Raw genomic sequence first — 60,948 nt, 5'->3', positions numbered from 1 at the left:
TAATTACAAGTTATTGTTAGCTCTTTACTTACGGAAGTTTTCATACTCGCTAAGTCAGTAAATTCAAAGTGCTTTTGTAATAAAATATAAATTTGAAATATATAATAAAAAATTATAAAAACTTTATAAATTATTATATTATTCTCTCAACAAAGAACGAAAGTAGGCGACATAGCCCACAGAATTAGCAAATTAAAGTGGCAGTGGGCTGGTCAAATGTGTCGCAGGACTGATGGCCGTTGGAGGAGACATGTCCTGGAGTGGGAACTGTGGAAACTGTTGGACCGACGATCTACGTAAGATTGCCGGTGTAGGTTGGCTTGCGGAAAACCGGGATGTCTGGCGCGAACTTGGTGAGGCCTATACCTATCCGGCAGTGGACTGCAATAGGTTGAACTGACTACCTGACTCTTTGAAATACACAGGCCAAAGACGGGCAGCAGCGTCTTCGGTGCGACAAAGGCAGTCCTACGGTCACCAACCCGCCTGCCCAGCGTGGTGACTATGGGCAAAACTCAGAGTTCTGATATATATTAATAAAACATGTGATTTTATGACAACTGTTGTATCAACTGTTACGATACACACATAATATCTAATTCGATTACAAATACTTCGAATACTTGTTTATTTACGTATAAATTGCTTCATTATTGCAACGAATAACATTGAGTTTTTATAGAACTACCTAAGTCGTTGAAGCTATAGCGATATTTCTTACTTCTTGGCAACAACTACTAACAAACATAATGTACGATTCAAGGGCTAAGGAAACAACTACATTATGAGGCAGTCATTGATTGTTATTATGCACTTAAATATACACACCACTAATATTAACGTAGTGTCGTACTGTTTACTTCGTTTCCTAAGAAGTAACTTTTTACCAAGTTACACTTCTCTTATGCATACCTACACAATTAAAAACATATTAAGCAGTTTTCTTGTAAGGTAATGAATCTAGGAAGTACCTTCTTTCTTACTTTATGAAGTTATACTGCTTTTGGCGCGTTGGGGAAAACTTATGAGAATAAATTTTTAAGATGCGCGCGCACACCGTCACGAAAAAAACCGACACCCTGAAGTTAGCTAGTCAACGAAAAAGTTAGCTATCCAATGATGTATAACTATTTACGTGCGTAAGTATATAAGTACATACACACTTTTTTATAATCATTACATAAATTGTACAACTTGTGCAGCATGAGCTACCACGATGAGTAAGAATACTAGAAGAATTTCACCGCTGAAGTGGAATTCAGATTCATCTACCTCCGCATTGCTAATTAAATATTGCGTCTCTAAAAACTATCAAATTAAATCTTTTAAGAATTTTTTTACTTCGGATAAGGTGATGACGTAGGCGGCGTCTGGCAAAACAATGTATGTACTTATAAAATAGCTTAACATTTAATAATGTGGTGAAAATTTTAATTTATTGTAAGCCATTATTTTTATACACATTTATTCAGTATTTATTGCGAAATAAAAAAAATATTTAAATAAAAAAAAAATGTATGTTAGTCGTCTACATGATAAAAATAGAGTTGTAAGTATTATAAGGTTAAGTTTCAGTATATAAATAATGTTTTTGTAGATTTTTAAATAAATTTCTAAGTAGGTACGATCCTAGTCAGTTAGTTTGTCTTTTATTGATTTCGAAGCAATTCAAAGAACTGATAAATACCAAAAGCGTTTAAAATCGTTTTATGACAACATTTTTCACCAATACACGCGCTGGCACACCATAAATGTAGTAGCATTACGCGGCCCCGAACCACCTATGGCAACTCGCTCCGAGCTTAATTATCCAAACGTTTTAGAACTTGATTATACGAAGATGGTAATAAAATGGCACCGCTAATAGTCCTGATCGGAAAGACAACTTCAAATCCAGTTGCTGCGCAAATTACACTTTCACCAACAAGTAGGTAAGATTTACAGATTTCAGAAGGTAATTAAAATACATATTAATTGCTATTTTCATTCTGTGTTTTATACATAGATATTGTTGTTGTAGTTTAGTTGTTGGCAGTTTTACCGCAAACAAAATCAAAGCTTTGTGAATAAAACAAACTACAAGTATAAATTATAGTTATTAAAAATAAATCACATTGGCTATATTCAATTATTGTATTAAAAAATTAAAGATTATTTGAAAACTGTATTGTGAAATTTATTATTTATTCCTTCAATGATTTTCTACTGTTTGATATTATAGCCTAGACCCTCGAAGCCTACGAATATCCACCATCATAAAATAGTAACTTTTAATACCGTTTTCCCCGTTAGCACTTTTGTTTCGTGACACGTTAAGCTATGTCAGCTACTGCGGTGTCTGTTACAGATCTCCTAATTTGTAATTGTATCACGTAGAGTCACAACAAGCACACTTCTTTCAATCGTTTGTTTTGTGAATATGATACACCAAGTAAAATACTAGGTATATGTCACTTTGTTATATTAAGTTAGCTATACATTTATGCTCGCGATCTGACGATAGTCCTCGGAGGGGAATTTTGTCACTGCCGAGCGTCATCACCGCGATGCTCAGCGACGACGAGTCCTGGAAGGCGATGGTCTCCTTCTGCGAGACGGTAATGTCCCAGAAGGAAAATGACGAGCGGGTGAGAGCGGAGGCCGGTAACGAGGCCTCTCTCCGCAGGCGACGAACGGTGCGTAGGAGGCGCTACTTAATGCGCCTCCAGTAACGCCTCTGTGCCCGTGTCGGGCCGGGAATGGAACCCGGTCCTGCTAGATGACACATATACAGGCACGGCGTCGTCGGGATTATTCAGAGGTGAGCCGGACAGTCAAGCGGCTGAAGGCTCCCGCAGGGTTTTGGTTGGTATTGCACCACCGAGTGCTGAAGCCGACATACGGTCTAGGACTGTCTACCCGAGCGTCCTGGATATCACCCGTAAATAGGTTTCCCTGCGATACCAAAAAAAGCTATATAACTATGTTATGTTGTAGTCTATAATAATAGATACCATATATAAATCAGCCATTTTGGAGTAATGTGCAACAAATACATCATGTTTTTGACTGTCTTTGGATCGGCATCCTTATCTAAACATTTCATGGACTGACATGGTGACGTGATGGTTTGGTTTCTACGTGACATTGGCGAAATCATCTGTGCTAGTTTGGCACTGTTGGTAGCCATTAAGCTGAATGAATGAATGACATGGTGATATTTTAAATTAATCTTCTTAGTATTAATGCCACAGCCCAATGTTCCATTTTATCTAAGGTTTTCCTTTGACGAGCAAATCAATTTGAGATACATGCACTAAAATTGTAAACATGTTGTAAGAACTTAGATCGTAGGATAAAGAAAAAAAATTCCAACTATAAAAAAAGATTTAAATAATAAAATGCATCAACTGTAATCTCTCTAAACCTTAAACATAAACGAACCATACTTTTTTAAACATTGTAAACAGTTTTTAATAACCATGTCAACTATTATTTTAAATTCTCTTACTGACGTTCTAGGCGTTTTTAAATGAATAAATATACGTAAAACATTTTATTGACACTATTATAGGGTAACATGACTGCATAATTAAGCATAGAATCAAAGGAGCGTGAAGTTTGAAAGCATTTTTATGCTCTTTTATGTAGGTTAAAGTGCCGTGTGCACATTCTGCGTCTTAGTCTTACATGTCCGGCTTTCGGCCTACGACTCGATCGTGGAAAACATTACGTCATCGTGGTGACTTTGTCTTTGGTAATAAAATTAATACTTGATCATGCGAAAATGAATTTTCAAAAAACAATAATCTGATTATATTAAATCTTTTGCTGCCATTAATACGTAGTCCAGTCATTACGTCGGAAAAATCGGGTTAGAAATGCAAATGAACCGAGAAAGCCAAATTTTGGATATTACGTGGGGGATGGCTAGAAAAGCTTAAGTTCAAATTGTCGACCAAAATAACCTTGTGGGTTTTCCGCCATCTTGAAAAAAGGGTTAAACTCAGTTTTTTTTTATCATAACTCGGTTCCCCGTTGAGATACGAAAATTTTTATAGAATACTTTTTTGTTGCTCTTTTTACGATATACAATTAAGGTTCTATACATTTTTCACGTATCGATCATCGTTATCGAGATATCGTTAAAAAAAGCCACAAATTTTGGGAGAAAAAATTGTTTTTCGCTATTTCCTTTTTTCTCGTGAAAAATATCGAAAAATGTTTGAAATAGACCTACAAATTCGTTTTTTAATTTTTCATTTTCGAGAAAAATTACGACCTCTAGCGCGCCGCAAAGTGAGTAAGACTATGCCCGGTGTCGATTTAGCCGCTCGCACGGTTGTATCCACAACGTAAAAATGAATGAATTATTTGCTTAAGGGAATTATTGTTTAAGGGAATTATTGGTTAAGGGAATTATTGCTATACGAAATAAATGAATAAACCAGCCAAATTATAAATTAAAAACATGAAATTTATTAATCAAAAAAATTTTATGCAGCAAAAATAATATTTACACGTAGGAGGAACTTCAACAGCAGCCAGGACCATCACAACGGAGAAAAACGTGTGACAATAATGACTACGTGTAATTATAATACGTTGTGGATACAACCGTGCGAGCGGCTAAATCGACACCGGGCACAGTCTTACTCACTTTGCGGCGCGCTAGAGGTCGTAATTTTTCTCGAAAATGAAAAATTAAAAAACGAATTTGTAGGTCTAATTCAAACATTTTTCGATATTTTTCACGAGAAAAAAGGAAATAGCGAAAAACAATTTTTTCTCCCAAAATTTGTGGCTTTTTTTAACGATATCTCGATAACGATGATCGATACGTGAAAAATGTATAGAACCTTAATTGTAGATCGTAAAAACAGCAACAAAAAAGTATTCTATAAAAATTTTCGTATCTCAACGGGGAACCGAGTTATGATAAAAAAACTGAGTTTAACCCTTTTTTCAAGATGGTGGAAAACCCACAAGGTTATTTTGGTCGACAATTTGAATTTAAGCTTTTCTAGCCATCCCCCACGTAATATCCAAAATTTGGCTTTCTCGGTTCATTTGCATTTCCAAATGTATATAATGACTGGACTAACGGGCGTAGGATCAAAATAGGCCTTTGATGAAACCAACTAGTTTATTTAGTAGCTACATAATTAAGAAGCCTACTAGATTAAGGACGTATTGCGCAGTTAAAGCAAATTACCTACAATCCCACTTGAACATATAACATTTAAAAAAGTCTAACATGTGTAAGTACGATTTTGATATATAGAAAGTTAATTATTAATTTTACTCGTTTGACTTGCTGTTTCATATATACTTTGGTTTTTCATTAGCAATTGACGAAAATGACGATTCGAGTTTAAGTGTTTATAAGTATAGACGAAGAAAGGATAAGCCGAACATTTTCATTAATCCGCCTTCAATCGGACGTTATTCAGATGACTATTCTCATAATATAATAGTGGAAATGAATGAGGAAAAACTTCAGAAAACCTACGCTATATTGCAAGAACCTAGACCAGAGTTCAAAGATGACAAATTGCGATATGTCCTTTTAATCTATACAAACCCTATGTGGAATCTTTTCAATCTTTCATCAATATTCATTGCATATTTTTTAGAAACATGTCTTTATACTTTTATTGCGCCAAAGGATAGATCTATCTGGATAATTATAATTATAATATCACTAAATTTTGTATTTACTGTTGATGTCACGATAGTATTCGGATTAAAATTCTTTGAAAAGTGGCGAAAGATATTAAACTTAGTTGAACCAGATACAGCACGGGTATTAATAGATGTGGTCTTAGCAATTCCATTCTCATTTTTATATTTCATTAGTAGTGTGGAATATACCGCATTTGATATATACGCTATTGCACCAATGATCGCAACCGCAAGAGTCTATAGAATAATTGAATATTCCTACAGCAAATCCTCAAGAGCCGGCACGAATCAATGGACGACCTTTTTGGCTCAATACTTATTATTATTCTTGTTGTCAGTACACACATGGACCTGTATTTGGTATTTATTCTCCTACAGAGACTTTAATATTTATCAAATTCACACATCTTGGTCAGCTGCAGTCGTTAATTTACCGACAGAAACAACTTTTGATTGGTATTATGTCGGCGCCTACTGGTCGGTGTTGATTTTTACAACAAATGCATTCGGTGATATATATCCAGTTACTACAAACGAGAGAATTTCAGCAACTATTGCAGTATTAATTGGCTTTTGGTTAACAACGGTGGTATTCGTAGGTTCCTTGACCTCACTGTTTATAACAATTAGTACCAGACGTGCGAATTACGTTCGGCAATTGAAGAAAATAAAAAATCATTTGGCATTGATTAAAATGGATACTGATACAACAAAGCGTATCATAAGGTATTAAACCTAACATATAGACAATTATTTAAAAAATACATTTATTTACATATAATATATATTATACACTATATTAATACGAGTTTTAAAATTATTTGATCAATTTCTTTACAAGTTTAGTTTCAAACTTGTTTTTTTAGGTACTACGAAGATCTTTGGTATCAAAAGGCTGGAGTTTTTAAGCCTAAGCTTATGAAACTTCTGCCCACTCCGTTGCAAATGGAAATTTGCTATGACATCAATGCAGTGCCTCTCTACAGTTCTCTATTGTTCAGAAAACTTCCCGAAGCATTCCTTAGAAGACTATCAGTGACGATGACTCACCAATTTTATTTACCTGGCGACATTGTTTATAATCATAATCAAAACAAGACTACCATGGTAATACTGTATTTCTGCATTGTTAAATATTTACACTTTGAGCAGAGAATGTTATTTATTCATAGCACAATGACTACATGATAAACATATCATTTGTTTTCATTAAATTAAGATTTGTGTCACGAGCGGCGTTTTAGAATTGCTATCTGATGAGGATGACGAAAGCCCGATGATATCTTTTGGGAAAGGCACATGCTTCGGAGAGATTTCGCTGGTATACAATATACCAGGTACCAATGACGTTCAATGATAAACACTTTTCTAAAAAATCTTGTGCGTTGCCTGTAATCACAAAGTCCATTTACAGCAAGGTGTACAGTTAAGGCTGCAACATACGTTGAATGTCAAGTTCTTAATAAGACTGACTTTATAACGTTGATGATAACTTATCCAGATTTAGTTGTCAAAATTCGAAATGAAATCCAAGAAAGAATTAATCGCAGCATTCGTAAAAAACATAAACAAGGCGACCATACTCAGTTATCTCTGAACATTTATGCTTCAAAAGAACGAAAACGAAGCAGCATTAAATGTTTAAAGGAAAAATTACGATATCTTCAAGGTATTTTATTTTTTCGAATTGAATTAACAACAGATGTTATTTGTTTTAAAGCAAATTTTTATTAACAGGTATAACAGAAGAAGAACCGCTTTTTCAAGACGATGAACTCGATGAAAACTGTTTAAATCTTTACATTTTATCCGAACATGTTAAAAAGCGCACTGTTAAATTTACTTGTTCGAGTTCCAAATTTCCTTGGATATTGGAATCCGATTGTTACCTTGTTAAATACTGGGAATATTATATGCTATGCGTCATTTTCTATATTTGTTTTGTCTATCCATATTTTATTGGCTTTGAACGAAATTTTCCAGGGGGAATATTTTTCTACGTAGAAGTTCTAATTACAATTTCTTTAATAATTAATTTACTTATATCTACCGTTACTGCTGTAGAAACTAAAAAGTCGTATATAAAAAACTTTGTAGACATATTTTATTATCGTATGAACACATTGGGTTTCTATATGGACGTAGTTGCAATTATTCCATTCGAATACATTGTAACCATACACACTAACGCATCCTACTTAGACAATTATAGGAACCATCTATTTTATTTATGCAAAGGAACGAAACTATGCCTTGTTTGGAGAATATCAAATTTCTTTGAGCATTTGGAAAAGAAATTATTATCGAATACGATTATAGTCAAGGTGCCGTAATTAAAATTTTATTAATTATTTTTTCTTCTGTTCTTAATTATCTCTAAAATAAATCTTTAATATCTATTATTACTTATTTACTAGTCGTTTTACTTATAACAGTTTAACTAAAAAAATATCATGATACAAATGTCAAATATCATGAGTTCATTAAACAAATACCATTTTTAGATTCTTAAATATTGTGTCTACATCGTTTTTATATGTTACTGGTCTGGCGTGATATTGTATATGGAATCTTGTTTCGTGAATAGATGCTCCCAAAACTCGTGGTTCGATAAAGCTTTGACCTGGCAAGATCAAAGAAGCGGTATGACATCGAACAAGTATGTAATGCTTCTTTATAGAAAATGTTTATGAAACTTGAAATTATATTTTTAGTCTCGAGTTTGATCAACCAATTTTTTTAAAAGATTCTATGAAGATTTTGATTAAACCTTTTTTTTGTTTTAGAACAAAGTATCACATATTAACAGCTATATACTTTTCCACGACTACTTTACTTTCTGTTGGATATGGAGATTTTGTACCCGGTGATCAGTTTGATATGGGATTCATTGCATTCCTTAGTCTTTATGGCGTTTTGCTTTCTGGTTACTGTGTGTCCGAATTTTCTGCAGTTGTGACACATTGGTCAAGGTTCTCGGTAACTTATTACTATGAATATTGAAAGTGTAAAATGTGTACTATGAGTAAATTTGTGTGCTTACACGTTATTTCCAGAACAAAAACTGCTTTCTTGGAAGTTATTATGACTATAGACAAATTTATGAAAGAAAACAATATGCATCAAGCGATAAAATCGAGGATAATGGCCTTTTACGAGTTGCAGTGGCAATACAATTCAGTAAGAATTTCGTGGTTTTTATATAAAGCAAGAATTTATTTGAAATAACCAAAATATCCATAAAATATATTTCATAGATTAACCATAGTAATTAACCATAGTAGTTAAGGTACTTCAGTACTTTGTATGTTAGTGATTGAAGATTTATATGTTTAAGGGTGTTGAATTAACCGGAGAAAATTGGCTAGAAAAAACAGTTGTACCACATGAATTGCGCAAAAAAGTATTACATCAGGCAAGATTTAAGACGCTGACTTCAATAAGATTTTTTCAAGTGAAAAATAAAGCTTTCATTCATACGTTAACTGAATGTTGGTATTATGAATAAGACTGCTATCTTGAGCATTGTAATTATTAGGGTGTAAAATGTTTCAACGCTCGACCTAGTTGTGTCAATAATGCGTGCATCTGCCAAGCTAATTACCGCTGCTTCCAAAATGGATGAGATATTATTAAGTTTTTAAAACTAGTTTTTTTCACATAAGACTTCGATACATTTACATTTTTGTTTATAAAATATATGATATATGACCTTCATATAATTCACCATTTTTTAATTTCAGTAAAATAAACAAATTAAATAATAAATACAAAATTTTCATTACTATTGTTATAACTAACAATAGAAGTTACAGGGGCTAGGTACACTGGAAAGATCAAAATAATTGTGTTATTGTTATTAATTAAGCAGTTGCTTGCAGCGGCAAGTGATATAATCCTACCACCGGGAGAAATAGTTTACTATGGGGGAACTGTTACAAGAGAACTGTACATTATTGAGAGCGGTTACTGCTTGGTAACATGTGACGAGATGAGAGCGACGAAGAGGGAACGAGTCATTGGCCCCGGGAACCATCTGGGATTGTTAGTATTGTTGTACGGCGTGCCGGCTGTCAGTACTGTAATTACTCTGACACATTGCAAAGTAAGTGATCGCTTATTCAACGCGTATTAACATCTGTTAGTTGTTTGAGCATTTGATGCAAAAGAAATTCTAAATACTTACTTTCTCTTAATAAAACAAAAACCGAAATGTTTTTAAATACTTACATAAGATTGATACGTGAAATGAGATATTTGTCATATTTGTTATTGGTCATTTTGAGTTTGCAATAGTTCGGTTAACGATATTAACGTTAGTCATTCAGTGTACCTACTTAAGCTAGAATTAAGCTTGCAAAAGTAACGAAATGTCGGAAACTTCAACCAACAGCTGCTAAGCATTTGATTTTTACATACAAAGTATAATTGTGTTTGCTCGCAAACGAAAAAAAAACCGACTTCAATTACATCGACGAGTAATACAACGTATATCGACGAAAAAATAGTCAAGCAACTACGCTTTATCAAAGATTACTCAAAAAGTAGTTTTCAGATGTCAATAAAATTTATATGTGACCACATGATAAACATCAGCTTTCGATTAAATTAAAAATTATCAAAATCGGTACACCCAGTAAAAAGTTATTGCGGATTTTCGAGAGTTTCCCTCGATTTATCTGGGATCCCATCATCACATCCTGGTTTCCTTATTATGGTACCAAACTAGGGATATCCCCTTTCCAACAAAAAAAGAATTATCAAAATCGGTACATCCAGTAGAAAGTTATGCGGTATAATACAACGTAGGTCGACGAAAAAAGCGTCAAGTAAAAACGCATTATTAGATATAACTCGAAAAGTAGTTGTTAGATCTCAAATAAATTTAAATGGGACCAATTGGCACACACCACCTTTCGATTAAAACAAAATTTGGCGAAATCGGTCTACCCGGTCAAAAGTTCTGATGTAACATACATAAAAAAAAAAATACAGTCGAATTGAGAACCTCCTCCTTTTTGGAAGTCGGTTAATAATAATTTTTATTATAAGTACTTTCTTACAATTTGATATTTTTTTAATAATTTCAGTTAATTAGTATCAGTCATTTTGCGTACACGTCAGCGTTAAATCTTTTTCCGGATATGAAAGAACATGAAGATTTACTCACTAGTGATGAGAAGAAAAAAATAGAATATCTTGCGAAATCCAAAAACTCGGACGCATATTTACGATATTATAACCGTCTTACTCAGAAACAAAAGAAGCGTATAACGAGTATTCTTCAAGATTTCTTTAATGGTATGTATCTACAATTTTACTGCTTCTCAATAATATACGAGTAATTGTGTTTGCTCGCAAACGGAAAATCCGACTCCAATTACATCGAAAAGTAACACTACGTAAGTAGACGAAAAAAAAAGCGTCGAATAGAATAACCTCCTCCTTTTTGAAGTTGGTTAAAAGGGGCGACGCGACTGCGCTGATGTTTAAGTAATCTTTACTGTGCAAAAGTAGTCATACCTTAATCTGTATATTTTTAAGTAAATGGTTTGTACGTTTCATCACTTCAGCCTATCGCAGTCCACTGCTGGACATAGGCCTCCACAAGTTCGCACCAAAAATGGCGTGAACTCATGTGTTTTGCCCATAGTCACCACGCTGGGCAGACGGATTGGTGACCGTTGGGCTAGCTTTGTCGCACCGAAGACACTGCTGCCCCGTCTTCGGCCTGTGTATTTCAAAGCCAGCAGTTTGATGGCTATCCCGCCATCGGTCGGTTTTTTAAGTTCCAGGTGGTAGTAGAACTGTGTCATCCCTTAGTCGCCTCTTTCGACATCCACGGGAAGCTGTGTGGCTACAGCATTAAAGAATATAGCCACCTCCTCTATGTACGTTTGCTCCATACTAATCCTATAAAAGGGGAGATGAGTATGTTTGTTTGCTTGAATGCAATACTATCAGGATATTGATTCTTTCAGCCTGTAACATCCCCCTATTGCTCATAGGCATATATGTATTTTTACATGTAGAAAAAAGGTCAGAGCTTAATCCATCTCGCTGCTCCACTGTGGGTTGGCGGATAAAGTACCTACGGAAAAATATTTTTATAATTACGAAATTTTATACGCAATAAAATATCGTTATTATTTACTAATAATTATTTATTCTATTAATCCCATTGAAAAAGTAAGTATAGTTGTTATATTTTTTTTTTTTAGATTCTTTTATAAACGTTTTGGAAGATTATCGAAGAAGGAAAGAAAGTTATGTGAAATCGTTTACTCAATTTAAATTTCTAAACAAATTAGCTCCATATCTGTTGATACCAATTGCCATCAAACCCGATGGGATATTCCTAAAAACTTGGGCTCTTCTACGAGTCTGCACCGCATACGTTCTAAGTTTATTGATACCTGTAAGTTCAAGACTTAATTTATTTTTTATTAAAAAATATTTGTTTGTTCCGACAAGTTAATTTTAAAACCAATATAAAGAATATTTAGGGATTAGTGGGGTCAGTGATGGTTGTGGGATATAACATCCATGATAAATAGTTTCCTATATGACGCTCTAGCATACATTGTAGTAGTGAACAAAAATATTGTTTAATTGTGAAAAGTATCCAAATCGTAAGACAGTTACCATCCGGGACGTTTGAATTCAGCCTGTAATATCTCGTTGCTGGACATAGGCCTTTTTTCCATATAGGAGAAGAATTGGAGCTTAATCCTATAAGTTCCCTAATATGAGTAACGATCGCTCTCAGATATTTATGATAACAACCGGGACCGACGGCTTACGTGCTCTCCGAGGCGCGGTATGTAACCTCCAAACTGGAAAGAAATGTTTGTACAAATACAAATATCCATCCCAAGCGGGAATCAAACTCGTAAACAACGACGTGTTTAGGCGCCACCGACACGGCATCTGTACCATTGCACCAGAGCGGTAATTAATAATCATTCAGTATACTATTATATATAAATATGTATAATATATAGATAGGATTATAAAAATATAAAAGTCATATTTAATCACGACCTATTGCTATTTTAAAACGTAAAATATAGCTGAATCATAAATTAAAGCAAATAAACCCATAAAATTTATGGACTGTCAGTAGGTTAATAATAGATAATTAGGAAATACAATTTAGATCATAACCTAATTTTAGCGTTTAGAGAGCATTTATTAGAAATGAATAAATCTGATTCAGCAGGACTAAATTTGAAAACTAATCCAGATTTTTTAAATATATAACTAGTTTAGCAAACAAGGGTACGGCTTACTGGACGGTATGCGATTACCGTAGCTTATAAATGTCTGAAACACTAGAAGCATAGCAAGCGTGTTATCGACCCTATCCCCAATTCACCCCAGGGGCACTGGTCAACTTACTCATCAACAGGAACACAACACTGCTTGGAAACCGTATTATTGAGCTGTGATCTTCTGCAAGGTCGAGGTACTACCCCAGTTAGGCTGCACCATATTTTGAGCACGGAATTTTTTTGCCCTAAGTTAAAAATTGATAGTTAATATATAGGAATTCTGACAATTTTTATAAATTGTGTTTTTTTTTTACTTTGCAGATTATCATATCAATGGCTCCGACTAGCAAAATATTTAATGTACCTATTGTTGTTTTGGAAGCGATTTGTTATGTGGATTTATATATTATGTTACACGTTGCATTTTACGGAGCCAAAAATCAACTCATATATCACCCTTATTTAACTGCTAAAAACTACCTATCGGTGCGTCATAGATTTCTTTACTTTCTATCTTAGGTTAAACTAAAGTAAAAAATATATTGACAGAAACGGACGTGAAACTGGAAATTATTTCTTACACCGGCTCTTCCAGTTATGGTAAAAAGTGGTCACTTACACATCGGAGAAATATTAACCTTCCAGAGTTGAACTAAAGTTGTCTTATTGATTAACGTACTTAGTTTTATAACGTATTTATGCATTACCTATTTTTTGCAATTTGTTTATAGCCATATTGGTGTAAATTCATATAAATATTACTGTATATTACACCTTATAATGAAATAGAGAAAATCAAAATAAATAAAACTTAAATTAATTAAATATTCAAAAATTATTATTAAACATTTAAAAACAAGTTGGAAATTGATCAAAATTCTCGCTTTGTCTTTGTAGTGCGTTTTATAATTATTACACTCTTGCTCTTATAAACTACATACTTACATATAAACTCTGAATAATTTACGCACTCTTATAAAGTCTGAAAAAGGAAACAATTTTATCAAAGTATTTATAACTTTCTAAAACAGTTCCTTTTGTGTTTGTAATTAATTATTCTAATTAATTCAGTTACGCTTTTATTGTGTATAGGGATCATTTACAGTTGACTTCCTTACGTGTTTTCCTTGGTATGCTATTTGGACATTTTTTGTACCAAAACATAACGAAAATCATACGCAAGAAGATCATATAAATAACAATCACTTTTATCATTGTATCATAAGGATGATTAACGTTTTGCAAATTTATAAACTTTATGCTGCATTTTGGGCGAAATCTATAAGTGCATTAAAAAGAGTGAGTATACTACAATAACAAAACATATTATTTAGAATTATTTTACTTAAGTAAAGAGAAATCTTATCTTGTTTACTTACCATATTAATATAGTCTTAAAATTAATTAAAATAACACATTAAAAAATATTGTTTAACATTTAAATCTAAAAATCTTACAGAACAATACAATCATTACGGGAAAATTATTTAACAATAGATCATTAAAATGTTCTGTTATATCTAGGTATAGCAACTGATTTCAAACAACAATTTTTAAATATCACGCATTAGATATACCTACTTGCTAAAATTTATATTTTTAGAAAGAATATATATACATATGTAAATGAATGTTTGTCTGTATAAACGTCCTTTATATAATCGTAAACTAGGGTACAGCTAGTTAATAAATAAATTGAAAGCCTAATTTCTTACGTACCTAACTTTAATACTTATAGTTAAAATTAAGCTTTTCTCTTGGAAATAATTTTGTGTTGTCAATTTTATAACGAAAAAGGAATATATTTTAATATATATTTAGCTTTATCGAGTTACAAAATAATAACAAGGCTATGTTACTTTGCCTACTAAAGGTACATACAGCCTTTCCAATTTATTTGAATTTTGATTTGTGTGCATTAGGCAAAATGTAGCGTTCCGAAAATAGAAAAACCTTCAACGTTAAGGGAATAAATATCTTTTGTTTGCTTCAGGCCTATCTTATGAGCGTGGTGCAATTCCTTCTACTCACATTGTTCTTCTTAAATTTTTATACATCAATATTAATTACAATGACGTGCAGATACGTTGTAGCTTACGACAGCTTCGACTTCTTTAGAAAGATTGAAAAACTGTCCATACGTGGACCTTTTATGAAAACAACTTACAACCCCGATGGAAACATGATTTGTAAACTTGGTAACTATAGATCTATTTTATAGATACAGGGTCACCGAAAAGCAGTTCAATAATTTGATTTTAGGTCGCTGATAAATAATTAATTATAAGTGCAATAAAAATATGAATAACTAATTGTAGTTATTATTGCTTCATATTTTACAAGGTTCTTGGATAGACGGTAGCAAGATTTTTAAAGACCCCTACCTAACTCCAACTAAGGTATATTTGCTTGCTTATTATTGGGCAGCTACAAGTTTCACCGGTGCTGGTTTTGGTGATATCACTGCCCAAGATACCGCCCACATGATACTTTCGATCTGCATCAACATACATGGCGTTCTGTTCTTTGGGTGGGTGATTTTATTCGTCATAACGCCTTTGCTTTTTTTTTTTGACAGAGCTATTGCAAAATATTTTATAGTGTTGATATAAAAAGATTTTATAACAGTACCTAAAATGTTTTAAGATTAATCTACCAATTTTGGTAGCTTCTAATTAATAATATCAGCAGTATAAGGCGTTGAGTGACGAAATATTTGAATAGGTACGTGTACGCTCGCATAGCCTCATTGAAGGCTATGGCAGATCAAGTAATGACAACCTTTCAAGAAAACTTAAAACACTTGGTACTGTTTTTGAACCGAGAGAAAACACCGTATTTATTAAAGAGGTCGGTTATTGACTACTGGAAATATCAATGGAAAAGAACTGGAGGATGGTCGGTATGTAGCTCTGTTTCGTTGAATGTTTTATGACATTTATATCTGATATCATTCCGTCAATTATAATAAAAAGTTTAATGAAACCCGTTTAACCATAAACAGCATCAAAAAATTTTGGGGAAACTACATGCCAACTTAAACGAAGACGCTGTCTTATATATGTATGAAAAAACATTGCGTGAAATACCGTTATTTGAAGATGTTGAATATTCTTTCTTTAGAGCATTTGCGAAAAAACTTAAGGAGCGATATTTACAAAAAGGCTACATGGTGATGAGATCTAATGAGGTCATAAGCAACATGTACATAATTTACCGCGGTAAGGTACGTATACAACTTTTTTTTGATGTTTTAGGTCACGACATTTAAATGTTTTGTTTAAAAACTTGTTTTAAAGGTGGATATTATTACGAACATTAATGAAGTGGAGGCGTGTATGGGACCAGGAGGAATTTTCGGAAATATTCGCGGTTTCTCAAAATACTTGACAATGTCTAATATTATGGCTTCGAGAAATATTGACTTGCTGTATATTGAAGGCGGCGAATTTTATTCACTTCTAAAAGTACTGTTAAAATTATAATACTTAATAGTCCTATATCAGTATAGCTTTATTGAAATTTTTGATACTGCGCTCAAATACTGGATACATTATTTATAATTATCGTATATTTTTTTAGAGTTATCCAGCTGTCTTAAGAAAGGTTAAATATTCAGTAGATTCTACAACCAAGGATTACGTTTTACCCATCGTTATGTCTGAAAAAACTAGTGTAGAAGAAGTAAGTGCTTCTAAAACATGACCTACAAAAAAGATGTTCAGAATGAAATTATTAGTTATCTGCATAATATTTATGAACACAATACTTTCAGATGGATTTTTACCCTTTATCAGATGATGATGAAGAAGATGAAATGGATCCAAATGTCTTCCTAGACGTATGTTAAACATTTTTATTAACAAGTTAGCTTAAGACGCACGACAACAATTTTGTTGAAGAAAATTTACTATCAATCAAAAATAAATTAATATATAAAGTCATACTATAAAAATATAAAACGCATCTGCTCTTTGCATATAAGTTATTGAAATCTTAGTACAGAAGGGGGTTTCTTGCTTTGACGTAGGTAAATACATTTTTTTCTAATGCTATGTCCATGACCAAAATGAATAGCGTCATCATCAACCTTATATACTAGCAGGTAAATAATGTCGATAAAAACCACTGTAAAACATATTTAAATACACGATTATGATGTCATAATACAGGTACTGATATCATTATAAATATTCGGTACTTCAATTTAAATTATTAGTAAAATGTTGTATTTATTTTTGAACAAATACGCAAGTTATATATATGCAATTGTCAAAATAGTTAAAATATCTCCATATTCTACTCACCCTCTTCTTCAAAATACCTATATTCAACCTATACCTTAAATAATTTAGACAAAGTAAATCTACATTTTAGTATTCCTACTTTATTTTTTATCGAAAAGTTAATCCACATAATATTATACTTAGTTATTTTTTAATAGCAATTGACGAGAGATTCTGATTCTTTCTATTTTTAACCGACTTCAAAAAGCGGCGGAGGTTACTCAATTCGACTGTATTTTTTTTATGTATGTGACTTCAGAACTTTTGACTGGATGGACCGATTTCGACAAAAAAAAAATTTAATCGAAAGGTAGTGTGTGTCATTTGGTCCTATTTAAATTTATTTGATAACTAACGACTACTTTTCGAGTTATATATAATAATGCGTATTTACTTGATGCTTTTTTCGTCGACACACGTTGTATTATACCACATAGCTTTTTACTGGATGTACCGATTTTGATAATTCTTTTTTTGTTGGAAAGGAGATATCCCTAGTTTGGTACCATGATAAGGAAACCAGGATTTGATGATGGGATCCTAGAGAAATCGAGGGAAACTCTCGAAAATCCGCATAAATTTTTACTGGGCTGTACCGATTTTGATAATTTTTAATTTAATCGAAAGCTGATGGTTATCATGTAGTCACATTTAAATTTTATCGCGATCTGATAACTACTTTTTGATTAATCTTTGATAACGCGTAGTTACTTGACTATTTTTTCGTCGATTTACGTTGTATTACTTGTCGATGTACATAATTAAAGTCGTTTTTTTTTCGTTTGCGAGCAAAATAGCAAATACAATTATTTTATGTATGTACGGGGATAACTGCGTCGTTTATGAACCGATTTTGATAATTCTTTTTTTGTTGGAAAGGAGATATCCCTAGTTTGGTACCACGATAAAGAAACCAGGATCTGATGATGGGATCCCAGAGAAATCGAGAGAAACTCTCGAAAATCCGCAATAACTTTTTACTGGGTGTACCGATTTTGATGATTTTTAATTTAATCGAAAGCCGATTATCATGTGGTCACATTTAAATCATCATCGAGATCTAATTAGAACTTTTGGAGTAATCTTTGATAATACGTATTTACTTGACTATTTTTTCGTCTACCTTGGTTGTATTATTTAGTCGATATAATTGTAGTCGATTTTTCTTCGTTTGCCTGCAAACACAATTATATTAATACTCGTAGATTAGGCCAGTGCAAAAAATATTTTGGAGATGTCATTATATAGTACCTTTTATTAACACACATATTCTTGAAAAAATATTTTTGAAAAGCTTTACGTGATAGGTGTATAACATATTTATTGTCTTTTTTGAAACAAAGATGGTCGTACCATGCTTTATATTTTTATCATTAATTCATAGACGTTTAGTAAATTTTCAGTTTTTGATATTAAGAAAATAAAAACGTTTTATTAAATTTTCATCGATTTTGTACGGTGCTCCATATGAACTGGGCATGCAAGTTTTAAATATAACAAAACTGCCATATATCAAAACACTACCTACAATCCTTACAATGAATTGATAAATTTAAATAATAATAAAAAAATAGTTTTATATCTTAGGCTTGGTGAGGCTATTAATTTAAGCTATTCATATTTAAAACATAAAACTAATGATTTATTAAGAGCCCCGACAGAAGCATCGCAGAATCTCACGGTTCAAGATCTATTACTTCAGCCGGAAATATGGATTACGTACCAGCTACCTGGTTGATTTTGAAACCTCATAGGTAAAAAATACTTTTGTGATATGATAAAGATAAAGAATTTGTTTTAATTTTATCTTAGGTCCTGACTTCTTGTCTCATGTAAGAAGCATAGGTACCTAAATTACTTGCTTCAGATAGCCATTTTTAACAAAAAAACATATGCTATACATTTGAATGTTGATTGTAATTACAAAACAATTCGCTTAATTAAAAATAAAAAATAAACAAGTGTAAAAATTAATATTGGTATGGTCATGTTTATGGTGTGTAAATCACTTGTAATATTTTTAAAACGTCGCAACTTGATTTCAACTGGCTTTAAAATAATATTGTGATCCTAACAGGTGGTTTCGTAGTAGCGTGGTGCCCGACTGTAAATGGGTGACATTTATGGGTAAATACTTGCTGATTTTAATAAATTTTACTTAATATAACTAAATAACTGCGATTTGTAGTCGCCACTGAATATGTCTATTATTAAAGAACTCACTCAGCTTGGATGAAAGTTTCTTATACGTGTTCTTTTACAACCGAGGACACGATAATGTTGCATTAATGTAATGCAAATTTTAAAAGAAAGAAAGAAAAAAATACGTTTATTCAGGACATCGGACAAATCGCAGACAGTTTTGACACAAAAAGATAAATAATAAAATACAATTAATAATAAATAAACTAGGTAAAAAATTACAAATAACAGTAAAATAGAAAAAAAGTATAGCATCAAAACTACAGAACAAAATCATGAAATCTAAAATTTACTAACAGTCAAAATTTTGTATGTGACTTTTTAAATCGATGAGTCGATGATATGTTGACGGATTTGAATCCGCCAACATATCATCGACTTTCATTCCTAATCCGATCAGCTGTACAGGTTCGTTAAGTTTTAATATAAAAATAATCTTATTTTCAGATTATTTAATAATGTTCCTGTCATATATCGACTTCATGATGCTTGTATATCAAATGGCGTTTTTATCAAACCCATACTTCTTTTACATATGCGTTGTTTTTGATTCTATATTTCTATACAAAGCTTTCTTGGACATACACACCGGTTATATGAATAGATATGGTGATTATATTTTAAATCCGAAAAAAGTGCGGGAAATGTAAGTAAATAACTATTTTCTTTATGTAGAACTTTCTTGTCTGAAGAACTTTGTGGTCTGAAGTACACTTAATACTTTTGGCTGGGAAGACGGGCAGCAGCGTCTTTGATGCGACAAAGCTAGCCCCGCGGTCACCAACCCGCCTGCCCAGAGTGGTAACTATGGGCAAAACATGGCCTATGTCCAGCAGTGGACTGTGATAGGCTGAAGTGAAGTAAAAAAACTTTTATCAACTACGTAATTCTGCAATGTAACTTTTAGACACTAGTCTTTTTCAATAAATATTACTGTCATATAATATATATGTCATATTATTTTTTTCAGGTACTTCTCTAACACCTACCTTCGTAGACGTGATTTCTTAGCAAACTTACCTATATCGTATTTTGCGTTCGCACTGCATCTTAATCTTCCAATACAACAAGCGTTATTCTGCTACCTCAGGACGCCTCAATTAGTTAGAATATCTTACCTATTCACATACCGTCAACATAGAAAGATAAATATTGGTTCTGCCAGCTTATTTCTTAAATTAACGTAAGTTGTCTCTTTAACATAAAAAAAAAAATGTAGGACTACTATCAAGATTGCAGAACATGATATACCTATATACTGTGTTTTTATAAAAATATGTTATATTAAATACACTCAATAAGTCCTCACATACTTATAATTGATGTAATCCTGCACCGAATAATAGATTTTTGCTATTAATTTCTTTTTAATACAAACTTTAAATTTATTCGCAGACAATTTCAAAAATTGTTTGTATGATTTTATTATATGTACATAGGAGTACCATGATTCAAAAAGGAGTCGTTTGTTTACTTTGCTTTGTAATCAGAAACTTGAGAGTTACAATTTCGTTATTCCTTCACATGTTTTATATAGCGATTACTACTATTTTTATCGAAACAATCGACATACATAGTCTTATATATAAAAATAAATCGTAAAATGTGTTCGTAAGCGTATAACTTAACAACGCCTGGACCAATTTTACCAATTCTTTTTTTTAAAATGTTCGTTGAAGTCGAAGGATGGTTTTTACGGCGAGAAAAATTCGAATAATTTCCTTGAAGGCCCTAGAAACAGCCTTTTTCTTTTTCCCATACAAACGTTTTCTATCTAAAATGTAGAGTCAATTTGAAATTATTGCTATTCAATAAAGTTCATGTTAAATAATATATTAGGGCGTATTTTACGTAAGTTATTAATGATTAAATTGATCTTATTCGTAGTCAAAATGGTATTAACTAGCTATTTCACATTACCAATTATATTGTTGCGGGGGCGTTAACAATCAAAAATTCCCGTTTTTAAACAATCGACTCCAAATTTGGTACGAATCTCCTATATGTAGATGTAATATAGAAATGATCGATGAGCGGATTTTAGGATAACTCATGCCCAATAAGGATTACGGGGGTGGGCGTTAACAATGAAAACTTTAAATGTATGTAACTCGGAAACTACTGAACCAATTTTTATCAAATTTTGTGCGCATCTATAATTTTGTCCAACTTGGGAGATATGGTAGTTTTTATCTCAATCGGACCTGGTAGGTGGCGCTCCTATCAGTATGTAACTCCGAAACTACTGAACCAAATTTTATCAAATTTTGTAAGCATCTGTAATTTTGTCTGACTTGGAAGATATGGTAGTTTTTATCTCAATTGGACTCGATAGGTGGCGCTGTTATCTCTATGTAGCTCTGAAACTACTGAATTAATTTTTATCAAATTTTGTAAGGATCTGTAATTTTGTCTAACTTGGAAGATATGTTATTTTTTATCTCAATTGGATCCGTTAGGTGGCGCTGCTATCGGTATGTAAGTAATCAAATTTGGTAGCTGTTTTCCGGGCAGGACGACGTCTGCCGGGTCCGCTAGTATTGTTATTAATATACTGTAACCCGCATAGAGAATCGAGCACCAAGATCATGAATGCCGCGAATAGCCCTTTTTTTTTCAAAATAACCGTAAGACATAACACTATGAAAATAGCTAAAATATATTAAACTCGCAGTAGCAACGTCGGTCAGTTTGTCGAACTATTCTAACTGCGAATGCTGAATATTCAAGGATAACAATTGGAAATGCCAGTGAAGTTTCAAATCCATATTTATCTCTAAGAAACTGTATAATTCGGATGCTTAGCTTTAGCTTAATTATAATGCACTTAGTTTTCTTGGCGTTCAAAACCAAGATGTTTGTTTTAAATTAATCTTGATTTCGCGGAACTGTTCAAGTTGTCATAATTTACTTTTTTTCCTATTAACTTTAAAAATAAGTGATCATCTGTAAATAACACTATATCACAAATATCCTTAACATAAAATGGTAGATCATTTATACATGTAAAAAAGTAACAGACCAAGAATCGATCCCAGTGAACCTTGTTGAGATGTGGATCGCCCAATTTTAGCACAGACCCAGAAGACTTCGATCAGTTTATTGGTACATGTTGAATTCTATTAGAATATTTGAAGCAATGAGATTTAGAGCTTTAACCATTAACACCGTAATACTCAAGTTCACTTAATAGAATCCCGTGGCCCACGCAATCACTCGCCTTTAATAGGTCACAAAATAAACAAAATGTCGTTAACCTTAAAATGGAAAAAAAGTTGGTTTAGAATAATGTTTTCAAAAGTTCTACTTAAGGACAGCAGGATTGATATGGGTCTATAATTACTGGGATCACTTCGATTTCCCTTTTTAAAAAGTGGGAAAAATTTACTACATTTTAACAAAACTGGATAAGAACCTATTTTTATAATATTAATAAAAATTAATGCTAAATAGGCGACTGATATATATGAATAATAGCTTGATAGATTTTTAAAATAAAATAATACATAAATCACAAACAATCATTATTATTATTTAACACTTTTCAGGACTATTGCTATATGGGCATCGCTGTTGTCTCACGTGAACGCATGCTTGTTCTTTAAGATGTCTTGTCTCACACCAGTGCAATGTCAGTCCGCTAATTGGATTTCAAAAAAAGAATTAAATTTGCGCGCAAATTATGGCCAGGTTATATAATGAGGTTTTATATTAAATGAAGTAAAATATAGTTTATTTTTAGTAGCTTGTACTCGTATAAATTGTTTTGTTGTCTAATATAAAATTAATTACATATAATATACGTATACTACTACGATGCCTATAATTATTTCATTTGCGTGTAGTTTCTACGAATGTATAATGACTTTATATATTTTAGATATTCTAACTTTAAAATAATTATTATATTAACTAATTTATAAAAATATATCAGCAATCAGCTTAGTCTCCACGGTTCCACAAGGGTTCTACTGATGCAGAACTGACTTTTTCCTGAACGCAGTTATTTAGAAGAGAGATATGAAAATTACATTTGTTGTTTGTTTTCAGAATAACTTTTTCGCGCTTTACGTAGCATCGTTATGGTACATGATTAATTTGTTAACAATTACTGGTACTGGAGACGTATCATCACAAAATGACTTCGAAGTCATTGAAACTGTGTTTATTGCGATTATTATCAAGTTTTGTACCGGTAAGTTTTGTTTGTATAAATTGTTAACCTACATACAAATATTATAAGATTTTTTTTATAGAACAGATATATTTCATGTTTTTGGAAATATGTAAATAACAGCATTCATTATAGTTTTTTGGCTGCTTCGCCAGAACAGAGGGCTCTTTCCAAGAGGGTACGGAAAATTATTCGCCGAGACCTCCGCTGCTCAAATAGGAGAGAGGTTGCTACACTGATTGAGCAGAATAGGGGGTCCAAAGTTTTCCAAAGACCATTGGGGAGAAGCGTTCTTGCGAAGCTTAAAACAGCAGATGGCAGAACCGTCTGCTCTCGCCCTCAGGTCCGAGAAGAGGTTGAGAATTTTTATGGACAGCTGTACTCGTCGAGCGCACGCAAGCCTGCGACGTGGGACACCGAAGATCCACGGGCACCATTGTTGCGCCATTATTCGGAGTGTATCCCGGACTTCGAAGAGGATGAGATTGGTGCAGCGCTCGGGCAGCTTAAAAACGGAAGGGCCCCGGGGGATGACGGAGTTACCACTGAACTCCTTAAAGCCGCAGGGCGACCTGTCCTGAAAGCCTTGGCAAGACTATTTAACGCCGTCATACACCGAGGTACCACGCCGGAGGCGTGGTCCGGGAGTGTGGTGGTGCTGTTCTTTAAGAGAGGCGATAAGTCTCTGTTAAAGAATTACAGACCGATCTCACTTCTGAGCCACGTCTATAAGCTGTTTTCGAGGGTTGTTACGAATCGTCTCGCCAGAAGACTCGACGAATTCCAACCACCAGAGCAGGCTGGGTTTCGAAATGGCTACAGCACCGTGGACCACATCCATACTGTTCGGCATATTATCCAAAAGACGGAAGAATATAATCAACCGCTGTGTATGGCATTTGTGGACTACGAGAAAGCCTTCGACTCCGTCGAGACCTGGGCTGTCCTGGACTCTCTGCAGAGATGTCATATCGACTGGCGATATACCGAGGTACTAAAATCTATGTACGACGCGGCGACGATGACCGTTCATGTCAATGACCAAAGAACAAGACCTATTTCCCTCCGGCGCGGGGTAAGACAGGGGGATGTAATATCACCGAAACTGTTTACCACTGCGCTAGAGGATGTTTTTAAGACCTTGGATTGGGGGGAACGGGGCATCAACGTCAACGGTGAATTCATCTCTCACCTTCGTTTCGCCGACGATATTGTCATCTTTGCGGAGATGCTGGATGAGTTAGGCCAAATGCTGGCCGGCCTAAACGAGTCCTCCCGACGTGTCGGTCTCTGTATGAACTTGGATAAGACGAAAGTTATGTTTAACAACCAAGTCATACCGATACCGGTATCGGTCGATGGTACCCTTCTCGAAGTTGTTCAGGATTATATTTACCTAGGCCATACTATCCAACTAGGCCGCAACAACTTCGAGAAGGAGGCCGATAGGAGGATTCGGTTGGGCTGGGCGGCGTTTGGCAGACTCCGTCGAGTCTTCACTTCGAAGATTTCGCAATGCTTGAAGACAAAAGTTTTCGAGCAATGCGTCCTGCCTGTGTTAACATACGGAGCCGAGACGTGGACACTGACGAAGGGACTGGTCCACAAGTTTAAAGTCGCTCAACGTGCAATGGAAATGCAATGCAATGGGCTATGCTTGGGGTCTCTCTCAAAGACAGGATTAGAAATGAGACTATCCGCGAGAGAACGAAAGTAACCGACATAGCCCACAGAATTAGCAAGTTGAAGTGGCAGTGGGCTGGTCATCTATGTCGCAGGACCGATGGCCGTTGGAGTAGACGGGTCCTAGAGTGGAGACCGCGTCTTGGCAAACGCAGTGTGGGACGTCCTCCGGCCCGTTGGACCGACGATCTACGTAAGATTGCCGGTGTAGGCTGGATGAGGATTGCGGAAGACCGGGATGTGTGGCGCGAACTTGGGGAGGCCTATGTCCAGCAGTGGACTGCGATAGGCTGAAGTGATTATAGTTTTCGCCGTACATTTTTCAATTTTTTGAGTATGATAAGCCTTGTTTTATATGATTTTCTTTTTTATTGTGATAAGAAATTAAAGCAGAATTTTTTTTTTTCATAAGCACTTTTTGTGATGATTTCTGTACATAAATAAATAAAGAAATTTATTTTTCTTAATTCGAGACGTTTTTATTAAGATAGTCAGTTTTTGTTTGAATATCACAAAGAAGAGTCTATTTAAAAGTCTAGCCTAAAATGAGGTAAAATTTTTTGAGGTTAATGCATTCGACAAAATTTATCAAAAATTATTTAATTCATAAAAAAAGCACAAGAAAAAAAGGAAGAAAGAGAAGGAAGGAATCTTCCTTCAATTGTATCACGTAAAAACGAAAAAAAAGGTGATTAATCGGTGATTATAAAAATCATTTTTATCAGGTCTTTTAATATCGGAGATGTCGGCCATGATAACCGCACATTCATCGTCTCGTATCGCATATGACTACGGTATTAATGAACTGAGAGACGGTCTCCGTGACACTGATCTCAGTGACCACCAGATGAATAAAATGTGGGACTACGTACGCGAACTGTGGAATAGGCAACAAGGGAAACAGGTATGTTATAATTGTGTTTGTTAATTTACAATACGAGTACACGTTATTAGAAATAACTTTAAAACGAATTGTCAGATTTTGATAAAATTTAAATGGGACCACGTGGTCGATTTTAACCAGCTTTCGATTAAAAAAAGAATCATCAAAATCAATACACCCAGCAAAAAGTTATAAGCACACATAAAAAATAGTCAAATCGAAAACGCCTCCTTTTTTAAGTCGATTAAAAAGAATATAAAGAAGAAGAAGAAGAAATTGGTGACAAAATGCGATCTTATTGCATAATAATCGTGTGTTTTCCGTAAAAGTGAAGTGTATTTTTGTATAAATTTATTTCGTACAATGTTTTTTACAATTAAATACATATTTCAGATGCCAAAATTAGTATACAAGTTACCGTTTAGACTACGGTGTCAAGTCATGATGTCGGTTTACGGGACCCACATCAAGGAATCGATAATATTCGGAAAGACTGACGACGATTTCAAAAGAATGCTATGTATGTGGTTGAGACATTGTGTATTTTTTCCTGGAAATTATATCGTTCAACGAGGCGATGCCGATCAATGTATTTACTTTATACATAGAGGAGAGGTAAATGTTGTCTTACTAATAAATAATATATTCGCTTTAAAATAAAAGTAACTCGTCGTTAGCAATTATATCGTAGTATATCATAGCGCCTGTCTGACGCGTTTACTTCAACGTGTCAATATGAACACAGCATTATATTTTATTTGAACCAGTTAGAGTAAGGGTGCGGTTAGGCTGAGTGAGTAATCCGCTGAATAAGGTTAGATAAGTCTCATATATAGGTCATATCTGAGTTTGTTTGGTTTTTGTTTTGGCAAATAATTTCTCTACCAAAAACAACGTTCGCCATCATAAAGTACATAACTAAAACCTCTTCAGGTAACACTCTGGAACAACTTTCCCATTTGTTGTCCGAGATATAGAAGCCAGTCTCGGTAAGGAGATACAGGCCATAAAGATATGTACTCATTCATCCAGGTTCCGAGGCGGAAATCGAATCCGCGTTCTACGACGCCAAAGCCATCTATATATATCCCAGCTGTACCGAAATAGTAAATATTATTATGTAAAGAAAATAAAAAAATGTAAAAAATAATAAGAAAAAAATTTAAAATATTCCAGGTAGAAGTACTAACGGTTCACCCAAATTTGACGGAATCGATATACGATATTTTGGGGCCAGAGGACAGCTTTGGAGTGGCACAAGTATATATATTTTTATAAAATATTTAACAATTTTTTGTATTAATTAATCACCTTTTAGTCATCCTCATCCTCGAATAACAAATATTCAATTATTATTAATAAGTAATGTTTCAAAAAAATAAGATTGCGGAAATTAAGCCCCATATCTATATTTCATTGCTTGTAAAAAATATTATTTATTATTAAATTCAAAATTAGTTTTTTCTCTTTTTATATCTTATTATAGTTAATTAACATAAAATTACGTCACATTACGCGTTAACTTGTATGAATGTTAATTAAATTTACTTAAAACTAAAAAAGGTATCAAATATAAAATGTTTCTTAACTGAAACAAAAGAAAAACGTACAAAGCTAAAAACAATTTTTATTCAATAATATTTCTTTACAGGGTCTCTTTGTGGGCGTAACGCATCATTTTTCATTCCGGGCTCGAACTGTCGTCGACATTGTTTACTTAAAACTAGACGAATGGAAATATTTACTTGACTTTTATCCGAAATCCGCAAAACTCGTGCGAAGAAAAGTTGAAAATGTCTATTTAGCTATATAGCATTACATTAAGATTTGGTTTAAAAAAAAAAGTAGTAACAATTATTTTACTAATTATAATCCATGTACAAATTATTTAATAACATTATTAAACTAATTTAGTTACATTAACTGACCTTTCCTGTTTTAATCAGGTATCTGTCTTTTCCTTTTTTGCACATTTCGTCTCATGCTCGTTGCAAACATAATTTCGTCATTTTCATCATTCTGATCATTGGACAAATCAATTATATCATCACTCTCCTCATTTACTTGAGTATCAACTAATATTTCAGATTCGCTGAAAAACAAAAAAACAGTAAATATATAACTTAATTACCTACAACAAATTATAACATAATTTGCACTAATTATTAAATAAGATGACGCCGCGTTGGCGCAACGGTCACAGCCATGGATTGTACTTGTTGTGCTGGCGGTTGTGGGTTCGATCCCCACAAACATTTGTATTGGCCATACAGGTGTTTACCGTGGTTGGGTGTTTATGCAGTCCTAGTGGGTCTCCCCACCGTGCCTCGGAGAGCACGTTAAGCGGTCGGTCCCGGTTGTTATCATGTACATCTGATAGCGATTGTTACTCATAGTAGGGAAAGCATTGGAGCAGCGTGGTGGATTAAGCTCTACATGGGGAAAGAGGCCTATGCCCGGGTTCCCTAGGTTGAAGCGTTAAATAAGATGCAAATAATAATTGTTTTAAATATTTCTTGTAAGTACCTATTAAAAGTAAAAGTAACTGTCTGTAAGCAGCAGTACAATATAGGATTTGAGAAAACAAATATTTGTAAAAAGTTTTAAAGTAGTAGAATATATAAGGTGTTCAACTACTGCGTTCCTTTAAATGGGGTGTTCTGTAGGTATTATAGATAATTTACCACACAAAAAAAAATCCTAGCTTATTTTAAATTTTATGTTGTCTTAATATACGAGATCTCTTGCAAGGTACTTCTGCATAACCGTCCAATGAGCGTGTAAGCACCGCTATAATTTACAATGAATATCATTTTAGAACAAAAATAATTATTTCTTATATGCAATTCTCGAGTTGTATTCGTCAGTTAGCGATTATTTTCATTTTAAAGTTTAAGTTGACGAAGTCACGAAAGGTATCACGAAGAACGAGTCTATCAAAGTAGCTCGTCTATTTAAAAAAGTCAAATTTAAAAATGGACAAGGATTTTTTTTACACGGAACTTGATCTATTACACCTACAGAAGCCTCCATTTGAAGGAACGTAGTTAGGAGTCGAACAAACTGTATGTATTACTGATTCAAAATAAATAAAATTATACACTTCTATACTTTAGGTGCAGTAGGTATATATAATAGATATGCTTAGATACATAAAAAGCCTAAAACTAAGTACAAGATACCTAATATATTTTTATTTATTTACTAGCTGACCCGGCGAACTTCGTATCGCCTAACAGTGACTTTTAAGTATTATCACAAATCTTTTGTATGGGAGAAAAGTGTTGTTTTTAGACTTTTTCAGGAAATTTAATTTTTTTTTTTTTTTAGAATTTTTCTCTCCGTAAGAACCATCCTCGTACTTCAAGGAATATTTAAAAAAAAAGAATTAGGAAATCGGTCCAACCGTTCTCGAGTTTTGCGCTTAGCAACACATTCAGCGACTCATTTTTATATTATAGATTTACACTTTCGCGCACAAATACAAGATTTTAACAGCATTACAAATGATATATAAAAATAGAATTTGAATCAGTCGCAACAGACGGCCTTATCGCTAATACAGCGATCTCTTCCAGGCAACCTTTGGGCAGAGGACTAAATAAGAAGAGTGAGATGGGGGGCAAAAATGTTATGTAACATACACATGAATATATTATATTATATATTATATATTATATTATACTCACACACAACATATTATACTCACATAGGTACATGTACACCACATACATATACATATCCATATACATATACATATACATACAAAAATACATTAATATCAATAATAAAAAAAAACTTGATAAATTTTTATATACTAAATAACTTCTCATTAATTTTGATTAATTCAGCTTGAACTTCCCACTGTTGAACATAGGGCGCCGAGTAGAAGAAGGGAGTTTAGATTGACGGATATATTCCCTACGATGAGTAACGATCAGTATCGGGTGTATATGATAAAAACCAGGACTAACAGATTAAGCTGTTTGAAGTACGGTGAGGAGATTCATAAAGATAGACACATGGATTAGAAACCAATATTTGTACAGATACATAATTGTGTTTGCTCGCAAACGAAAAAAAACTGACTTCAATTACATCGACGAGTAATACAACGTAGATCGACGAAAAAATAGTCAAGTAACTACGCGTTATCAGAGGTTACTCAAAAAGTAGTTATCAGATCTCAATAAAATTTATATGTGACCACATAACAAACATCAGCTTTCGATTAAATTAAAAATTATTAAAATCGGTACACCCAGTAAAAAGTTATTGCGGATGTTCAAGAGTTTCCCTCGATTTCTCTGGGATCCCATCATCAGATCCTGGTTTCCTTATCATGGTACTAAACTAGGAATATCTTCTTTCCAACAAAAAAAGAATTATCAAAATCGGTACATCCAGTAGAAAGTTATGCGGTATAATACAACGTAGGTCGACGAAAAAAGCGTCAAGTAAAAACGCATTATTAGATATAACTCGAAAAGTAGTTGTTAGATCTCAAATAAATTTAAATGAGACCAATAGGCACACACCACCTTTCGACTAAAACAAAATTTGTCGAAATCTGTCTACCCGGTCAAAAGTTCTGATGTAACATACATAAAAAAAAAACAGTCGAATTGAGAACCTCCTCCTTTTTTGGAAGTCGGTTAAAAAACACAAACTACTACACTATATGAATCTTATCAGTATTATTTTATAGTAATTTATTAATAATTTAAATAGCTATATTGTTTATCATTATGCCATTGTTGATTTTTGCTTTCTTAATAAAATATTTTATTTTAAATACTAATGAAACAATAACAATAAAAAAAAAACTAGTGTTGTATATTGTTATCAGACTGTGACCACGATGGATGTAACTCCATCAACAGAACACAAATATAAAACCAACTATACTTATCATCGTTAGACACATAATGCTCTTATCTTTTACATTGCTTTAGCAATTTTGTTCAGATTTTATTAATTTTGTAACATTTTGTAAGTTCTTACAGAAATTGTACTGAAAATTGGAATATTTCAAAGAATTTAATAATTTCGGGTTAGCTAGTAAATAATACAAATATCTATTTATTTAAATTTAAAGTACACAGATAAAAGATTTATAAAATATTTATAATTTTTTTTTAAACCTTGAGTAGGTTGTAAACCTACAATAAATAAAACTGACATAGAATATCTTGTGTTGATATTATTCTTATTAATCAACATCAAAAAAGGAGAAAGTCCTCAATTTGACAATATTTATTTTTTTATGTTATGTGATACTTTTTAGTGAGTGTATTCATTCCGATGATTATTTTTACAATGCTGGTTTTTGTCATGCGGTTCCATTTAAATTTAATCTCAATCTATCTATTATTAACTAGCTGCCCGGACAGACTTCGTTCTGTCAAAAATTAATAGTATGAACTTTTTTTATTATTTTTTTTAGTATTAAAACTTTCCGTGGGCCTTATAGAACATACAAAAAAATTAATAAGGTCGAGCCATTCTCAAGTTATGCGCTTAGCAACATTAATTTGTATTTATATGTAGATTTAGATAATGCATATTTACTTGACTATTTTCTTAGCTACCTACCCTTGTACTTGTTGTCTATGTAGTTGGTTAGTTTTTCGTTTGCAAGTAGAAACAATTATTTTGCAAATAAGAACTTACCTAGGATCATTCAACCTGTCAAGATAAGCTTGATTGAATTTAACTTGACAGCACGGCCATTTCCCATGTTTGTTGGTGAAATCCTTCAAGCACTTTCTGTGTACTAGTTTTTCACAACTACTAGGACAATTGTATCCCTGAAAACATAGAATTAATAAAAGATAGTATTTCTTGTAATATTTTCTTGTGCATTAACAGTTTAAAAATAGCACAATAAATACAATGTATAAATTAACAAGGAAAAGAACATACGGTAATCAATAAAGAAATATAAAATGTGTTAATTTATTTATAATGAATAGGATAATCTATCCTAATATTATAAAGCTAACGAGTTTGTTTGTTTGTATAAAACGCGCAAATCTCAGGAACTATTGCTTCCAATTGAAAAATTAGAGAAAGGCTAATATTACACTACAACCATTAGGAGCTGAGTGATTAAAAAGAAATGTTACGAAAACGGAAAAAATATTAGTTTTTGACAGTTTCCATTACATCTGCTGCTTATACGGTTAAAACTATCCAGACACATTTAAAAATATATATATATATTAGCTATATAAGTCAGCTGTTATCTATAAAAGAGGCATTAAGAAGGCAAGTAAGTATGTTAAAGATTAATTTAATCAAATACTTATCAAACATAAGTAACGACAAAACAATTTTATTTCAACTTACATTAAAAACCAATATCTTGCAAAGGTAGCAATTCTTAATAACATCATGAAAGTTTTCTTGAATGTATTGTTCAAATTCATAAATTGCTTTGATTCCTAATTCGTAGTTTTGTCCAATAGTTTCTAAGTAATGCATCCTGCACCATGTTATTAGCAGGACCTGAAATAAAAATAATACATAATACATAAAACAATACGAACACACATTAAGACATCCATACAAACAAATAAATAATAAATAAATACCTTATAACATACACACAGGGTCGTCTGGTCCTATGATAAGCAACTTAATGCTTGTGCTATAAGTAACAGCCGACTATTATAGCTAATTATTTGATAAATTTACATAGAAATAAAACATATATAAATACACATATTACACCCAGACTCAAGTGGGAATCGAACCCGCAAACTGTGGAACAGAAAACAGGGCCTCTACAAACTGCGCCAACGGGCTAATCAAGGCATTTACAATTAAAAAATATATGAAAGAAAAACATAAACATGTAAATCACACTTCTTGCAAAAAACAGTCTTCCCTTAGTTCTGCTCAAGCCATTTTTAGCCAATCCAGTATTACAAACTAATCTCCTGGTATTACTATGGTATAGTAATACTATACAGAATTTCTACGCACGCTGGAATAGTTATTTGTTATAGGTACGCAATAAAAAGCTTCAAAATAAAATAAAATGCTTCTTAAATTTCTACTTCCAATATGATATGAAAACATTTAAGTTATATCGAGGTGGAAAAATTATATGAAGACGACTAATTATTTATTTATTTTAAATCAATACCTAACTGAGTATAAAATAAATATTAAAATAATATTTATAACTTCAAAAGCAGTCCAGAAATAAAGGTTTATGCATGAATAGGGTGCACTTACAAAATGTCAATGATTTTGAGATAAGTGAATTTCCCACAATTTCAAAAATGCTAAAATACATATTTATGTATTTGTAACCAAAAGCCTAAGTTTTAACTCCAGAAATGACAGACTTACATACAAATTTTTTCCTTTATTTTTAGGATATAATCTGACAATGAGATGAAATAACTGTGTTTTACCTCTGCATCTTTTTGATGAATAGTACCTCTCAATCTATACGCATTTGTCCTAGTTATTTGTCTTGTCTCAGTTTCCAATATCTCTTTGAGAATATTCATAAAATAATTCAATTGAACATCTGTAAACAGTTTTTGAGATTTTGTCGCTCTATCATTTCCTAATGAGAGAAATATCAATGAATCTTTCATAGTTTTTTCATCTTGTACAAGTTTAATTTTTTGTTGAAAAGGTTTTATATCTTCATTTATACTTTTAATTAAATCCTTGATTGCAAATTGGTGATTGCCTGAAACGTAAATAATGCAACACGTATTATATACTGATTCATATTATTTATTTTAAGCACACGAATTTTTTGGTATTTTAACAGATTGTAAAATAAATTGATTTTGATTTATATTTAAAAAAACACACTGATAATCACATATATTGATAAAAACACATTTTTAACAGAAATGTGATAGCATTAAAATATAACGAGTACAAACGTACGAAAGGCTTTGGACAACATTTCGTTAGCATCATGATAAGATAACTTTCCACTGCTAATAACTGAGCGTAATAAAAATCTCTGTACTTCGCTTTGAGTCATATTTGTTCTAATATTAAAATTAAGAAAATAATTTAATCAATCTGTAACAACAGAAATATTCATAATAGATATATGGATTTCAGGAATGATTTCAATTCAACAGACAACAAAACAATGCATTATAAAGATTTATATAGACAAATTGTCGAAATTGACACTGACGTTTTTAATTCTTTTTTTTTGCATTCATTTGAAAACAAACAGGCTATAGACATTGATTGTGCTGCCTAGTCCAATGTACTTTGTAGAAACTAAATGCAATTTTTAGTCCTAGCCATTATTCTACGTGACATTGGCGAAATCATCTGTGCTTATTTGGCACTATTGAAAGCCATTAACCCAGAAGAAAAAGAAGAAGAAGTAATCTTAGCCACTCGTCTTTTTTTCTTCGAAGAAATTGATAATGAATGGTTTAGTTTTCTAGTGTCTATAAATTCATTATACGTACCTTCGCCGTGTCGCTTTTTGTCTGTGTCAACTTAAGACTTATAATATAATAATAGTGTTTTTTTTTTTTAGAAAAACTAAAATATAGAAAGGGACAAACTTTAACTTAATTTGAGTCAGATAATGGCTTTAATGTGGATTAAGCTCTGATCCTTCTCTTACATGAGGAAAGAGGCCTATGTCCAGCAGTGAGACATTACAGGCTGAAGCGAATGCCTTTAAATAGTAAAATTACAGAACTAGTCAATTGAAGTTCCTGTTTAGCTTTGTTATTATACACTTCCCCTTTTTTATAGGTAGATTACTCATTAATTCGGCTACTTTCTAGATTACGGGCCGTCGATTTATGGGGGTTTTGGGGGGTGGAGGGGGGAGCGGGTTACCCCCTGGTACCACTCCCATCCTGCGGAACCCCATGGTTATGGAGATATCTATGATTAAAGTTTTGAGGTTAAAATAACGCTATTTAGCTATTACAATACCTTCGACCTCAGCGTCTGACTCCACCTTAGCTCTGGGGCTGCGGGAAGTGCACCTATGCTCTGTTTCGCAGCTTTCACACGATATTTTCGAACAACAATACGTAAAGACGAGTTTGACTGCAAGATCAACTAACGATACTTGGTAACGTATTGTTTGTATTGGTAAATGTTGTATGTATATGTATTATATATATTATTTTTTTTAATAATAAACTATAAACAAAAATTTATAATGCATAGGTACAACAATTACTCATGATACAATAAAAATTTTAATTAGCCTCAAACTTGTAATGAATAAAAATCTAAACAAAACTATTTTACTTTCTAGCTCCATCTTTTCTAATGTCGCTTGCGATCGACTGTGACGCTCAATTACACGAGCGGTTTTAATTGCAGTCCTGTTTGTGATAGCATCCTTCTTTTAAAACGCTTCTTATTTATCTTTTCTTACTGAATGAACACAATGCTTCCTTTTAATGAAACTCGTGTTTCTTGAGTAGTTCCACGTTAACATTATTGATGTAAAAAGAAAATGTTCTGTGATTAGACACAAAGCGAATAGTAAATTAAATGTTACTTTTTATATTTAATGAAAACATTCCAAATGGCACGCTAACTGGTAAGGTACGATACGTAAAAGGAAACTGCATAGTCCGACATTCCGTAACTATACAGAACTACAACAGAACTATAATTATTCACTTAAAAAATGAGGTTATATTTGAGATTTTATTTTAATTGAAATTTCATATTGTTTGAATTAAAGTTCTGTGTTTAATGTTGCACCAATACGTTTGCTGTATAACATAGAATAGAATAGAATAGAATAGAATAGAATAGAATAGAACAGAACAGAACAGAAGAGAACAGAACAGAACAGCACAGAACAGCACAGAACAGCACAGAACAGCACAGAACAGCACAGAACAGCACAGAACAGAACAGAACAGAACAGAACAGAACAGAACAGAACAGAACAGAACAGAACAGAACAGAACAGAACAGAACAGAACAGAACAGAACAGAACAGAACAGAACAGAACAACAGAACAGAACAGAACAGAACAGAACAGAACAGAACAGAACAGAACAGAACATAATGGAGTACAACGGAACAGAACAGAACCAAATAGATTCATTTAAATTATATATATCAGTTCCGTTTTGTCTGGCTGTCTTTGCAGCTAATTATTTGCGTCGCCATAAAACTACTGTTTCAATAAAAAAACTGTTTCTACCTCTTTTATAAGACACCCAAAAATTTGTATTGCTTTGTACAATGTCTTTAATGACATAGACGGGAAATCAGAATCTTCCTTTATGATGTTCTCTTCCATTCTCTTCCCTTCTCTCTTCTCTTCTACTATATTGTACTCGATATCACCCGATTCTACTAAATTCTACTCGGTTCTACTCGGTTCTACTCGGTTCTACTCGGTTCTACTCGGTTCTACTCGGTTCTACTCGGTTCTATTCGGTTCTACTCGGTTCTACTCGGTTCTACTCGATTCTACTCGATTCGACTCGATTCTACTCGATACTATTCGATTATATTCTAATCGATTCTATACGATTATATTCTATTCGATTTGATTCTATTCAATTCTACTATATTCTACTCTCTTCTACTCGGTGAGTGGTGCGACATGTCTTTAAAACCACTATAAAAAATATCATAATGAATAAAACTTAAAAGATAGCCATGTGCTACCGCGGCCTTTTTTAGAACTTTTTTAAAACTCTTAACAGCGGTCCATTCCGTCATACATAATTTTTGGGTAGTATCAACTGTTTACTCAGCGTATGTAACGAAAGCTTTCGGAAAAATATATTTTCCGTTTTCATAATATTACATAAAATGCTCAGGTCTTATAAATTAGTCACAGCGTGATGTCTATAGCCTTCCTCGGTAAGAGAACTATCCAACAAAAAAAAATTTAATTCGAATTAGTACCTAGTTACTGAGATTAACGCGTTTAACCAACAAATGAACTTTTCAGCTTGATACTATTACTATAGATTATAAGATTGTATTCAGTCAATTTTTAAAAAAGCTAGGTCCTATCGTTGAAGCGGGATAAACAAACAACTAATCAATCGAAAAAAATAATTAACTCACTGATTTACAAAATTATTAACGATACATAAATGATATAATTAAATATTATAATTTAAAGAAATTCCATTATCGAAAATAAATAACCTATAATGGCCGACAGAACGATAATCCGGATATATCCGGATAGAGGGGATAAAAACCGTAAACAATTACCGGCGATTTAATTATTTTTACTTCACAGAAAAAAGTAATCTAGATTTAAAAAAATACGTAGCTATGTGAATAGAATACAATATTTGAAGATCTGTTTTAAGAAAAGTAATAAACGAAGCCGTAATTGATATTACTGCTAAAATCAGCTTTTGATTTTATTTCTGCCTCAAAAACAACACGAATTGTTTGAATTGCGTAAATCTATACATATAATAAAATAGTAGGCAAGTCAAAACTGTCCATTGATATTTTTTTCAAAGAATATTTGGGGTGTGATCTACCATCGATACCGAAGCCAAAAATATACTTTTTAGAATTTTGTCTGTTTGTCTGTTTGTCTGTATGTATGTCCGGGATAAATTCCAAAAGTACACACACTATTACTATACAAATTTGGCACGAATATTATTAAGAAGTCGGATCAACATATAGGCTACATATTATTATGCTATCACCTACCGGGAACAAGCAGTGAACCTTTATTTCCTCAACGCATTCTGTAACAACGTATAATCTAGCGACGCATATTTGAATGTTGTTGTTATTATGTTAATAACCATGCTATATAAGCTAGCTTCACACTATAAAAATCACGCAATATAAGTAACTAAGCTGATAAACATAATAAAATGAATATAAGTGGACAAGACAATTTTAAAGCAGCGCCATCTATGAGATTTTTCTGTAGATATGAAATGTAAAGAAGAAACGGGTAAATGAATGTTATTTTAAAAGGTATAATCGTAGGTATTTTTGGTGCTGTATAGCGTTCACGCAGACGACGTCGCGGGCAGCAGCTAGTGATATAAATAAAATAAAATTCATACCATCGGTTAGTACCTATATATTTTTTTATACGCTCCACTACCAGTGTCGGAAACTATGTTTACTTGACTATTTAATTCGAGTTCTCGCTCTCATGCTTCTCGCACTTTAAATCATCATACTATGTCTTTCTGGCATACTCACAAAGCTTTTGCCTGTAAAGGCCAGAACAACATTATCCGTGAATGTCAGCTCGTAGTTACCCCTGGTCTCCAACTCTTTCAGTAGTGAATGCATCTAGAAGCAAATTTCTCAATATCGGCTAACCAATGGGTCAATTCGAGCAATCTTTGCACGCAACCCTTCCCGGTCCCTATCAGTTAATGTAGCAGAACTTACAATTAACCCAAAGAAACTCAATCTCGTCTCTTTTGGAACCAACACACAGTCACTGGTTTTTTATTCACTACAATACTGTTTAAGAGCTCTATTATTTGGCTGTGAAATATACTGAAGAGTAAGGTTGAGATTCTTCTCTAGTAAGGCTGTTCTAAATTTTAAACAAGATATTTCCGGCAGTACCCTACCTTATTAATGTTTCAAGAGTTCGTATATTAGCTACATGGAGTTCTTAAAGAAAGCGTATGTGAAAGTAGAGCCTCTCAAAGAAATCTATCGATGGAAGTTAGTAGGGCTGTTTTTTTAATTATCATCCACATGCTCCAAATCGCCTACGCGTTTTGTAAACATCATGCATTACGCTTATCCTACAGGCAATTTACTCGTATAACATAAGATCATAATAAAATCAACAGGCCAGTGAAGTTACTAGGTTAAGAAAACGATTACGAGTTAAACAATATAATAAGAATTAGTTCACATCTTTTTACACAAGCTTAAGAATACATATATAATGCTAAGAAAATGCTAAGTCCATGCCTATTACCAACATCTTCGAACTTTTAATATCCATTCATGTTCAGTACCATGCATGCATTTATAAAGCATAACTCGTTCTGTTAATTTTCTAAGCTATGAACGCTTTCAAAACTTTTAATGGAGTCAATTTGGCTTCCAATTTGAAATAGCCGATGAACCGTATGTTACCGTATGTTATGAAAGACAGTAAGTTTCGATTCATGCAAACAATTTCATTTGAAGTTTTTTTTTTTTAATTCTGAATAAATTCTCAAGCTTATATCAGTACTTTAATTCTTAAGCTTATGTCAAGTATGTAAAAGTATTTACACAATGTATAAAATTTGAGTTAGAGTTTTTTGTCGACGCGTTGGCGCAACGGTCACAGCACAGGTTTGTTGTGGCTCTAGCGCTTGCGGTTGTGGGTTTGATCCCCGCAAATGACAAACATTTGTATTGGCCATACAGATGTTTGCCGTGGTCTGGGTGTTTATGCTTTGAATACGAAGTTTACATTTTATTGAGATTTACACGTATTTGGAAGGGGAAACCGGCAAAGAGATTTAAAAAAATGTTATTAAGCTTACCGCGGCAGCAGCATAAATACTCATAAAACATAGTATTATATTATTAGCTATGGCTTAGCCATTTATTTTAGTATGTTGTTACTGAAGATACTACGTCAGACATTTTATGTTCCTAAATATTCTTTTTCGTTAAAGATTTGCACATTTTTTTCTTAAATCGTATTTTAAACGTCAATGCATCAACTTATTATCACACGCTACCTAATCTATTCTTATTTCTTCCACGTTTTAATTAAAAGTAAACAAAGTAAGCCTGATCGAACACTATCAGCAACAAGGATCTCTGGAATCGATGCCACCAAATCCCGATCAAGCAAGAAATTGCTCAGCGGAAGTGGAAGTGGATAGGACACACCCTCCGAAGACCAGAGGACAGCGCCGCCAGGGTCGCGTTCACGTGGAGGCCGCGCGGGAGCAGGGGACGGGGCCGGCCGGCGCACACGTGGCAGCGGACTGTCGACGCCGAGCTGCGAGCGGCCGGGCTTAGTTGGAGGGACGTGGAGCGAGAGGCACAGGGCAGGAGCGGATGGAGACGTCTCACGAGGGCCCTTTGTACCACTGGGGTACCTTAGGACAGCAACAAGCAAAGTAAAAATTACGACTTTAGGTAATATGTTATATGACAGGTTTTATGATCGTAATGATATTTTAATTTACACGTAGTACTTTAGCAGTTATGGGTGTTCAAAGAAATATGCACAGAGACACAGGCATATATCATAGAACGATAGAGGCACATGTAAAATTTGTGAGGGGTCTACCCCTTTATTAATTACCTTATTACATTGTATTATATTGCAAACAATAATAGAAGGTTAAGAAGTTACATTTATTAAATAAAATAGTTCAGTAGATTAAGCAAATAAATGCAATTATTTGACATTGGTCAACTTGTTGTTCGGCAGTTAACTTTCAACCTAATAAATTTAGCGCAGTCCACTAATAATATTAATCGATCTTTGCAAACTGCTGCAACATGCTGCGTATAAGCTTAATTAATATAAATTAGAGCTAAATCCTAGAATTTTAAGTTAACTTTGATTGTATTATAGAATGATAGATAATTTATTATTGAAGTAAATTTATAAATTCGTAGCAGAGTTTGACTTCTGGTTCTAGAATATCTCGGCCTCCTCCGTACTGCTCTCCATTTCATATTTTAGCCGTACAAAACTGTCTCAACTACCATCATTTTCTGAGATTTAGAAAATAGCCCTGTGAATTCCCACTCAGGCATTCATTGTCCGAGCGTTTGCCGCCACGTTACGTTCAACCTTACACTGGTATTTGCCCAAATTATTGTGACCAGTCATGACGTTTTTATATGAGTAGATGTTAGTAGGTGACACGTCGCTTTCATCTTGTCTTGACTTCGAAAACTATTCAAAAGTATCGATCTTACGCAAGGTTGTCGCTCTGTTCCTCATGGGGCTGAGCGTACCAAGTCAGTAAAGTTCTCCGTCAATCCTGTTATTTTAGCACTTTAAATACAAATTATGTGTGTCAGTTCTTAAAAACAACGTATTCTATAATGGGCTATCTTTTACTTTTCGAAATTAACATTTTTAAATTTTAATTAATGTCAAATCATTTTATTTTCAGAGGCAATATGTTTAGATAATGTCTCGTACAGGTCGTTAAGTTAAAGCTAACTGAATGCAGTAAAAGTTTAAGCAACACTCATAACTCAGTGCACGAAGTCTGGTCTTAGTTAACGATTTATGTGTCGCAATAATAAGGAGGATATAAACTCACGAACATATTCACACTACATATTGCATGCATTTATAATTTAAATGTCTTGAATAAAATTATTTACAAACTATGTGTTAGAATGATCATTGAGTTTGAAATTGTTTTCTCCATTATTATCAGTAACGCTTAGAGTTATTCATTGAAATAAAACAATAAAATGCTTCATTTTTTTTTCGCCTTCAATAAAAGAAGGTTAAAAATTTGACTAGCCCGTTGGCGCAGTTTGTAGTGACCCTGCTTTCTGTGCCGCGGGTTGCGGGTTCGATTCCCGCCTGAGTCTAGCTGTAATATTTGTATTTATATATGTATGATTTCTATGTATATTTATAAAAAAATATATATAGTTATAACAGTCAGCTGTTACCTGTAACACAAGCATTAAGTTGCTTACCATAGGAACAGACGACCTTGTACGTTATAAGTTAATTATTTATTTATTAAAAAAAGGAGTGGGTCTCCATTTTTTTTTCTTAGATTATAAACTAACGTATTATTTTGCACATTTACAATATATTAATATTCCTCGAAATTATTTAATATATAAAACAATTTTTTTAAACACAAGAGTTTGATAAATTATAATGACTTTTTATAATTTGTAAAGTGAAGAATTCGAGTACACTATAAAGGTTTCATACATTAATTAATAGGCTTGGGAGTAGGGTCGGGGTGCTTGCGATGTTTCTGGTGTTGCAGGGGTCTATAAGCTATGGCTTACCATCAGGTGAGCCGTACGCTTATATGGCAACCTAGTTTTCTAAAAAATCTAATTTAAAATTAATCTCGAAACATTGTTTTATAGTTATTAACTTTCTTTGCAGTCTTAACAAAATATTTGATGAATCGTGTTTATTATGTTGCATAAACATAAATATTAACATCTCATTCAAAAGCGTTTTCGAAACTCTTACTTAATTTCATATAACAAATATTTATCTACCTGATATGCTCATAGATGTGTGTAAAGAAGCACCTTCCTTTATATTTATACATATATCCGTATTTATTTAATACAACTTTAGTGAGAATAATAATATTTGATATTAAAAAAAAACTTGTGGTTGTTACTACAAGACTTTTTTTACCTCTATTATTTATTATTCTGTTCGTTTACTTGATTATTTGTTACTTGGATATATCTGAAACTATTGAACCGACTCTAATCTAAAAAAGCATGTTTGAATATTCTCAGCGACTTAATTCTTGGTTAAATTAATAATAAATTCTTTATTTTATTATAAGTATTTGAATGTAGACATTTCTATGTAAGTTTATTATACATCTACACCACCTACCCAATTTAGATAATAAGTTTCCTTTCTATGTATGGGTTGTCTGGAAGAAATGGCTAATTAGCCATAAGTCCGCCCATTGTACTTCACTGTCTGTGACTATCTTTATGCTTTGTTTGTAATATATTTGTGGTGTACAATAAAGTATAAAATAAATAAATAATAAATAAATTATAAAATAAGCTGGTTATACAATAATATTAAATTTCTAATTCTTGTGCTCCAATAGTCCGAAACACGGTGCTATATTATACAAGAAATGATCAGAATACCAATAACTACTCCAGTACCTTTTGAGCGTTCGCTAGCTATTTTATAAGGGATTTTGCCGTGAGGCTTTATTTGCGAAGTAGGCTTCTATTTTAACAGGAGAATACCACCGGAGGGTATTTGCCGCACCTTTTTGTAAAACGTTTTACTCTCTTGTATACACGGTAACTGTTTAACTGCGTACAATTGATACGAGGATAAAAGTATTTTCAGATTTTCAACTTAAAAATATAATAAGACTCCATTTTATACGAATCTTCTGTTTTCGAGAAAGATTTAGGTCATTTATTTTTTATATAACTTCAATGTCTTATCAGAACTTCTAATGAATAAAAAACCTTAATAAGGAAAGTTTTGTTTTTGAGGATATTTTTATATCTTAGAAAATAATTTTACATAAACCAAAACGTATTTTGTTTTCCAATTAAAAATTGTCATTTTAAATTTTTTTGACATGTGCGGGGATCGAAATCGCTACGTTGACATGTCGCGTAGTTAAGAGTTTGAAGATATTGAGGGTATAAAAATGATATCATTCTAGAAAGGGTGCTTACTATCAATAGTGTATAATCTTGTCGTTATCAAGTTAGGGATATTTTTTAAAACATTATTTTTAAAGTTATACATATATCAACTGTGATTTAAATACACTGCATATTTAAGCAGGGTCATAATTAGTGCAGTACAGCAATACGTTCTACACTCTGCAAACTGTTACAAGACAATAGTACAACAGCCCGTAGTTTGCTTGAAGGTCCAAAATGATTAATGTCAACAGCAAAGCTGTATTCTCGAAGGACCAAAATAACTGTAACGATAACATTTTATATTCATTTTTCCTCCTTAATATATGCACACTTCTAACCGCTGCTACTGTATCGCGTCCAGTACCCAAAGGTTATCTGGAAGAAATCGCTATTTAGAGATAACATCGCCTTTATTTTGGTCTACATTGAATGAATAAATAAATTGGTTGGTGGTGAGAAATGACATTTCAGGGAAGGTTAATGAGCCAAACAAAACGATATAAAAGTCGATCTATCACTGAGTATATTAAGATAATTATAAGTATATATAGACGACAGAAGTACACACGTCATATGTGCAGTATAAAATATTAAGTCTATGTATATGCAAAAACAGCAATTTCGGGACAAGTAAGCTAAATTAAAGAAGGTTATTAGATTTTAAAGACAATTACATTGCTGAGTGTGTGGTAACCCGTACAACAAAAATAATTGTTACGATTTATTAAAAAGAAAAGTTTAGAATAGTATACATCAGATTTTTATAAAAATTTATATTTTACATTTTCTGTAATATAATTGCTGAACTAAGGCTAAAAGGAAACGATGAAAGGTAATAAAATTATAAATAGCTGGAAATATATAAATATTTTTAATATTTTATCATAGCTTCACTATGAGTATCCGTCATTTTCATTTACGGATGCCGATACTCGGAAAATATTTGCCACACATCTTACCGGAAAGTTCATTCTAGTGCAATGCATACACGAACAGTCGACTGGAGTACACGAGGAGTACATGTTTTAATCGATCGATGTTTAAAACAAAAACATTTTTGTCGCTAAAAATTCTATATTACTCACAATTTAAAATAAAGTACCTATTCATGTTATCGAAACTTTTAATTAAAGTTACCAAAAATTACTGATTACCTTATAAGTTAGAGCAGTAGTTAACGGGTTAACAAGTCAGCTTAGCTAGTTAAGATAAAGTATAACCTAAAGTTATGTAATTTTTAAAGCGATTATATATATTTCAGATAGAATGATTAATTAGTTATATAATTACAAAAACGATTTTTTAAATTAGTTATTTAAATTCTAGTGTCTTTGCGACTTTTGAATAATAGATATGATAGCAATAAATATCTTAGGGTCAGTTTCATTTGTTGCTATTTAAGTTTTTTTCACACAGACGGACCGGTAGGAGTTTATATCAACATCTTACCATACAATTTTTTGTCATTAAATATTTAGTACGTTTTGCTTCCGTTTGAATAATAAAATTATCAAGAATATTAACACTCTTGGTTATCGTAGTTTTGTGAGCCCCATCGAGAAGCGCAGCGTGGACTAATATATAGACATAGGGTTAAGTCACATCACTGAGGATCTTCTTTCATGAATAAGATCTACTCAAGTCTCGTATTCCTTCAAGTTAACAAAAAAAAGTAGTTACCAAGTCCGCGCACCTGCACGTCAGAGCGTTGGAGCATTTTACGACGTCTCATACAAATATCCTTTTAAAGTGACTTTAGGCTTCAAACATCCACCCATTTAAATTTTTGACTTTTTCGGGCGTACAAAAATACCTAATTAATTAGTCACCTGTGTTAAAAGGTTGGTTGCACCTTCGTTATATGGGGGCGAGGACCCATTTCACCCACGCCTGGCTACGCTACTGGTCGTACCACATTGTTTTATAAGCCATCCTTAACAATCAAACGGCTCAATGCACGAAGATTTCTACAATGTCTTAAGATGTATTTTATTCAGATCCTGTATTTCAATGTTCTTATTCAATTTTTATACATCATTACAGCCTATACAGTCCACTGCTGGACATAGGCCTCCACAAGTTCGCGCCAAAAATGCGTGAACTCATGTATTTTGCCCATAGTCACCACGCTGGGCAGGCGGGTTGGTGACCGCAGTACTGGTTTTGTCGCACCGAAGACGCTGCTGCCCGTCTTCGGCCTGTGTATTTCAAAACCAGCAGTTTGATGGTTATCCCGCCACCGGTCGGCTTTTTAAGTTCCAAGGTGGTAGCGGAACTGTGTTATCCCTTAGTCGCCTCTTACGACACCCACGGGAAGAGAGGGGGTGGCTATATTCTTTAGTACCGTAGCCACACAGTACAATTTTTATACAACCTGAGTTAAATCTACGCAGATTACATAAAAATATATCTAATTGTTATGTGTTTATTAAATTAAACATCCTTAGTGTCTTCAAGAGATTTATTAGTTTTAATTAAACTTACATTAGGTACAAGCTTAATCCTACAGTCAGTGCTCACTCTGTAGTTGTACCGAAGTCTCTAGATTAATGTCATACCACAAACTATAAACTGTAGACAATATTTAACCATCGACTAACATGTATATAACATCCTTCCCTTTTACATTATTTACTTGAGATTAATTTATAATGAACTACACTGACTTTTGTACTTACTCTAGGAACATTAAAGTTTACAATTCAAGTTACTTTTCAAGCTAAGTAATTACTAACAAACATATTCACATTATTACATATGAACCAAACTATAACTATATATAATATAATATAACAAAATTATTATAAAAACAATTTTTTATTAATGTTAGCTTTATATAAACAAGGTATGAAGACTTATTTTATTTTGTTTTTAGTTACAATTAGTTATATGAAGATACAAACTTATTAAACTATTCAGTATTCATGTACTTATGAATTAAACAAAATCTTTAAGATAACTTGGTCTTTTAATCAATCTACCTGATCTTGATGTTTTACTACCATATGTATCATTATTATAATTTACTTGTCCTGAAGAACCATCATAGTTCTCTCTAGGTATTACATTATTTTGTATGTTCCGATCTTGAATCATATGTCTTTCTACTTCTTGTCTTTCACTCTCTTCACAATTTCCTTGATCTTCTACCCTGCTCTTGTCATAATACTTTCCTCCTTTAATTAACATTCTCCTATTCCTAGTTAAAATATTTCCTGATTCATTCCTTACTTGATATGATCTAGGACCACTTCCTTTACCTAACACTATACCACTCTCATGAGGTTTCTTGCAATTCTCGTCCTGTATTTTAACAATTTCTCCTTCTCTTAATTCTGGTAAATTTCTACTTCCTCTATTATAGTACTTTTTCTCTAACACTATACCACTCTCATGAGGTTTCTTGCAATTCTCGTCCTGTATTTTAACAATTTCTCCTTCTCTTAATTCTGGTAAATTTCTACTTCCTCTATTATAGTACTTTTTCTGAATTTCCTGTTTATTTAAAAGTTCTTGTCTATATTTATCCTTTCTTTCCTGTTTTAAATCTAATTTTGGCAAAATTGTTTTAATATTTCTATTGAATAATAATTCTGAAGGTGATTTTCCATCTGTGTTTACAGGAGTGTTTCTATACATTAACAAACCTAAGTAAATATCTTTCTTATCATAAATTAGCTTTTTTAACAATTTCTTAACAGTCTGTATATATCTTTCAGCTAATCCATTCCCTTGGTGATGTTTTGGACTTATTACCTTATGTTTAAAATTCCATTCTTTAGAAAAAGTTTTAAATTCAAAGCTAGTAAATTGGGTTCCTGCATCTGTATAAACTATATCTGGAATACCATGTCTTGCTAGGATTTCTTTAATACTGTCAATAGTACTTGTTGCATATAAATTATTTAATGGTTGTATTTCCACGTACTTACTATATGCATCGACAAGCAATATGTATGGTTTAGAATATAGAAAAAATATGTCTATAGATAAAATTTCCCATGGTCTTTGTGGAATTTCCTTCTCAATCATAGATTCTTTCTTATTAGCATTCTGAAAACTTTTACAAGTGTCACAATTTTGTATTAAATCTTCTATCTCTTTATTCATATTTGGCCAAAATACAGTATTTCTTGCTAACACCTTGCTTTTTTCTATGCCTAAGTGTGCATAATGTATGTTTTCTAATACTTCCTTTCTTTTTGACTGTGGTATTACTATATTCCTACCTTTTACAATTAATCCTCTAATATTACTCAACTCATCTCGGTAACTATAAAAAATTTTAGCTTTACTATCTATAAGTGACTTATTTTCTGGCCATCCTTCCATTATATATTTATTTACTGCCATTAATTCCTCATCTTTTGCTGTTTCTAATATTAATTCTTCAAGTTTTTTATCTGATATTCTATAACTTTCCATAATCATGGCTACATGTGTTTCTACTTTTAAATCTGAATTTTCTTCTGTTTCTAATAAATGTGATCTACTCAAATGATCTGCTACCAAAAGTTCTTTACCTGGTTTATAATTTAACTCAAATGAATATGGTTGTAAAGCCATTCTCATCTTTTGCAATCTAGCTGGACATCTATTTAATGGTTTAGAAAAAATTGATACTAGTGGCCTATGATCTGTCTCTACTTTAAATTGATTTCCATACAAATACTGATGAAACTTGGTTATTCCATATAAAATTGCTAAACATTCTTTCTCAATCTGACTGTATTGTATTTCTGTTTCTGTCATTGCCCTCGAACCATAAGCTATAGGCTTTCCTTCTTGTAAAATAACTGCACCTAATCCTGCTTTAGAAGCATCTACACTTAGTACTATCTGTTTATTCATATCAAAATAACTCAAAACTGGTGGCTCAATTAATAGTTTTTTCAAAGTCTTATAAGCTTTATCTTGTTCTTTTGACCACAAAAAAGGTACATCTTTCTTAATCAATTGCCTCAATGGTGCTGTTATCTCAGACACATTGGGAATAAATCTTGCCACATAATTAATCATTCCTAAAAATCTTAATATTTCTTTCTGAGTTTTCGGTTCTTTCATCTCTACTATAGCTTTTATTCTGTTCTGATCTATCTTAATTCCTTCTGTTGTTAAGACATGTCCTAGGTATTTAACTTCTTTCTTTTTAAAATTACACTTCTTCCTATTAAATTTTATATTATATTCCTGTGCTTTCTTAAGTACCTGTTCTAATATTCTGTCATGTTCTGCTTCTGTTTTCGCGTGAATTAAAATATCATCAATATATAACTCTACTCCGTCAATATCTTTAAATATTTCACTAAATATTCTGTGAAAAACTTCTGGACTTGAAGCTAAACTAAAAGGTAATCTATTAAAATAAAATCTTCCAAATGGGGTATTAAATGTTGTTAAAGTTTTACTATTATTTGTTAATTTTATCATCCAAAATCCTTTATTCGCATCTAAAGTACTAAAATAATTACTTCCCTTTAACTTGGCTATTATTTCATCAACATTAGGTATCATCATTTGTTCTCTTTTAATCTGAGTATTTAAATATTGTGGATCTAAACAAATTCTCATTGTCCCACCTGGTTTAGTTGTCATAACTAATGAACTTACAAAATCTGTAGGACCTTCTGCCTTACTTATTATTCCTATTTTTTCTAATTTACTTAATTCTTCCTTTAATTTATCTTTCAATTTAAATGGTATATGCCTATTTCTTTCAATTTTTCCTTGCCAACCTTCTTTTAACTGAATATCATATTCATAATCTTTTATTTCACCTATCCCCTTGAAAACATCTTTATATTTCTCTAATAGTTCTAACTTTTCTGTCTGAACACTGCTAATATTCTCATTATTTGTTCTCTGAATTAATTTAAATTTTATTAAAGTAGGCAAACCTAAAATAGGTATATAATTACCTTTACAAACCTGGAATTCTATTTTCTGAATCTGATCATTTATTTTTACTGATAATTTAATCTTTCCCAAAGTTTCTATTTTCTTATTACTATAACTAGTCAGTTTACAATTAGATTTTTCAAATTTACTTATACCTAACCTGTAACAATCATTTGCGGATATTACATTGCATTGAGCACCTGAATCTAATTTAAATTTTAAATTTCTATTCAATTCGGTGAAATATACATACTCATACCAGTTTCTTTCTAAATTAACATTACTAATATTAATTATATACATATGACACGACTCATTATCGCTGGACTCGCTTTCTTGAATAGCTTTTACAGCACCTCGGGCTCTGCATTTTCTCGCAAAGTGGTTCATCTTCCCGCATTTCATACACTTCTTTCCATATGCTGGGCATCTTCTTTCACTGTGATGAAATCCGCATCTCGAACAGTCAAACTTCTTCTCAGCTCGCTGTCCTTCTTGTTTCTTATTCTTCTCTGAATATCTATTTTCTGTATTTCTCTGTTCTAGTCTGTGTCTTGAATCTCGGTCTGTTCTGGTATGTCTTCTCTTATCTGTTGGGTTTCTTGTTTCCCTTTCCGACACTGTTCCTTTTTCATTCTTCTTTCTTATACTCTGTACTGCACTCGTCCCTGGTTCGTTTGAAATTTTCTTAATTTGTTCCTCTGCTAGTTCTGCTGCTTTACATATCTGGATCGCTTTACTCAATGTCAGGTCACTTTCTCTTAGTAGTCTATCTTTTAATCTTTTATCTAAAATTCCTGTTACTATTCTGTCTTTTAACATTCTATCCAAAAGATTTCCAAATTCACATTCTGTGCTTAACTTTTTTATGTCAGTGTAAAAACTATCAAAAGTTTCACCTTCTTTCTGGTTTCTTGTGAAAAACAAATGTGAATTAACGCTTTCATTTTTTCTCGGGATAAAATACTCGTTGAATTTAGTTATTACTTTTTCATAATTGTAGGCCTCACCTTTAGCAAAGTCGAAAGTAGCATGAATGTCTTGAGCTTCCTCACCCATGCAGTGTAATAATAATGCCGTCTGGACCTCACTGGATTCACTATTAGCACCTGACGCTAATCTGTATATTTCAAATCTCTGGATAAATTTTTTGTATTCTTCCATCGACAGGTTTTTTAAGCCCGTAGGGGGTTTTAATCCCATTATTCCACTAGATTTTATTATTTCTTTTTGTGCAGACTCCACCATTTTGTTCTTATCATGTACGTCGTAGAATTCAATATAGTATACAATTATTTTATTTCACGAACCTGTTTTTGTTTTTAATTTCGCAGCGCCATGTTATGTGTTTATTAAATTAAACATCCTTAGTGTCTTCAAGAGATTTATTAGTTTTAATTAAACTTACATTAGGTACAAGCTTAATCCTACAGTCAGTGCTCACTCTGTAGTTGTACCGAAGTCTCTAGATTAATGTCATACCACAAACTATAAACTGTAGACAATATTTAACCATCGACTAACATGTATATAACACTAATTTACATATTTAAATAACTGGAATTTATTGCTATTACCGAAATAGAATAGATACTCATAATGTTCGCCAATGTCACGTAAAATGGATTTAGAGCTAAGATTCTAGTTCTCATTCTATTTAATTTTTAAATTTATTTCGACGGTAAATTTTAATATATTTAAGAAATGAAAATTGAATTCATAATTATCTAATATTCATAATTAATACGAACTATTAATTTAACGCTGTTAATTAATCAACTTATTGCTTGTTTAAAATTGTTTCTATCATTGTTCAACATTCGAAAGTCGAGAAATACCAGCAGTTTGGGGCGAAACCAGTTAAGGAACTTTTAATAGAGCAATTTAGAGTTGCATTGGAAATGGACCTCTCTAGAAATCACCAAATGAAACGGCGTCAGGCAAGTCTTAGATGTAAAAGGATTAGAAACATCAGTAAAACGCTGTATAGAATAGTTAGTAGATTAAAATTTCAAATAGGTAGACAATAACACTAAATTAAAAAAGCTAATAAATTTATGATGCACGTGACCTTGTTACAAGACCTGTTAAAATATTCTGGTTTTCTTCGTCTGTCCGTTTGTTTGTGATAGATATGTTTTTTAACAGTTAATGAGTAGTAACTTATTTTTTTTTTAATTTTCGTAAGTGAGTACTTGTGAAAATCATCATCAATTCACAAAAACACTACGTCCCAAATTAAATAATTTAAAACTATATGGTATCCGGATGAGAATCAACTGCTTCATATTTACATAAGTCAAAATGAAATCTGTGATTCTAAGATATTTAATTCGAAACAAAAGCCTAATTGCGATATATAAATGCATTAACTTGTCAACTTTGAATTTTGACATACCTAAGTAGACGTTTTGAGAATCATAATAATGCTAACGGAATTGTTTACTAAATTTTTCTGAAGCTTCTATAATCGGATTAAAACATAAAATATTAATAGGTCAATAGTGAAAAAGTGGTTCTGTTATTCACTCTTCAACAAAGTTTAATCTCGAACAAACACAAACAAAAATATGTTTTTTTCGGAAGTCACCAAAATATTTGTGTTAGAGCTGCAAAGGCTTACGTTCGCCACCGATGCAGCAGCAATCTAGTTAGTATTTAAACTGCATTGAGTAGCAGCCACGCCACGATCACTTACATTAGCAATTCCGTTTCAAGCGTGATTGCATCAGGGATTCAAAAGGAAAAATCGTAAAGTTACAGAGCAAAAATAAACATGGAAATTGTTGATTATTTTTGAGGTACCTCAGATTAAGCGAAAATGTGTAATAACATATATTTAATATTATTAAATGAAATTTGTAAAACGTCATTTCCTTTCAATATTTGTATTGTTATTTTATTTGTGTTGTAAAATTAATGTGAAAATAAAAAATTGTATAAAGCAAAAAATTATTCTATATCACCCACCATAAGCAAACACACACTGATCCCAAGCGGGTCGATTTACTCCTACTTCACTTATAATTATCATAAAATTTGAAGCAATTTTACCAAGTAATAAAATCATTAGCTAATTAAACGCCAAAATATTGTACTATAAAATATGTTCATTGGTAACGTCACAAGAATATCCATTCAGTAGATTTCGACTTTATCGCAAGTTTCGACTTTATCGATAGGTTAGACGATTCATATTATATATTCATCTTAAGAATATGATAAATAGATAAGAAGTTGAAATGTTTAGTTGTATTTAATTTTGTAGTATTTTAATATTTTCTCTTTCTTTCTTTCTTGTCCATAAGTTTAAAGTCATCAACGTGCTATAGAACTATGTTTGGGGTCTTTCTCATATATAGGTTCAGAGAGAGAACATTTACCAGAAGGAACGTAAAATATACGACATAACCACAAAATTAAAAGGTTGAAGTGGTAGTTGGCAGGTCACCTTTGTCGCAGAACCGATGGCTGCTGGAGCAGACATGTCCTGGAGTGGAGACCGCGTATTGGGTTGGCAAACGCCGTATGGGACACGCTCCGGCTCGCTGGATCGACGATCTACGTAAGATTACCGGTGGTGGCTGTATGAGGATCGCAGAAAACCGAGATGCTTGGTGCGAACTTGGGGAGGCCTATGCACTGGACTGCGAAAGGCTAGATTAAATGAGTAACATTTTCTCTAATAGTATAAAAAAAAAACTATGAGACATTTTTTCTGCACCCATGGACAAATTTAAAGACTACCAATTTAAATAATTATATCATCATTTGAAAGCTGTGTCACAAATGAACATATCGAAACTAGTCACAACACGAGTGTAACCACAAGAAACGCCTAGTATTGTAACAAAGATACTCAGTTTTACTTAAAGTAAACAAACGAAATCTCTAAAATTAATGATAATAGTTTAGTCCCTGTAAACACTGTTTTCATAATCAACAACAAACAATAAATAATATTCAATAATATTATATCAAAAATACGAAATACATTTACATTTCTCTCGTGTAATAAAATTATATTCAATGTACGGTTCGTGACTGCATTCTTGTTATTGTTCAGTATTGGATAGTCACCAAGGCATTAACAATTTGCATTAAAGGCAGTTTTGAAAGTTTTAATGGAGCAATTTGAAGGTGTATTGGAAACAGCTGGCTCTCGGAAGCTGCAGAATTATCGTGCTACGAATTTGTTTCACATTATGCGAATATAAAAAGAATTTTCAATTTGCCTTTTTATGCCTTCAATTTGTTATGTATTATATAGTTATCTTAATAGAAGTACATTCGATTTGTTTAAATAGTTACTAAAAAATGACTTTTTTTGCAACGAACTTAAAAGCTTATTTTATAATTTTAACTGACTGTGAACGATTGCCGTATCCTAACTACGACTCTATTGTACTAAAATGAAGGTATAGCTTTATATGTCAGTCTGTTTTTAAAAGATCTTGATATATTTACATAAAAATGTATGTATCTTAAAAATAAATACATTAAATAACGGAGCTGTGAGTAAAGATGATACAAAATAAATATTACAAGATTTGTTCCTTTTTAACAATTTTTTTTTTTTTTATGTCACTAGGTCGGCAAACAAGCGTACGGCTCACCTGATGGTAAGCGATTACTTATTTTATTTATTTATTTATTTATTTCATAAGATACACCAGCGATATACTGTATAGTCATTACAACTATTATTACATTTTTATCTAGTCCGATTACAGTTACCATTACAGGTGTACACAACATTAGATACAATTTGTCCGGTAAAAACAAAATTCAATTTGAAAGTTAAAACTAAAATAAAACAGTAAAATTGCATTGTTTAGATAAATTACACAATAAAAAAAATATAATAAATAGCAAAAAGTTAATCAAAAATTGTATACAGAATTGAAGATGAAATTATAATTTTATTACTTTCATAGATTATCATTTAAAGAGATATGTATTGAACAATGATAGAAATAATTTAATTTGGAACACAAGTCATAACTATACATGCAAATATAATTTTTTCTTAAAACTAAATAAAGTGTCATGAAAAATGTCAATGTCAATGTCAGGTTTAGTTAAGTTATTGTAAGCATTAATCATTCTATTGATTGGGGAGAATTGTCCTAGATTAGTTTTAGAGAAATTTGAAATAAAGGGTTTTTGTTGAGAATTTCTAGGTGTACGGCGTGGAACACTGATGCATATCTGGTAGAGCAAGTCGGGGCAATCCAAGTTATTTCGAACAATTTTAAACAGGGTTACGAGATCAGTTATTTGTCTTCGCTTTTCCAGGGGATGTAATTTAAAATGTTTTAGGCGAGCGGCGTAGTTGGCTCTGTAGGGACTTGTATTGTCTTTGAAGGCCAGGTACCTCGTAAAAGAGCGCTGCACCCGCTCTAGCCTGTTGACATGCGCTCTGTAGTGCGGGTTCCATGCCGAGACAGCGTATTCTAGAATGCTACGTACTAGTGCATTGTAGATCCTGGCGATGCAGTCGGTTCTTTTATAATCGGCGGTGTTACGCCTGATAAAACCCAGCAATTTCCAGGCCTTGCTGGCAATATAATCAATGTGATCTTTAAATGTGAGCCGACTATCGAGGATAATGCCAAGATCTCTAATGACAGAGACCTCTTCGAGCTGCTGTTTTTGTATGAAGTACTTTGAGTGTACTATGTTCTTCTTGCGGGTGAATTTTATATGAGCACATTTTGAGGCATTTAATATCATTTTGTTTTTGGTACACCAGTCTTGGATAGAGTTTAGGTCCTTCTGGAGTAAGAAACTATCTTCAGCGTTCTTTATAACCCGGTAGATTTTCAGGTCGTCAGCGAAAATGGAGCACTCACTATACTTTATGCTTTGGGTAATGTCATTGATGAAGAGCAAGAATAAGATTGGCCCCAAGTGTGAGCCTTGAGGTACTCCTGAAGTAGCGATGAAGGGATCGGAAGTGTAGCCTTTTACAGTTACGCTAAGAGTTCTATTTACAAGATATGATCTAAACCACGAGAGCAATGGATCGTGGATCCCGTATGCCCCTAGCTTTAAGATTAAAATGGAGTGGTCTACTTTATCGAAGGCACTACTAAAATCGGTGTAGATAGAGTCGACTTGCTGCCTGTTATCGACGTTTTTACACAGATCCGATACGTAGGCTATAAGGTTTGAGACTGTGGACCGATTGCGGCAGAAACCGTGCTGGCGAACTGACAACATATTGTTCGAATAATGAGACAAAATGGGACATAGAAGCTTTTCAAAGACTTTCGAGAATACGTTAAGTATGGAAATAGGTCGGTAATTTCGAACGTTGTGCTTTGCTCCTTTCTTGAAGATAGGCAAGATATTTGCAGCCTTCCATGCATCAGGAAAAGTTGAAGATTCTAAAGATTTATCTAAGATTATTTTAAGAGGTAGGGTTAGATATTTATGACATTTTTTGATGAAAATTGGGGGTATACCATCCGGTCCTGCACCTTTGCTTGGATCCAGTGACTTGAGCATTTTATCAATATCTCGTTCCGTTATATAGATCCTAGAGAGTGATTTCTGAGTGAAAAATTCTGTAAAGTTGTTATCATTGTTTATCTGATTGCTGGTTTCAGCATCAGAGAATAGGGAAGAGAAATGTTCTGCAAAAAGATTGCTTATTTCGCTACCCGAACTAGTTGTTTTATTGTCAAGGGACATTTCGGATGGGATTTGTGTAGATATATCCTTACGCTGTTTTATGTAGGACCAAAACTTTCTGGGTTCGCGTGAAATAGCCTGTTCAGTTCCCTTAATATAGTCAGAGTAGCAGTTTTTCATTAATGATTCGACCCTGTTTTTAGCAAGGGAAAGTTCAAGTTTATCTCTGGGATTACTGTAAATCCTGACTCTTCGTCTAATTTTTTCTTTTTCAGAGATTAGTTTTTGTAAATTTGACGTGAACCAAACGGGGTGCCTCCAGTTTTTATATTTAAATTTAGGGATAGTGCAGTCGATAGTCGTATTAAGAATACAATAGAATCTCTGGACCATGATATTAACATTAGGGCAGTTTTTGAGTTCATAGTCCCAATCAACATTTCTCAGTGCCGAATTTACAGCGCTATAATTCGCTTTTTTAAAGCAATGCGTGGCGAATGGTTTACTAGTTAAGACCTTATTCTGATTCTTCGTGATTACGATGTCTAATACTGGATGGTGCGGATCCAACTTACTAAGCAGGTCAAGAGAATTCGATACTTTAATATCTTCAAAGTTTGCAAGTACCAAGTCCAAGACGCGTCCATTGTGATTTTTTATGCTGTTGTAATTAACTAGATTATTCAGCGAGAGAAAGTCGACTAGTAAGAAGCCCAGGTTACCACTATAGTTCGTGGGTGAGGTTTGCGCAGGATTATTAACGTCACTACTAGTCCAATTAATGAAACCCAGGTTAAAGTCACCCAGAATCAAAGCCGTATTACCGTAGCTTATAGACGCCTGCAACACCAGAAGCATCGCAAGCGCGTTGCCGACCCAATCCCCAATCCCCCCAGGAGCTCTGGTCACCTTACTCACCAACAGGAACACAATACTGCTTGAAAACAGTATTATTTTGCTTTACAAATTTAACACATCTGGATAGGTATTCTACCAGATTTAGTCAGAAACTTTATCACTGAATAATCATATTTATGAGGTTATTATGGTTATTTTAGCCAAAGCTACCATAAAGTATTCGTCAAAAATATATAGGTTTACATAATTGAAAAATAATAGACAAATAAAAAGCAATACCGAATATTTATTTTGTAAGATTTTCAGTAATCTACCGTCACATACAGCATATTGGCATACAGGTTAAGAATACAGAGCAAAATTGACTCCATTAAAACTTTTAAAAGCCCTCGTAGCTTAGACAATTTACCTACGGAACGTGTTGTGTATTTCCGTTGAATGAAAATGTGAAACGTAATGAATTTCTACTCCCTTAAGTTTTAATAAAAAAATAGGTAAAAAAACTTTTTAAGTTAAACGGTTTTATGTTAAACATACATTGCAATGTTTTAAGATAAATGTACTAAAAACCAAAAAATAATAAAATAGATACAGTCGTGAGAATTATAAACATATGCATAGACTAGACTAAAATAAAACCGTGGGGCACGTCAATTGTCTACAATCGTTGATTAAAATGTTTGTTTTGTAATGTTACACTATAATTAGGCAGTTGTTCAACCGACAACGATGGACGCGTGATAAGTAGGGCTAGAATGTGGAAACAAACTAGCAAGCTCGATTATAAGCGAGTTTTAGGGTTTCATAGTGGTGAGCGAGTAGTACTTTTATCATATGTTTTGTCGATTAAAGACAAACTACGAGCAGTGAAACGATTCTTCGCCAGCCAGCAGTGTGAATGTCCAACGATAAACTAGTTGAAACATCTCTTTTATTTACATGGAGTGTATAACTATTGGAATTTCCATGAGCAAGAAAATAGTAAGTAATTTCCTCACCGTCTGCGGGCCAACTGCCTATTTTAACGACGAATTAAACAATTCTTCTATCGCACATTAAGTCGATAATTTGTAGACAATTGACGTGCCCCACGGTTTTATTTTAGTCTAGTCTATGCATATGTTTATAATTCCCACGACTGTATCTATTTTATTATTTTTTGGTTTTTAGTACATTTATCTTAAAACATTGCAATGTATGTTTAACATAAAACCGTTTAACTTAAAAAGTTTTTTTACCTATTTTTATTTTCTAGTTTTTAGTTTTTATTTCGCATTCTGTTTAATTCATTTAGTGCTTCATTATTGCAAGGTTTCTTGCCCGTTAGTTTATTGCAGTCCAACTCCTCTATACGTAGTCCCTGCAAAGATCTTACTCTACTAAGAGCCACGTAGGCTTGACCTTCTTCAAACAGTTTCGCACCTAAGTATACGACTGCGTGATCCACAGTGCTGCCCTGCATTTTATGTATTGTAGAAGCCCATGATAGTATTAAAGGCAACATTCTTCTTTCAGCCGTCCCGTAATTGTACTTAGCTGGAAACTGTATGGCTTTCGGGTGTATAAGATGTACTCCGTCTCTTGCGAAATCAATTCGGACGGAAGGTACATCTGTTGCATACATCTGAGTTCGACGAAATTGAGGCCAAACGATTTCGTTGATGTAGCCTATAGCGCCATTTACTAATCCCTTTGAAACGTCAACATTGGACCGTAGCATGACTTTTGCCCCCACAAATATTTGCAGTTCCGCTGGTAATCCCCCAGTTTTGTTGATATCAGCTGGTATTATAGTAGCTATATCCACATTGTCTGCATTTCGTGTGGCGTGTACTAGCTGATCCTGCGCTTTTATTTTGTAAATGCGAGCACCATTATTTCTGTACAAATTCAATACAGCAGAGTTGTGGTCGTTAACTTGTTGATTTGTGGGGTATACCCTTAACGCTTTGTCTATTGCAAACTCATCACTCGTGTCTTGAAGAAGTCTTCCCATTAAAATACTAAAATGTTGGGTTGTTAGCTCACCGACTCTCAAAGCATTCAAAATATCAATAAAAGTCTGGTCACCTTGCTGACGCATATTTTCAGTTAATTCACACAGCGTGAATAAACGCCAGAGATGTGTAGCTGGTTGGAGATGTTCTGGCTGTTTGAAAACAGGTGTTCCTGATCGTTTTATAGGAGGCAGTTGTAAAAGATCACCGAAAAGTAATACGTTTACTCCTCCAAAAAACTCATTTTCACAGTTCTTAATTTGCCTTAATCGAGCGTCCATCATGCATAACATTTGATAAGACACCATGGAAATCTCGTCGACAATCAAAAATTCTGTCTGATGCCATTGTTGCCTCATTATTCGCAAATAGTTTCCGGACAGTGGTGACATACCTGTTATGCGACCGTCTTTCTGTACAGGCAATTTTAAAGTACTGTGTATCGTAGCTCCATTTATTAATCTAGCTGCAACTCCTGTTAGTGAGCAGACTTTAACCGCATCCTTTGCGTAGCACCTATTAATTTGGTCTCGTAATAACTTTAATAGAAAAGTCTTGCCCACACCAGCTCCTCCTGTAAAGAATATTTTTAAACGTTCTTCAGCACCTGACACTTGATTTTGTATGGACTGGGTAACTAATGTAAAAATTTCCTTTTGTCCTGCATTCATAGACTGCTTAGCCTGTAAGAACTGGTCTTCATTCATTGGCAAATAAGGAACTTCTTCTTCATGGTCTAGTTCCATCGGCTCTGCGTGTTCCAGTATCTGAAATGCGTGTACTTGCGCGAATGCATTTTCAAGCTGCCTGTCACGTTCACGATATATTTCCAAGTAGGCGTTTGTTTGTCTTAAACTTTCTTCGTTGGCGAGAAACGCATCTCTGGCACTATTAAATTCTCCTAAAAGTTCGGCCTCATTGCGATACGGCATATACTGGATTAGTAAACTGTAATAATATGACTCTGGATCAGAAGCTGCTACGAAGTTAGGTACCCGTACTACAGCTGGCGTGTTTCTAATAGTCATTTTTGTGTTGTCTGTTAAAGTTATAAGACGCCTTCTTGTTGTTTGCTCGTGCGGTGCATAAGCATCGGTATCGATGCTCTCTTCATTTATAAGTGGCGGTTTTGTGTAGTGTGGCTCAAATAACATCGCAAATTCTATGAGACACATATTGTTAAAATCATAGTTGGGGTGCTCTTCTGGTCGCTTTTCATATCGTTCGAAAATATTGGCACAATATCCTGCTGCTTGACCAGCTTCATTAAACTTCAACACTTTATACCTTTGTTCCGCTTTACGAGTATTGACAAAAATTGTTTTTCTCGAGCTGTCACGCATACTCAAATGGCATAGCCTGAATACGCATTCGCAGGCTGAAACTTGACGTTCTCTTAATATGCGCATGCATATTTTAAACAGCTTACGCGAGACGTCAGTTTCTTCTCTTCTAATTTGTTGAATAGCTCGAGATACTTCACCATCTAGGTTTGTAGGTTCTGATTTTGACACGTATTTAGCGATGTAATACGCAATCGACTCATTTGTACCACACGGTTGTATATCCATATTGGCTTTCCACATTTTTAGCAAAGCAGGACTGTAATTATTTACCCAACCATCTTCACTTTTTCTTTTCAGAACGCAAATGCGACCACCGTTGTAGATGAATTCGTTAGATGAAGGATCAATAACATGTGTCTCTCAGCATTCCGAGCGTGGAAAGTTGAAACGACAAACAGAATTATTTTTCGTGCAGGTACTAGTGTGTCGATGTATTTGACAATTTTTAACTAATTCATATAGTTCTGAAGTTTCTGGAGGAATGGCAGTACTACAGACTGAATCAATGCGAGCTATTCCTTCAGGTGTCGCAACAGACGGGTGATCTTCGATCCAAACAACCATATGCAAATGAGGACTTCCTCGGTTCTGAAACTCGATTCGCCACCAATGATCTTTAACTTTACCGCCAAATATTTCAGTATCAGTTTTAAGAAACTGCATTAGCGCATTAACACGTACCATAAAATGTCTACTCACAACAACT

The 60,948-nt window shown here is 33.1% G+C and overlaps 3 protein-coding genes across 5 annotated transcripts; 1 reads left to right on the top strand and 2 right to left on the bottom strand.

The window, feature by feature from the left end:
• Positions 1 to 1,851: 1,851 nt before the first annotated feature.
• On the top strand, positions 1,852 to 28,039 carry LOC123657586. The gene is made up of 32 exons (XM_045593107.1): positions 1,852 to 1,927; positions 5,328 to 6,390; positions 6,531 to 6,771; positions 6,884 to 7,001; positions 7,079 to 7,333; positions 7,402 to 7,988; positions 8,169 to 8,323; positions 8,451 to 8,636; positions 8,721 to 8,844; positions 9,002 to 9,155; positions 9,546 to 9,769; positions 10,755 to 10,965; positions 11,886 to 12,082; positions 13,260 to 13,424; positions 14,031 to 14,237; positions 14,932 to 15,136; positions 15,282 to 15,468; positions 15,663 to 15,840; positions 15,943 to 16,164; positions 16,238 to 16,405; positions 16,521 to 16,628; positions 16,714 to 16,779; positions 18,875 to 18,978; positions 19,302 to 19,351; positions 19,874 to 20,072; positions 20,397 to 20,609; positions 22,975 to 23,116; positions 23,477 to 23,621; positions 26,009 to 26,187; positions 26,560 to 26,781; positions 27,343 to 27,426; positions 27,818 to 28,039. The coding sequence occupies exons 1-32, from the start codon at positions 1,852 to 1,854 to the stop codon at positions 27,977 to 27,979; spliced, it is 6,597 nt and encodes a 2,198-aa protein (XP_045449063.1). The 3' UTR covers positions 27,980 to 28,039.
• On the bottom strand, positions 27,609 to 34,342 carry LOC123657823 (non-structural maintenance of chromosomes element 1 homolog). Of its 2 annotated transcripts, none has more exons than XM_045593333.1 (6): positions 34,087 to 34,342; positions 33,594 to 33,880; positions 32,518 to 32,676; positions 31,840 to 31,976; positions 28,095 to 28,258; positions 27,609 to 27,754 (listed from the first exon to the last, which is right to left on the bottom strand). In XM_045593333.1, the coding sequence occupies exons 1-5, from the start codon at positions 34,184 to 34,186 to the stop codon at positions 28,105 to 28,107; spliced, it is 837 nt and encodes a 278-aa protein (XP_045449289.1). In that variant the 5' UTR covers positions 34,187 to 34,342; the 3' UTR covers positions 27,609 to 27,754; positions 28,095 to 28,104. The 2 variants fall into 2 exon arrangements, with proteins under 2 accessions (XP_045449289.1, XP_045449288.1); XM_045593332.1 differs by lacking the exon at positions 27,609 to 27,754 and adding an exon at positions 27,777 to 27,889.
• Positions 34,343 to 45,951: 11,609 nt separating this feature from the next.
• LOC123657534 (uncharacterized protein K02A2.6-like) lies at positions 45,952 to 49,715 on the bottom strand. Of its 2 annotated transcripts, none has more exons than XM_045593057.1 (2): positions 46,891 to 49,715; positions 45,952 to 46,776 (listed from the first exon to the last, which is right to left on the bottom strand). In XM_045593057.1, the coding sequence occupies exons 1-2, from the start codon at positions 49,703 to 49,705 to the stop codon at positions 46,442 to 46,444; spliced, it is 3,150 nt and encodes a 1,049-aa protein (XP_045449013.1). In that variant the 5' UTR covers positions 49,706 to 49,715; the 3' UTR covers positions 45,952 to 46,441. The 2 variants fall into 2 exon arrangements, with proteins under 2 accessions (XP_045449013.1, XP_045449014.1); XM_045593058.1 differs by having other exon boundaries at positions 45,952 to 46,857; positions 46,972 to 49,715.
• Positions 49,716 to 60,948: the final 11,233 nt, after the last annotated feature.

The sequence above is a fragment of the Melitaea cinxia genome, chromosome 11, assembly GCF_905220565.1.
Source record: "Melitaea cinxia chromosome 11, ilMelCinx1.1, whole genome shotgun sequence".
Lineage (NCBI taxonomy): Eukaryota > Metazoa > Arthropoda > Insecta > Lepidoptera > Nymphalidae > Melitaea > Melitaea cinxia.
This window is presented reverse-complemented; position numbering and strand designations above follow the sequence as displayed.

What these genes read in the sequence shown, in the direction of transcription:
- LOC123657586 (XM_045593107.1), top strand. Translation starts at nt 1,852, where the DNA reads ATGGCACCGCTAATAGTCCTGATCGGAAAGACAACTTCAAATCCAGTT. An exon ending in ACAACAAAGCGTATCATAAG is followed by an intron (nt 6,391 to 6,530) that starts GTATTAAACCTA and finishes TTGTTTTTTTAG; the next exon opens with GTACTACGAAGATCTTTGGT. An exon ending in ATCCAAATGTCTTCCTAGAC is followed by an intron (nt 16,780 to 18,874) that starts GTATGTTAAACA and finishes TGATTTATTAAG; the next exon opens with AGCCCCGACAGAAGCATCGC.
- LOC123657823 (XM_045593333.1), bottom strand. Translation starts at nt 34,186, where the DNA reads ATGACTCAAAGCGAAGTACAGAGATTTTTATTACGCTCAGTTATTAGC. An exon ending in AATGTTGTCCAAAGCCTTTC is followed by an intron (nt 33,881 to 34,086) that starts GTACGTTTGTAC and finishes TTTACGTTTCAG; the next exon opens with GCAATCACCAATTTGCAATC. An exon ending in GACAGGTTGAATGATCCTAG is followed by an intron (nt 28,259 to 31,839) that starts GTAAGTTCTTAT and finishes TTTGTTTTTCAG; the next exon opens with CGAATCTGAAATATTAGTTG.
- LOC123657534 (XM_045593057.1), bottom strand. Translation starts at nt 49,705, where the DNA reads ATGTATATAATTAATATTAGTAATGTTAATTTAGAAAGAAACTGGTAT. An exon ending in CAAGAAACCTCATGAGAGTG is followed by an intron (nt 46,777 to 46,890) that starts GTATAGTGTTAG and finishes CTCATGAGAGTG; the next exon opens with GTATAGTGTTAGGTAAAGGA.